The sequence below is a fragment of the Somniosus microcephalus genome, chromosome 12, assembly GCF_052327205.1.
Source record: "Somniosus microcephalus isolate GS21.2 chromosome 12, FLI_Smic_1.0, whole genome shotgun sequence".
Lineage (NCBI taxonomy): Eukaryota > Metazoa > Chordata > Chondrichthyes > Squaliformes > Somniosidae > Somniosus > Somniosus microcephalus.
In genome coordinates, this window is record NC_140998.1 from 3,968,917 (window position 1) to 4,041,005 (window position 72,089).

Genomic DNA, 72,089 nt, shown 5'->3' on the forward strand with positions numbered 1-72,089 from the left:
AGCTTTAGATTTGTTAGTCCCACCTTTTCACTTTAAGGGAACATACTTGCTCTGAACCCTCACTATCTCCTCCTTGAATGCCTCCCACTGCTCTGACACGGATTTACCTTCAGGTTTCTGTCTCCAGTCCACTTTGGCTAAATCACCTCTCAGCTTAGTAAAATGAGCTTTTCCCAATTGAGAACTTTTATTCCTGGTCCATCCTTGTCCTTTTCCATAACTACGCTAAATCTAACTGATCAATACCACCAATATGCTTACACTCGCACGCTTACACTCAGCTGAATGTTGACAAAGAGAGTCAACAGTATCTCACCATCAACACACACAAGGGACTGTACTCATACACCAAGCTGCCATATGGTGTAAAGTCCTCCCTCAAAATCTTCCAGGCTACGATAGATACGATTTTGCAAGGAATTCCAAATTGCTATGCAATCAAGACGATGTGCTGATCGCAACAAGCAGTGAGGAAGAAAATCTAGAAGTGTTAGATTTAGTGCTTCAAACGTTGAATTCCCACAATGTCAAATTGAAAAGGAGTGAATGTGCTTTTGTGCAGCCCGAGGTTATGTACCTTGGTCTGAAAGTTGATGCAAATGGCTTGCAACCAGTGAAGGAAAAGGTTGATGCTGTCATCAATGATCCAAAGCCACAGAACGTGTCTGAGTTAAGATCTTCCCTTGGAATGGTCCAGTACTACGCATGTTTCTTACCTGAGTTAGCGACCATGTTAGCTCCATTCCACGAGCTCAAGAAAGATGTCCAGTGGAAATGGACGAAAGCGCAACAGGAAGCTTACGACGCTTGTAAGGGAAATGTCTCTAGTGATGCTCTACTTGTGCACTACGACACAGAGCGTGAGCTTATGTCATCGTGTGATGCTTCCAGCTACGGTGTGGGAGCTGTCATAAGCCACATATTGGATGACGGCCAAGAGAAACCAATCGTGTTCGCATCACGAACCCTCACAAAGAGCGAAAGAAACTACACGCAAATTGAAAAGGAAGCACTCGCCATAGTGTTTGGAATCAAGAAATTCCAGCAGTTCCTGATCGGCAGAAAGTTTACCCTGATAACCGATCACAAACTGCTCCAAGCAATATTGGGGACCAAATCTGCCATCCCTGCAATGGCCGCATCAAGAATGCAACATTGGGCTGTGTTGTTGTCACAATGTGACTACATGATTAAATATCGCACTTCAAAGCAAAACGCAATCACAGATGCCTTGTCCAGGTTGCCACATGAGGAGTTGTGTTGGGAGTGAAGGTGCGATTTTTCACACTAGGTGCAGTTGATAAAGACTTTCCCGTGAATGCAACAGAGATTGCAAATGAGACTCAAAAGGACTCAGTGCTGAAAAGAGTGAATGAAAACTCCTTGGCCCAGGAATTCCAGTCGGGGGTTTCCCGCGGGCGCAAGCCCCCGACCTGCACTTAAGAAGCCCACCTACCGTTATGCTCTGGGCCCACGCGGAATTCTGTTGCTGTTCCTGCTCCAGCTGCCGGCGGGCACGGCATGCGTATCCCAGGGACGCAGTAAGTTCGCAGCATCCCTGGGATCACGTGGGCCTGTCAATTCTATGAATAGAGATCAGCCCCTTAAAACCTAAGTAAAACTTCAAATATATATTTTTTAAAACATCACATTTTTAAAATAACTATAAATTACATAAATAAACTATTTTAAACAAAACTTTAAATTTTTGAAAAAATTATTAAAATTTTTAACGGGGCTAAAAATAAACTTACTGACACGAATCAGTCATTCATGAAAGAAAGACTTATGAAATAATACTGAGTGGCCAGCGGGTGGCGCTGTCCAGGGAGAGTATAAATACTCGGGCACGGGCCCAGCTTGCGCAGGACATTCTTAACAGGAACCAGTGAAGGACACAACTAGACCTCCATGTTGTAAAACAGTTGATTAAAGCTTTGTTTAATGCTTAGACCAAGTGCCTAGTAGTTTTCTTACGTCAATTTAATCAACTGAAACTTGCTCCATGCTCTGAGTGATTTTGGGAACAGACGGCTACGACTCAAATGGTAGAAGGGAACCAGACGTAGAAATCAATCCATCATGGAGAAACTACTCAGACCCGCCCATCTTGACCTGGACCCGAATTCACATACAACTGCTAAGGTATGGAAACACTGGTATCGTACCTTCAGCAACTTCCTCGGGGCTTGTGGTGAGAATGTTCCTGATGAGTTACAAATGCTTGCCAATTATGTATCTCCTCATGTGTTTGACTATATCGAAGACTGTGTAGACTATGACTCCGCTCTCCAAATACTGCAGCAACTATATGTTAAGGCCCCAAACAAAATTTTTGCTCAGCACTTACTGGCCACAACTCGACAACAACCCAGGGTATCACTTGACAAATTCCTTCAAAAGCTTTGCAGGCTCAGCAAAGACTGTAATTTCAAAGCTGTCTCAGCTGAGCAGTACCAGGAGGAATTAATTTGTGTTTCTTTTATTAATGGAATTGCGTCTCCCTTCATACGCCAGTGTCTGTAGGAGAATAAAACCCTCGAGTTACAAGCTGCCTATGACCAGGCATATTCTCTGGACTTAGCAAAAAAAATGCAGATGCCTAACTTTTACCACGTGCACGGACTGCTGCTATCACTTTTAGTGACTCCTCAGATAAGCCTTAGGCGGAAGTCCTCACTGATGACGACTCTATCCTAGCTGATGACGACCCTAGCCTAGCAGCATCTTGGCAATCTAAAAAGAAGTGTTTCTTCTGTGGAGGTGCATTTCACTATAGGAAATTTTGTCCTGCTCGTAATGCAACCTGCAATCATTGCATTAAGGTCACTTTTCTAAAGTATGTCAGTTAAGAGCCTCTCCTAGGGTTACAGCTGCTAATGTTACAGCTGTCATCTATAAAACTGCTCCTCCCCCAAAAGCCATTACTAATGTTACAGCTGTCAAGCATAAAACTGCCACTCCTCCCATCACAGCTGTTTTTCCCCAAAGCCTGTCCCATGCAGCCATGAAGGTTTCGGTAAATGGACACATTTTGAGTGCATTAAAGCAACTCATGTAGCTCTGACAGCTTCATTAGTGAGCGGGCTGTCAGTAAGTTAAAACTCGGACAGGGAAATTGCAATGGCTCTGACGACACTGACCACCAACTTTTCTGGCTTTTCTCTTGTCGACCTTATTCTCAATGGCTGCACTTACTTTTCCACCCGGCTTGGGTCAAAAACCTATGCAGTGATGTGCTCCTGGGACTGGATTTCCAGAAGCAACACAAAAGACTCACTTTCGAGTTTGGAGGGTCAAAGCCGGAGCTTACTATTTCCAAAGTACAGTTTTATGCGCTTTCGGCGGCTTCACTCGACGAGCCCTCCTTGTTCGCCAATCTTTCCCCCCAATGTAAGCCCATAGTCACTAAATCACGACGTTTCAGTCAAGATAATTGATCCTTTATTGAGGCAGAAATCTCTCGCCTTCTAGCTGATGGTATCATTGAGCCATGTTCATCTTCCTGGCGGGCTTATGTTCTTATGGGCTCAAGTCATCATTGTTAAAAATCCTCTGAAGCAACACAAGAAACATCTTTGCATTGATTACTCGCAAACTATTAACCAGTACACCGACCTGGATGCCTACCCACTACCACGCATCGATGACATGGTCAATAACGTTGCCAACTACAGGGTATTTTCAACTTTTGACTTAAAGAGCGCATATCATCAAGTACTGTTAAAGGACTCTGACAAGAAATATACAGCCTTTGAGGCCAACGGTCGGCTTTACCAGTTTTGTCGCCTTCAGTTTGGGGTCACCAATGGGGTGGCCGTCTTTCAACGGGCAATGGACAGCCTAGTCAAACAGGAGAACTTAACGGACACTTTTCCAAATCTGGATAATATTATCATTGCTGGTCATGACCAGAAGGAGCACGATACCAACCTCCAGGAATTTCTTGACATTCTCCGTCATCGCAACTTAACATTAAATGAGTCCAAATCTGTGAAATCAGTACCATCAGTCAACATCCTTGGCTACTAGGTGGGCAATGGTGTCATGAAACTGGATCCGGAGCGACTTTGTCCGCTTCAGGAGCTCCCTCCTCCTACGAATCTTGGCTCTCATTGTCGGGCCCTCAGCATGTTCACCTATTATGCGAAGTGGATACCCCACTTCTCCGACAAGATCCAGCCCCTGCTTCACGCAAAGTCATTTCCGTTGGAGGCAACGGCTATTTCAGCTTTCGACCTCCTCAAGCAACAACTTGAAAAAGCCACGCTTTGTTCCATCGATGAAAATCTCCCTTTCATGGTCGAGTGCGATGCATCGGAGGTGGCGATCTCAGCTATCTTGAATCAAGGTGGTCGACCGTTGCATTTCTGTCCAGAACTTTGCAGGGTAGCGAGCTCCATTATCCTCCTGTCGAGAAGAAGGCTACGGCCATCATCGAAGCAGTACGTAAATGGAGTCATTTTCTCGCTCGTCGCCATTTCACACTTATAACGATCAGTGCTCTGTGGCCTTTATGCTGGATAACCGGAAACGCACTAAGGTCAAGAATAACAAGATACAGCTCTGGAGAATGGAATTGGCCGCCTTTGGCTACACCATACATTATCGACCCAGCAAAGATAATGTGGCCCCAGATACCCTCACGCATGCATTCTGCTCTTCCATGTCAACTTCGACTCTTGCAGATCTTCATACGCCATCCTGGCGTTACCCATATGTTACATTTTGTGCAATCTAAAATTCTCCCATTTTCTACGGAAGACGTGAAAAGAACATGCTCCACTTGTAGAATTTGCACGGAATTAAAACTGCAATTCTTCCGTCCGTCGGATGGCTCGCTCATACACACTACACAGCCTATGCAACGACTCAGCATTGACTTTCAAGGGCCATTGCCTTCTTCAATGCCAAACACCTACTTGCTTACTATGGTGGATGAATATTCACGCTTTCCCTTTGCTTTCCCCTGTCCCAATATGCTTACTTCCACAGTGATCAAATGCCTCGATCAGATCTTTTCCCTTTGCGGTACGGCCAATTTCATCCACTCTGATCGGGGTCCCTCCTTCATGTCAAGCGAACTCAAAAGTTATCATTCCCAACGGGGAATCGACAGAAGCAAAATGACACCGTATCATCCTATTGGAAACGGACAGGTTGAGAAATACAATGCTATCATTTGGAACGCTGTTCGTCTTGCACTAAGTTCACACAACCTACCAGACCAGAAGTGGGAAACTGTGCTCCCTGACGCGTTGCATTCCATCAGGTCTCTCCTTTCTACATCCACCAATGTTACTCCTCATGAACGATTCTTCGGGTTCCAGTGTCGCTCCACTCATGGGAAGTCCCTACTATCATGGTTGGCAGCTCCTGGCCCCGTGCTGTTCCGAAGATTCGGCAGATCCTCCAAGAGTGATCCCCTCGTCGACGAAGTGGAACTAACGGATGTCAATCCTACATACGCGTACGTGCGGTACCCTGATGGCCGGAAGTCCACAGTTTCACATCGGGATCTGGCTCCCTGCCCAACCGGTCCCACGGACCCAACGATAGAGGGATCCGTGTTAACGACGCTGATACTCTGCGCTCCTCCGAGGTTGATGCCATATCCGGGACGTCAAGGGATCTGCCAGCTACTCCGCCGGATCAACCCGGGGAACAGAGCGCTCCCCGCGGGATGGCCACCCGAAGCCAGGACGCCGGTCAGTTACCGACTACTGAGCAGGGTGAAGCCAGCTCTGTGCCTGTGGGGGCCCACACCCAGAGCCACGATCTCCCCAGTCCCCCTCAGGTCGACCAAGGCGACACGGACTCTGCCGGACCGCCAGTACGAACCAAGCGACTCAGGGACACAGACACGGTCCGAGGAGACGTGCCTTCCAGCCACAAATGGAGATCCAAACGACTGCGGCTATTCGTAGTCCTGTTAATCCGATAGAAGGAAGTCGCCGGACTACCAATCCTTCAGGCGGGAAGAATGACATGAATCAGTTTTTCATAAAAGAAAGACTTATGAAATAATACTGAGTGGCCTATGGGTGGCACTGTCCAGGGAGAGTATAAATACTCAGACATGGGCCCAGCTTGCGCAGGACATTCTTAACAGGAACTAGTGAAGGGCACAACTAGACCTCCATGTTGTAAAACAGTTGATTAAAGCTTTGTTTAACGCTCAGACCCAGTGCCTAGTAGTTTTCTTATGTCACTTACCTTTCTTTAAAGTATTTTAAAATGATAAACCTGTGGGAAAAATGATTTAATTTTACTTACTTCACCTCTTACCTTGTTAACAGCAGGCCTTGCGATCGCTTTTCCACGCGCAGCTGCTAGGGACCTACCCGCACTGAAAAAACAGAAAAAAGCGGAAGTTCGATGCGTAGGCGCTGCCTCTCCAGCGCACGCGGTTGACCTTCGAACCCCTTTCTTCAAGAGAACAGAAGTTCCGGTTTCCAGCGCATGCGCAGTGCATGCGTGAAACCGGCAGTTCCGTTGGCCCTACCGGTGAGTACACAGCGCGTACACACCCGTAGGGAACGGAATTTCAGACCCCTTGAATGGATGGACTGATCAGTGCCTGGACACAGAGTTGAAACCATTCCATAACCGTCGTACTAAATTGTCTTGTGAGCAAGTTTGAATCAAGTGGGGAAACCTACAAAGAAGTACCTACTTCTTTGAGAGATAGAATTCTGGCCGAACTTCATACTGAACATCCAGGGATCGTCAGTATGAAATCAATCACAAGAAGCTTTGTTTACTGGCCTGGATCTTGAATCACTTGTCAGCAAATGCAGCGTTTGCCAAAATTGCAGAAACAAACCACCCAAAACTCCACTACAACCCTGGTCATGGCCAAGTAGACCTTTTCAGAGAGTACATGTAGACTTCTGTGAGAAAGCAAATGGTTATTTCCTGGTACTTGTAGATAGTCGCTCAAGGTGGATTGAAGTGAAACACATGGGTTCAGATACTACAACTGAACGTACCATAGATGAGTTGAGGTCTATCTTTGCATGTCATGGCTTACCTGAAGAGCTTGATTCTGACAATGGCCCTCAGTTCCATTCTGCTCTATTCCAAGAGTTCAAGAAATGGAATGGTATCAAACACACTCTCGTTCCACCATATCATCCAGCTTCAAACGGAGCAGCCAAAAGGTCATGCAGAATAGTAAAAGAAGCTCGCAAAAAGCAAGTGTTGCAGGGTTGTTCGTGTAATGAGACAGGGTTAATTAGCAATCTCATAGTAAAGGATCCTCCGGGGCAGAGTGATCATAATATGATAATTTCACGTTAAGTTTGAGAGTGACCTGCCTAAGTCTGAGACGAGAGTCGTAAACTTAAATAAAGCCAATTACATAGGTATGAGGGGCGAGTTGGCTAAGGTAGATTAGAAAAATAGATGAAAAGGTATGGCTGTAGATAAGCAGTGGCTAGCATTTAAAGAAATATTTCATAATTCTCAACAAAAATACATTCCATTGAGAAACAAAAACTTGGAGGCAGAGAAGGTTCACGAGGTTGATTCCGGAGATGAAGGGGTTGTCTTATGAAGAAAGGTTGAGCAGGTTGGGCCTATACTCATTGGAGTTTAGAAGAATGAGAGGGGATCTTATTGAAATATATAAGATGCTCAGGGGGCTCGACAGGGTAGATGCAGGGAGGATGTTTCCCCTCGTGGGGGTATCTAGAACTAGGGGGCATAGTTTCAGAATAAGGGGGCACCCATTTAAAACGGAGATTATGAGGAATTTTTTCACTCAGAGGGCTGTGAATGCTGAGTCTTTGAGTATATTCAAGGCTGAGATAGATCGATTTTTGGACTCTACTGGAATCCCCTGCCCAGACATGACCAGTACCACGGTCATTAAATGCCTGAACGACCTCTTCGCCTTGTTCGGGTTCCCAAACTATATACATAGTGACCGGGGCTCCTCCTTCATGAGCGAGGAACTCCGTCAGTTCCTACTAGCGAGAGGTATTGCCGCAAGCAGGACCACCAGCTACAACCCCCGAGGGAACGGCCAGGTGGAAAGAGAGAACGCGACGGTATGGAAGGCCGTCCTCTTAGCCTTAAAGTCTAAGGGCCTCCAAACCTCCCGCTGGCAGGAAGTCCTCCCTGCAGCGCTGCATTCCACCCGGTCACTACTTTGCACTGCCATTAACGCCACCCCCCATGAACGAATGTTTGTTTTCCCCAGGAAGTCGACTACGGGAACCACTCTACCAACCTGGCTGACCTCTCCGGGGCCAGTCTTGCTGCGAAAGCACGTGAGGGCCCATAAAACGGACCCCCTGGTCGAGAGGGTGGACCTCCTGCACGCCAACCCCCAGTACGCCTATGTGGCATACCCAGACGGGCGGGAGGACACAGTCTCCTTACGAGACCTCGCACCCTCGGGCACTCCGGAGACACCACCTTCACCCCCCCCCACCACCCCCCCAATTCCAGCCCAGGTAGACGGCATGCCGGAACCCCACGAGCCTTCGCCGACCACGCAGACACCAGCATTAACACCGGATAATGCAACACCGCCGCTGCGACGATCAGAAAGGCTTACGAGGCCTCCGGACAGACTGACATACCAGAACTGGTAGTACACTTCACCCCGCCGGACTCAAATCTAAACAAGGGGTGAATGTGGTAAACCACTTTTATCGTTCACTATCGTTACACTATAGTTATCACTGTTATATCGTTACTCTATAGTTATCACTGTTCACACTGTTGTATCACTATATGAGGTCGCCTCTTGTCACACTGTTATACCTGGGCTGACCACTGCTGACTCCGCCCATGGCTCCACCTACCTGCCCAGGTATAAAGGTGGTCGACTGGCTGGTATTCCTCCTTGTTGGATCCGATCACCCACGAGGGTGGGCTCTGTTATTTTAGCCAATAAAAACCTATAGTTACTTTCTTAACTTGTCGCTTTTCATTGGATGAATTGATAGGTATATCAGAGATTGGGTGGGAAAGTGAAGTTGAGGTCAATAATCAGCCATGATCTTATTGAATGGCGGAGTAGCTCGAGGGGCCGTATGGCCGACTCCTGCTCCTAATATGTTCAGCAGGAAGTGACGTTTGGCAAATTTCTTGCTGAAGTACAGAAATACTCTGCATCAATGACCTTCCCTCCAACATAAGGTCAGAAATGGGGATGTTCGCTGATAACTGCACAGTGTTCAGCGCCATTCCCAACTCCACAGATAATGAAGCAGTCCATGCCCGCATGCAACAAGACCTGGACGACGTTCGGGCTTGGGCTGATAAGTGGCGGGTAACATTCGCGCCACAGAAGTGCGAGGCAATGACTATCTCCAACAAGTGAGAGTCTAGCCTCCTCCCCTTGACATTCAATGGCATTACCATCGCTGAATCCCCCACCATCAACAACCTGGGGGGTCACCATTGACCAGACACTTAACTGGACCAGCCATATAAATACTGTGGCAACAAGAGCAGTTCAGAGGCTGGGTATTCTGCGGCGAGTGTCTCACCTCCTGACTCCCCAAAGCCTTTCCACAATCTACAAGGCACAAGTAAGGAGTGTGATGGAATACTCTCCACTTGCCTGGATGAGTGTAGCTCCAACAACACTCAAGAAGCTCGGCACCATCTAGGACAAAGCAGCCTGCTTGATTGGCACCCCACCCACCATCTTAAACATTCACTCCCTCCATTACATAGAAACATAGAAGATAGGAGCAGGAGTAGGCCACCCGGCCCCTCGCGCCTGCTCCGCCATTCAATGAGATCATGGCTGATCATCTAAATTCAGTACCCGGTCCCTGCCTTCTCCCCATATCCCTTGATCCCTTTAGCCTCAAGAAATATATCCAACTCTTTCTTGAATATATTTAATGAACTGGCCTCCACCACCTTCTGTGGCAGAGAACTCCACAGGTTCACCACTCTCTGAGTGAAGAAATTCCTCCTCCTTTCAGTCCTAAATGGCTTACCCCTTATCCTTAGACTATGACCCCTGGTTCTGGACTCCCCGGCCATCCGAAACATCCTTCCTGCATCTAGTCTGTCCAGACCTGACAGAATTTTATAGGTTTCGATGAGATCCCCTCTCAATCTTCTAAACTCCAGTGAGTATAAGCCCAATCAACACAATCTCTCCTCACACGTCATTCCTGCCATCCCAGGTATCAGCCTGGTGAATCTTCGCTGCACTCCCTCCATGGCAAGAACGTCCTTCCTCAGGTAAGGTGACCAAAACTGCACACAATACTCAAGGTGCGGTCTCACCAAGGCCCTGTACAACTGTAGCAAGACATCCTTGTTCCTGTACTTGAACCCTCTTGCTACGAAGGCCAACATACCATTTGCCTTCTTAACCGCCTGCTGCACCTGCATGCTTACCTTCAGCGACTGGTGCACAATAACACCCAGGTCTCTTTGCACTTCCCCTTCTCCCAATCTATTGCCATTCAAATAATAATCTGCCTTCCTGTTTTTGCCACATTATATTGCATTTGCCATGTTTCTGCCCAATCATCCAACCTGTCCAAATCATACTGGAGTTTCACGACATCCTCCTCACAGCTTACCCTCCCACCCAGCTCTGTGTCGTCTGCAAATTTAGAGATATTACATCCAATTCCCTCGTCCAGATCATTAATATATATAGTGAACAGCTGGGGTCCTAGGACCGATCCTTGCAGTACCGCACTAGTCACTGCCTGCCACTCGGAAAACGACCCGTTTATTCCAACTCTTTGCTTTCTGTCCGCCAACCAGTTCTCTATCCAAGTCAATACCTTGCCCCCAATCCCCTTATTTTGCACGCTAATCTCTTATGTGGGACCTTATCGAAAGCCTTCTGAAAGCCCAAATACACCACATCCACTGGTTCTCCCTTATCTATTTTACCAGTTACATCCTCAAAAAATTCCAGTAGATTAGTCAAGCATGATTTACCTTTTGTAAATCCATGTTGACTTTGTCCGATCCTGTCACTGCTTTCCAAGTGCTCTGCTATTACATCTTTTATAATGGACTCTAGCATTTTCCCCACTACCGATGTCAGGCTTACCGGTCTATAATTCCCCGCTTTTTCTCTACCACCTTTTTTGAATAGTGGGGTAACATTAGTTACCCTCCAATCCATGGGTACCGTTCCAGAGTCTATCGAGTTCTGGAAGATGATCAGCAATGCATCTACTATCTCTGGGGCCACTTCCTTACATACCCTGGGATGTAGACCATCAGGCCCTGGGGATTTATCGGCCTTCAGTCCCATCAATTTTCCTAACACCATTCCCTACAAATACTGATTTCTTTCAGTTCCTCCCTTTCATCAGACCCTATGTTCCCCGGCATCTCTGGGAGGTTATTTGTGTCCTCCTTTGTGAAGACAGAACCAAAGTATGTATTTAGTTGGCCTGCCATTTCCTTGTTTCCCATTATAAATTCCCCTGATTCTGACTGTAAGGGACCTATGCTTGACTTCACCAATCTTTTTCTCTTCACATATCTATAAAAGCTTTTACAGTCAGTTTTTATGTTCCTTGCTAGCTTACTCTCATATTCTATTTTCCCTTTCTTAATTAATCCCTTTGTCCTCCTTTGTTGATTCCTAAACTGCTCCCAATCCTCAGGATTATTGCTTTTTCTAGCCAATTTATATGGCCTCTCCTTGGATCTTATGCTATCCCTAATTTCCCTTGTTAGCCACGGTTGAGTCACCTTTTTTGTTTAATTTTAAGCCAAACTGGGATGAACAATTTCTGTAGCTCATCCATTCGGTCTTTGAATGTTTGCCATTGCCTATCCACCGTCAACCCTTTGAGTGCCATTCCCCAATCAATCCTACCCAACTCGCTCCTCAGACCATTGTAGTTTCCTTTATTTAAATTTAGAACCCTAGTCTCTGAGTCAACTACTTCATTCTCCATCTTAATGAAGAATTTGAGCATATTATGATCGCTCCGACCCAAGGGGCCTTGTACAACAAGATTGCTAATTAATCCTTTCTCGTTACATAATACCCAGTCTAAGATGGCCTGATCTCTGGTTGGTTCCTCGACATATTGGTCCAGGAAACCATCCCATAAACACTCCAGGAATTCCTCCTCCACAGTATTGTTATTAATTTGGTTGGCCCAATCAATATGTAGATTAAAGTCACCCATGATGACTGCTGTGCCCTTATTGCACGCTTCTTTAATTTCCCTTTTAATGCCATCCCCAACCTCCGCCTTACTGTTTGGAGGTCTATATACCACTCCCACTAATGTTTTTTTCCCCTTAGTATTTCTCAATTCTACCCATACAGATTCCACATCATCAGAGCTAATATCCTTCATTACAATTGTATTAATCCCTTCTTTAACCATTAATGCTACCCCACCTCCCTTTCCTTTTTGCCTATCTGCAGTGTGTACCATCTACAAGATGCACTGCAGCAACTCACCAAGGCTTCTTCGGCAGCACCTCCCAAACCCACAACCTCTTCCACCTAGAAGGACAAGGGCAGCAGGCACATGGGAACACCGCCACCTCCAAGTTCCCCTCCAAATCACACACCATCCTGACTTAGAAATATATCGCCGATCCTTCATCGTCGCTGGGTCAAAATCCTGGAACTCCCTCCCTAACAGCACTGTGGGAGTACCTTCACCACATGGACTGCGGCGGTTCATGAAGGCGGCTCACCACCACCTTCTCAAGGGCAACTAGGGATGGGCAATAAATGCTGGGCCTTGCCAGCGACGCCCACATCCCGTGAATGAATTAAAAAAAACTACAACTGGATATACCCCAGCAGAACTCTTGATGAAGAGGAGATTAAGAACATGACTGAGTCTTGTTCAATTAAATTTGGCCTCAAGAGTCGAACAGAAACAGTTGAGTCAGAAACATTATTATAACAGCAATCAGAAAGAACGCAGTTTCAAATAAAACGAGTGTGTTCATGTTCTCAGCCCCCCGGCAAGTCGAGTTCACACAAGTGGGATATAGGAACCATAGTAGAGGTTGGCTGAAATTGGTGACCACATCAGTTCAGGTCGATCAAATGATCTCTTTCCAGAGATGAACCAAGACATGGGGCCAAAAATTCGGGTCGGGGGCTTCCCGCGGGCGCAAGCCCCCGATCTGCACTCACCCTGCGCGCTGACATCTGAAGCCCGGGCCTGCTTGCATTTCCTGTCCCTGGCCCGGGTCAGATGTCAGCGCGCAGTGCTTACCTGATCCAGCGGCGTAGTTAGTGCGATGTGCCGGCTGGGATCAGGTGAGCACTGTACAACCAATCAGGGGAGGGGAAGGTTCATTCATGAGTTTGAGAGTAAGAACTGTCAAACTCATGAAAACTACGGGGGCCCAAAACACTATTTAAACTTTAAATAAAAATTTAAAAAACATCCCAATCATTAAATTAAGTATAAATAAGTTAAAAAAATAATTTAAACAATAATTTTTTTTTTTGAAAAAAAAATATTTTTAATAAAAAGGGTCTAAAACTAAACTTACCTTATTGTAGATTCTTTAAAATAATAAACCTGTGGGGGAAAAAATTCTAAATTACACTAAAACACCACTTACCTGTAAAAATAAATACTTACGTGTGCTTTTTACAAGCGTAAAGACCGGAGGCCTTTAAACATGCGCAAATCCCCCAAAACAGAGGAAATCCAAGACGCACGCACTGCCCCCTACACCGCACGCGCTAGCCTCTTCACCTCTTGGGTTAGAGGAGAGGAAATGCCGGTTTTCAGCGCATGCGCTGTGCATGCTGAAAACCGGCATTTCCTCCGGCCGGACACGTGAGTACCCCTTCCGTACTCACGCGTTTGGGGAGGAATTTCTGCCCCATTATCTTGAACCACTTGATCATGAAGACTTCAGAAACTGAAATACCAGGTTCAAACAAGTTTGAGATAGAAACAGGATCATCTTTGAGTTTGGAACCAGCACAAATCAGCCCAAAAATTGGTTCAACACCAAAACCTTCTGTAAGGAGATCAGGAAGGCTTCGCAAACCTGTTATTAAACTGGGTTTGTAGTTCATTTGTAGCATTTGCAGTTGATTTTAAAGAAAGAAAACCAGGATTTGCTGTGTGGTACATGTAATGCTGGGAAAGGTGGGACCAGAGTTTTGTTGTATTTGAGAGGGGAATATGTACATTTTTTTTAAAGAGGAAAGCAGTGTAATGTATTATCACATGGTTTGTCACATGGTTTAGTATGAGCATGCTCAGTTCGCTCTGGCCTAGTAAACAAGCACCTTGACCAGCAGCTCATCCTGTCTCAGTCCTTCATCTCTTCTACCCACACATATTACAATGGTCACTATTCCCGAGATGCTCACCCACTGTGACATTCTCCGCTTCACACACTTCATTCCCCAGGACTAGACCCAGCAATGCTTCCTTCGTCATTGGGCAGGAAACATACTGATCAAGAACATTCTCATGAACGCACTTCAGAAATTCCTCCCCTTCTCTGCCCTTAACACAGTCACTGCCCCATTCAATATTGGGGCAGTTAAAGTCTCCCATTATCAATAATCTATAGTTCATGTGCCTCTCAGTAATTTCCTTGCAAATTTGCTCCTCTATCTCCTTCCCACTATTTGTTGGCCTGTAAAATACACCAAGCAGTGTAATCGCTCCTCCATTGTTTCTCAACTCCAACCAAATAGATTCGGCCTTTGACCCCTCAAGGGCATTCTCTCTCTCTAGCACCGCAATATTTCCTTAATCAAAACTGCCACCCCTCCTCCTTGTTTTCCTTCCCTATCTTTCCTGAATACCTTGCACCCAGGAACATTACTATCCAATCCTCCCCTATTTTGAGCCATGTCTCAGTTATCACTACTACATATTCCCATGTGGCTATTTGCGCCTGCAGCTCACCAACCTTATTAACCACACTTTGTGCAATTGCACTCATGCACTCCAAACCTAACTTAGACCTCTTTGTATTTTCTATGATCCCACCTAATTCTGTATTATTTCTAATTGTCTCTGCCAGTCCTCTGTACACCTTTTTAATGCTACATCTTGGTGCCCAACCCCTACCGAATGAGTTTAAACCCTCCTCACAGCGTGCGTTAACCTGCCCGGGAGGCTCACCCGCACTTGTTCATGAAGCATCCTGGAATTCCCACATGGCACAGGAATTGCAGGCTGCGGGTCACAGCTGTCCCTCCATTCATAATGGAAACTTAAACAAAACTGTTTAGATATAAGGTGTGTCATAAATCGCAACTTCTACAAGAAGTAACTCAGGAAGTACTACTGAACGGCCAGCTGAGGGCGCCATCCAAGGAGTATAAATACTCGGGCGTAGGCCCAACTTGGCCAGAGACAATCTGGAAACAGGAAGCTAGTGACTACTAACTAGACCTCCATGTTTTGTTACAAGTCGATTAAAGTCTTGCTTTATGTACAACCGAGTGCCTAGTGAGTCTTTATTACGTCAATGATTATTTATAGAATTGCTGTTAACTAAGTCTAAGCTACACTGCCATTTTTCTATTCGTTCCTCAAAGCGAACTAACCAAAGACTAAATTATTTATTCAAGCTTAACAAGAACCATTGAGAACATCACCTCACACCTGCTGATGCCCAATGTTAAGAGATATCGTTCCACCTGTTGATCCCTACTGAAGATCAATCAATGCCAGTCTATTCATCTCCAATGCAAAGATCCTTCACTCCCACCTCTTGACCCCCTAGGTTAAGATCCATCTCTCCTACCTGTTGATCCAGTATATTGAAGATCCATTGCTTCCAATTGTTGGATCCCTGTGACAAGATCCATCGTACCCACCTGTTGTTCTTGTATCTTAAGAACCATCTCTTCCACTTGTTGATCCCATGTTAAGATCCATCTCTTCCACTTGTTCACCCCATCGATAAGATGCATTGTACCCACCTGTTGGCCCGTGTTAAGGTCCATCTCTTCCACTTGTTGATATTCTGTGCTAAGATCTATCGCTCCCACATATTGACCCTATATTTAAGATCCATCACTCTCATCTGTTGACCCCTGTTAAGATCCATCGCTCCCACTTGTTTACTCACTAAATTAAGCTGCATCGCTCCAAACTGTTGATCCCCTATCTTAAGAGCCAATGCTCCCACCTGTTGATCCGAGTTCTGTTCCTTCCTTACCCCCTTGACCCCTAATTTAAGCTCCCACCATTGACCTCTATGATGTTATGTTCCCCCTGTTGACCCATTTGTGCGAAGTTGTGTTTGCCCCTGTAGCCCTTGCCCGTGTGCCCTGTTGACACCCTCTGCCAGTTTTGTCCCTACCTTGAATGGTGCGTTTGAAGAAAGCCTTGCACGCTTCACAGGAGGCCACTCCATAGTGGTAGCCAGACGCCACGTCTCCACACACCAGGCAGAGGCGTTTGGGGATTGAGGTCAGCATGTACTCGCACTTGGTCGAGCAGTCCTCCAGGATCCCCCCGGAGCAGGGATCATAGTGTCTCCGACAAGGCACGACTGGACCTCCCCCAGAGGCCGTGAACAGGGGAGGGGAGTCCAGGCTGTGGGGGTGAGCAGTCATGGTGAGGCCATAGCCTGGGCTGTTGTCGGAGGAGTCGCTGGGACTGTGGTGACTGACTGTGTCGATGATGGAGGAGGGGCTGGATGGTTCCGTCTTGATGAAGGAGGCACAGCTGGAACTGAGGTGCTGCTCCTCACTTGACATTCTGTTCAGGAGCCTGGGCAGTGGGCAAGACAGAGAGAGAAATAAAAACCAATTCATTACACAGCAGCCTTTCACAAGAGCAGCAATCTGCGGGGCTCGGTTAGACCCATCACCCTCTAAGCTTACTCAGGTGATTGTTGTACCTGCTCAACACACCTCAAGCAGTCACGAGATGCACCTGGCAGAGCCGGGACACCTCTCCTCTCCCGTTCCCCAAGCCGCTCTCCCCCTCTCCCAAACAGAGCCCGATAATCTTCAACATGGCCATAGAAATAGTGAGCACCCAGGCAGCCTCCGAGATTCAGCCCCTGTCCAGCTCTCACCATCGGAAAGGAACGACAGTGTTACCCTTCACTGAGTTCAGGCTGTGCTGCTACAACCCCCGGCGATATCAGGCTGTTTGTTCAGCTGACTGTCCAACCGTCAGCAGTTTGATATTTAAGTTACTCTTTGCAGTCTCTGTCAATGGGGAGTAGGTGGGGTTGAGGCATATGGGGAGGAGGTGAAGTTGAGGGAGAAGGGGAGGGGGTGGGGTTGAGGGAGATGAGGAGAAGGTGGGGATGAGGGAGATGAGGAGGAGGTGGGGATGAGGGAGATGAGGAGGAGGTGGGGTTGAGGGTAGTGGAGTTGAGGGAGATGGGGAATTTAAATTAAGTTAAGTAAATAAATCTAGAATTTAAAAAAAGCTAGTATCAGTAATGGTGACCATGAAACTACCGGATTGTCGTAAAAACCCATCTGGTTCACTGATGTCCTTTAGGGAAGGAAATCTGCCGTCCTTACCCGGTCTGGCCTCTGTGTGACTCCAGACCCACAGCAATGTGCTTGACTCTTAACTGCCCTCTGAAATGGCCTAGCAAGTCACTCAGTTGTAACTAATCACTACAATACATAATAAGCACCACACGGACTGCAGCGGTTCAAGAAGGCGGCTCACCACCACCTCCTCAAGGGCAACTAGGGATGGGCAACAAATGCCGGCTTTTCCAGCGATGCCCAGATCACATAAGCGAATAAAAAGGGAGATGGGGTCGAGGGAGGTGGGGTCGAGGGAGCTGGGGTCGAGGGAGGTGGGTCGAGGGAGCTGGGGTCGAGGGAGCTGGGGTCGAGGGAGCTGAGGTCGAGGGAGGTGGGGTCGAGGGAGGTGGGGTCGAGGGAGGTGGGGTCGAGGGAGGTGGGTCGAGGGAGGTGGGTCGAGGGAGGTGGGTCGAGGGAGGTGGGGTCGAGGGAGGGGGGTCGAGGGAGCTGGGGTCAAGGGAGCTGGGGTCGAGGGAGCTGGGGTCGAGGGAGCTGGGGTCGAGGGAGGTGGGTCGAGGGGGGTGGGTCGAGGGAGGTGGGTCGAGGGAGGTGGGGTCGAGGGAGGTGGGGTCGAGGGAGGTGGGGTCGAGGGAGGTGGGTCGAGGGAGGTGGGTCGAGGGAGGTGGGTCGAGGGAGGTGGGTCGAGGGAGGTGGGTCGAGGGAGATGGGTCGAGGGAGATGGGTTGAGGGAGATGGGTTGAGGGAGATGGGTTGAGGGAGGTGGGTCGTGGGAGGTGGGTCGAGGGAGGTGGGTTGAGGGAGATGGGTTGAGGGAGATGGGTTGAGGGAGATGGGGTTGAGGGAAGTGGGTTGAGGGAGATGGGTTGAGGGAGGTGGGGTTAAGGGAGATGGGTTGAGGGAGATGGGCAGGTGGTGGGTCGATGAGCTGTGAGGAAGGAACGGTGTTGGATCTAACGATCTGCTCCTGCTGCAGATCCACCCTGTGAATTGTGATTGAATCAGATCAGTCTCCCGCTCATCATTATTCAAAGTTAATGGCTATTTGGCAAGAGAGGGTAGTATCACAACAAGGGCCGGTGTGACTCGCTGTCAGAGGCACCTCTCTGAGTGCTCAAAACTAGCAATAACACCGGAGAGCAGTTCTGGCCACACTCCTCTCCCTCGAACCACATCCGGCTAAGCTCACCACTTCGCAACTCATTTTTATTTTCCACAAAGTTTCTCGTTCTGTGCCAATGTGTTTATCAGCAGCAGGCGCAACAGGCTAATCACCCGCTATGATTTCTCCCTCTACACTGTCCCATCAAACACTCCCAGGGCAGGTACAGCACGAGTTAGATACAGAGTAAAGCTCCCTCTACACTGTCCCATCAAACACTCCCAGGGCAGGTACAGCACGGGTTAGATACAGAGTAAAGCTCCCTCTACACTGTCCCATCAAACACTCCCAGGGCAGGTACAGCACGGGTCAAATACAGAGTAAAGCTCCCTCTACACTGTCCTATCAAACACTCCCAGGGCAGGTACAGCACGGGTTAGATACAGAGTAAAGCTCCCTCTACACTGTCCCATCAAACACTCCCAGGGCAGGTAGAGCACGGGTTAGATACAGAGTAAACTCCCTCTACACTGTCCCATCAAACACTCCCAGGGCAGGTACAGCACGGGTTAGATACAGAGTAAAGCTCCCTCTGCACTGTCCCATCAAACACTCCCAGGGCAGGTACAGCACGGGTTAGATACAGAGTAAAGCTCCCTCTACACTGTCCCATCAAACACTCCCAGGGCAGGTACAGCACGGGTTAGATACAGAGTAAAGCTCCCTCTACACTGTCCCATCAAACACTCCCAGGGCAGGTACAGCACGGGTCAAATACAGAGTAAAGCTCCCTCTACACTGTCCTATCAAACACTCCCAGGGCAGGTACAGCACGGGTTAGATACAGAGTAAAGCTCCCTCTACACTGTCCTATCAAACACTCCCAGGGCAGGTAGAGCACGGGTCAAATACAGAGTAAAGCACCCTCTACACTGTCCCATCAAACACTCCCAGGGCAAGTACAGCACGGGTTAGATACAGATTAAGTCACCCTCTACAGTGTCCCCATCAAACACATCCAGGGCAGGTACAGCACGGATTAGGTACAGAGTAAAGCTCCCTCTACACTGTCGAATAAAACTCTCCTAGTGCAGGTACAACATGGGCAAGATAGAGAGTAAAGCTCCCTCTACACTGTCCCATCAAACACTGCCAGGGCAGGTACAGCATGGGTTAGATACAGAATAAACCTCCCTCTACTCCTACGGCAGGCACAGCACGGATTAGCTACAGAGTAAAGCTCCCTCTACACTGTCCCATCAAACACTCCCAGTGCAGCTGCAGCACGGGTTAGGAACAGTGTAAAGCTCCCTCTACCCTGTCCCTTCAAACACTCCCAGGGCAGGTACAGCACCTGTTACATACACAGTAAAGCTCCCTCTACACTGTCCCATCAAACAGTCCCAGGACAGGTACAGCACGGGTTACATACAGAGTAAAGCTCCATCTATATTGTCCCATCAAACACTCCCAGGGCAGGTACAGCACGGGTCAGATACAGAGTAAAGCTCCATATAAACTGTCCCATCAAACACTCCCAGGGCAGCTACAGCACGGGTTAGATACAGAGTAAAGCTCCGTCTACACTGGTAAATTGCGAGGAGTAAAGCCTCAGGCTACAGGACGATATAAACGGGTTGGTCAGATGGGCGGAAAAGTGGCAAATGGAATTTAACCCTGAAAAGTGCGAGGTGATGCATTTTGGACGGACAAATAAGGCAAGGGAATACACAATGAGTGGTAGGACCCTAGGAAGTACAGAGGGTCAGAGGGGCCTTGGTGTACATGTACATAGATCCCTGAAGGCAGCGGAACAGGTAGATAAGGTGGTTAAAAAGGCATATGGGATACTTGCCTTCATTAGCCGAGGCATAGAATATAAGAGCAGGGAGGTTATGATGGAGCTGTACAAAACGCTGGTGAGGCCACAGCTGGAGTACTGTGTGCAGTTCTGGTCGCCTCACTATAGGAAGGATGTGATTGCTTTGGAGAGGGTGCAGAGAAGATTCACCAGGATGTTACCTGGGATGGAGCGCCTCAGCTATGAAGAGAGACTGGACAGGCTGGGGTTGTTTTCCTTGGAGCAAAGAAGGCTGAGGGGAGACCTGATTGAGGTGTACAAAATGATGAGGGGCATAGATAGGGTAGACAAAGAGGAACTTTTCCCCTTAGTAGGGGGGTCAATAACAAGGGGGCATAGATTCAGGGTAAGGGGCAGGAGATTTAGAGGGGATTTGAGGAGGAACTTTTTCAAGCTCCCTCTACATTGTTCTATCAAACACTCCCAAGGCAGGTACAGCACGGGTTAGATTTAGAGTAAATCCCCCTCTACACTGTCCCATCAAACACTCCCATGGTGGGTACAGCATGGGTTACATACACAGTAAAACTCCCTCTACACTGTCCCATCAAAGAGTGCCAGCACAGGTACAGCACGGGTTAGAGACAGAGTAAAGCTGCCTCTACACTGTCCCATCAAACACTCCCAGGGCAGGTACAGCACGGGTTAGATACAGAGTAAAGCTGCCTCTACACTGTCCCATCAAACACTCCCAGGGCAGGTATAGCATGGGTTAGATACAGTGTAAACCTCCCTCTACACTGGCCCATCAAACACTCCCAGGGCGGATAGAGCACAGGTTAGATACAGAGTAAAGCTCCCTCTACACTGTCCCATCATACACTCCCAGGGCAGGTACAGCACGGATAGATACAGAATAAAGCTCCCTCTACACTGTCCCATCAAACACTCCCAGTGCATGTACAGCACTGGTTAGATACAGAGTAAAGCTCCCTGTAAAGTGTCCACATCAAACATTCCCAGGGCAAGTACAGCATGGGTTAGATACAGGGTAAAGCTCCCTCTACACTGTCCCATCAAACACTCCCAGGGCAAGTACAGCATGGGTTAGATACAGGTTAAAGCTCCCTCTACACTGTCCCCATAAAACACTCCCACGGCAGGTACAGCACGGGTTAGATACAAAGTAAAGCTCCCTCTACACTGTCCCTTCAAACACTCTCAGGGTAGGAACAGCACGGTTTAGATACAGAGTAAAACTCCTTCGACACTATCCCATCAAACACTCTCAGGGCAGGTGCAGCACGGGTTAGATGCAGAATAAAGCTCCCTCTACACTGTCTCATCAAACATTCCCAGGGCATGTACAGCATGGGTAAGAAACAGAGTACAGCTCCCTCTATACTGTCCCATCAAACAATCCCAGGGCAGCTACAGCATGGGTTAGATACAGAGTAAATCTGCCTCCACACTGTAACATCAAACACTACCAGGGCAGGTACAGCACGGGTTAGATACAGAGCAAAGCTCCCTCTACACTGTCACATCAAACACTCCCACGGCAGTTACAGCACGGGTTAGATACAGAGTAGAGCTCCCTCTAAACTGCCCCATCAAACACTCCCAGGGCAGCTACAGCACTGGTTAGATACAGAGTAAAGCTCCCTCTGTCCTGTCCCATCAAACACTCCCAGGGCAGCTACAGCACGGTTTAGATACAGAGTAAAGCTCCGTCTGCACAGTCCCATCAAACACTCCCAGGGCAGGTACAGCACGGGTTAGATACAGACTAAAGCTTCCTCTGCACTATCTCATCAAACACCCCCAGGGCAGGTACAGCACGGGTTAGATACAGAGAAAAGCTCTAATATAAACTGTCTCATCAAACACACCCAGGGCAGGTACAGCACGGGTTAGATACAGAGTAAAGCTCCCTCTACACTGTCCCATCAAACACTCCCAGGGCAGGTACAGCACAGGTTAGATACAGAGTAAAGCTCCCTCTACACTGTCCCATCAAACACTCCCAGGGCAGGTACAGCACGGGTTGGATACAGAGCAAATCTTCCTCTGCACTCTCCCATCAAACACGCCCAGGGCAGGTACAGCACGGGTTAGATACAGAGTAAATCTTCCTCTGCACTCTCCCATCAAACACACCCAGGGCAGGTACAGCACGGGTTAGATACAGAGTAAAGCTCCCTCTACACTGTCACATCAAACACTCCCAGGGCAGGTACAGCACGGGTTAGATACAGACTAAAGCTTCCTCTGCACTGACTCATCAAACACTCCCAGGGCAGGTACAGCACGGGTTAGATACAGAGAAAAGCTCTAATATAAACTGTTTCATCAAACACACCAAGGGCAGGTACAGCACGGGTTAGATACAGTGTAAAGCTCCCTCTACACTGTCCCATCAAACACTCCCAGGGCAGGTATAGCACGGGTTGGATACAGAGTAAATCTTCCTCTGCAGTCTCCCATCAAACACACCCAGGGCAGGTACAGCACGGGTTAGATACAAAGTAAAGCTCCATCTACACTGTCCCATCAAACACTCCCAGGGCAGGTACTGCACAGGTTAGATACAGAGTAAAGCTTCCTCTACACTGTTCCATCAAACACTCCCAGGGCAGGTACAACATGGTTAGATACAGAGTAATCTCCCTCTGCACTGTCCCATCAAACATTCCCAGGGCAGGTATAGCACGGGTTAGATAAAGAATAAAGCTCCCTCTACACTCGTCCATCAAACACTCCCAAAACAGGTACAGCACGACTTAGATACAGAGTAAAGGTCCCTCAAAAATGTCCCCATGCAACACTCCCAGGGCAGGTACAGCACAGGTTAGATACCGAGTAAAACTCCCTCTGCACTGGCCCATCAAACACCCCCAGGACAGGTGCAGCACGGGTTAGATACAGAGTGAAGCTCCCTTTACACTGTCCCATCAAACACTCCCAGGGCAGGTACAGCATGGGTTAGATACAGAGTAAAGCTCCCTCTACACTGTCCCATCAAACACTCCCAGGGTTGGAACAGCATGGGTTAGATACAGAGTAAAGCTCCCACCACACTGTCCCATCAAACACTCCCTGTGCAGGTACAGCAATGGTAACAAACAGAGTAAAGCTTCCTCTACACTGTCCCATCAAACACTCCCAGGGCAGGTACAGCACGGGTTAGATACAGTGTAAAGCTCCCTCTACACTGTCCCATCAAACACTCCCAGGGCAGGTACAGCACGGGTTAGATACAGAGTAAAGCTCCCTCTACACTGTCACATCAAACACTCCCAGGGCAGGTACAGCACGGGTTAGATACAGAGTAAAGCTCCCTCTACAGAGCGACGGACCTGGGTGTGAGCAGTGAGGCGAGGCGAGGCATAAAACTGGCAGCGAGCAGCGAGGCCCGACCAGAGCGACGGACCTGGTTGTGAGCAGTGAGGCGAGGCGAGGCATAAAACCGGCAGTGAGCAGCGAGGCCCGACCAGAGCGACGGACCTGGGTGTGAGCACTGAGGCGAGGCGAGGCATAAAACCGGCAGCGAGGAGCGAGGCCCAATCAGAGCGACGGAACTGGGTGTGAGCAGTGAGGCGAGGCAAGGCATAAAACCGGCAGCGAGGAGCGAGGCCCGACCAGAGCGACGGACCTGGGTGTGAGCAGTGAGGCGAGGCAAGGCATAAAACTGGCAGCGAGCAGCGAGGCCCGACCAGAGCGACGGACCTGGGTGTGAGCAGTGAGGCGAGGCAAGGCATAAAACCGGCAGCGAGGAGCGAGGCCCGACCAGAGCGACGGACCTGGGTGTGAGCAGTGAGGCAAGGCGAGGCGAGGCATAAAACCGTCAGCGAGCAGCGAGGCCCGACCAGAGCGACGGACCTGGGTGTGAGCAGTGAGGCGAGGCGAGGCGAGGCATAAAACCGGCAGCGAGCAGCGAGGCCCGACCAGAGCGACAGACCTGGGTGTGAGCAGTGAAGCGAGGCAAGGCATAAAACCGTCAGCGAGCAGCGAGGCCCGACCAGAGCGACGGACCTGGGTGTGAGCAGTGAGGCAAGGCGAGGCGAGGCATAAAACCGGCAGCGAGCAGCGAGGCCCGACCAGAGCGACGGACCTGGGTGTGAGCAGTGAGGCGAGGCTTACCAATTCAGCAGCGGGAGAGAGAGGTAAAAAGTAATCAAAGTGTGACGTCACCAGGAAGCAGGTAAGTGATTGGTTGGTGAGTATTTCTCTATTTTTAAACTTAAACTCTGTGGTTTATAGTTGCTAAAGTCTCTCTGGTGTAGCGGGGACTGTTGGTAAACCATTTAACAGTAGTGTAATTAGTGGGATTGATTGATTTAATTTAAATTCAATTAAATTAAAGGGTAAGTCATGGCAGGACAGCCTGGCCACGTGGTATGCTCCTCCTGCGCTATGTGGGAACTCAGGGATACTTCCTGTGTCCCTGACAACTACATGTGCAGGAAGTGCATCCAGCTGCAGCTACTGACAGACTGTATTGTGGTGCTGGAGCTGCGATTGGATGCATACTGGAGCGTTCACGATGCTCAGGACATCGTGAGTAGCACGTTTACAGAGTTGGACACACCGCAGGTAGAGGTTGGACAGGAATAAAGGGAATGGGTGACCAACAGGCAGAGTACAAGGCGCAGGCAGGTAGTGCAGGTGTCCCCTGTGGCCATCCCCCTCTCAAACAGATACACCACATTGAACGCTGTTGGGGGGGATGGCTTATCAGAGGAAAGCAGCAGCAGCCAACTTCCTCAAATCAAAAATCAAATCAAATCAACATTTATTGTCATTGTTAGTGCACAAGTGCAGTACAACGAAATGTAGGCTTGCGGCTCCCGAGAGTGTACATTTAGATTAAGACATTTAAACATTCAACATACATTTGGCTTGTAATACATTAACATAAGCATAACCATAATAAAGTGCATTGGCAGATGTGCAGGCTTTAGAGTTTATTTGTGGAGTTCAGTAGGATGACAGCCCTGGGAAAGAAGCTGTTCCTAAATCTGGTCGTACGGGTGCGAATGCATCTGTAGCGTCTCCCAGATGGCAGGAGGGCGAACAGACTGTGGCTGGGGTGGGTAGGGTCTTTGATGATGGACCGTGACCTCCGTAAACAGCGTTTCTGGTATATGTGTGTGCTGTCTCTCGGTAGCAATTTATGTTAGTTTTCCAGTTAATTCAGGGGTTTGAGTAAGTTGGGTCGATTCCGATTGTGTGCTGCCACCTAGTGGCTATTTGGTACCTAGCAACTGCAGTAAAAGTGCAGTAAAGTGCTGTAAAGCACAGTAAGTGCAGTAAAGTAAACTACAGACCTACAGCGGCACATGCTCTGGGAAGTTGTATTGTTCCCATGCCTGAGTCTTGGATATTATTTGTCTGTAAGTGTTTGAGAATGTTATAGATGATTAGTGTACACTGTATGTTGCAGAAAATGTTTAGTTTGTAACTTTTCTCTGTAAGCGAACTTACACAGCTAGCCGTGAAGTGCTCGCTCTCTGTCTAGCTGGTTAACTAGTAGCTGTATTTTGATGCACTATGTACAGGGCTAATTCAAAGAGAATGCCTTCCAGTTTGCTAAATGTATATTCACAGTAAGCTGTGTTTCCATGTGTTTGGTAATTTACATGCCAAATGTACTGTGTTGCTCAGGCGTACCTAAATCTGTGTATGCATATCAGTTATGCGCTTGTATACTAATGTGTGCTTCCATTTCTGTGTTGTATTTCAGTTTTACAATAAGAATCTTTCAGTAAAGCTTTACAAGAAAAGTCAAGCCTTGTGATTTTTATGGGAAGATATCAAGTTGTTAGCTACCTGTCTAGCTCTGCATAGGAACGTGCTGCGAGGGCAGAAAAGTAAAAAGACAACAGCACAGCAGGCTCAAGCACAAGAAGATACCACTCAGCTACCATGAGTCTGCGCTCAGGAAGACAATATACCATAGAGGACGTCGACCAGCCAATCGAGAAGCATGAGCCTCTCCGAGCAAACGATGCCAAGTCACAGTCCTCTAAAGCATCCTCTAGGTCATCTCGGCGGTCCAGCAGACCATCGTCATCGACAGCTTCTGCAGCCGCCAAAGCACGTGCCAAGGCAAAAGCTGCCCAGGCTCAATTGTCCTTCGCTGAAAAAGAAGCTAGTGTGATGAAGCAGAGAGCTGACCTCGACGCCAGTCTCCACATTCTCCAAAGCCAGAGAGCTGCCGCTGCCGCTAAAGCTGAAGCCGCAGCTTATGAAGAAGGTGAGGAGAATGAAGGCGGGGAGCCCAGCCATGAAGCATATGTTCTAGAACAGCCCCTCAGTCCAGTGCAATGTACAAGTGAGTATGTCCAACAACACTCCAAATTGTTCTCCAAGGAAACATCCAGCTATCTCGACGCAGAACCAGCTACTCACCACAATAGCAAACAGCCTGTTTTTGGAGACACTGAGCTTAAAGGAGAAGAAACAAGCAAGACTTACCTACAGAGACCTCCACAGCACTCGGCCAATCCAGCCAAGCAGTCCTCACCCGAGCCACAAGGTGCACAAGACCTCGCTAGGTACCTTATCCGCCGAGAATTGTTAAGTTCAGGCCTTCTAGAATTTGATGACCGTCCTGAAAATTATTGGTCATGGAAAGCGTCCTTCCTGAGTACCACCAAGGACTTGAATCTGTCAGCCAGAGAAGAACTAGACTTGATGACAAAGTGGCTCGGAGCTGAGTCGTCAGAACAGGCGAAGAGAATTCGCTCAGCGCACGTCCGCAATCGCACAGCAGGCCTCAACCTGGTTTGGCAACGTCTCGAAGACTGTTATGGGACACCAGAAGTCATTGAACACGCACTGCTCAAGAAGAGACATAGAGACATAGAGATAGGAACAGGAGTAGGCCATTCGGCCCTTCGAGCCTGCTCCGCCATTCAATGAGATCATGGCTGATCTTCGTCTGAGATCATAGCTGATCTTACCAGTTCAGTACCCCGTCCCCGCCTTTTCTCCGTAACCCTTAATCCCCTTAGCCTTCAGAAATATATCCAATTCTCTCTTGAAAATATTTATTGAATTAGCCTTCGCAGCCCTCTGTGGCAGGGAATTCCACAGGCTCACCACTCTTTGAGTGAAGAAATTCTTCCTCATCTCTGTTTTAAATGATTTGCCCGCTATTTTTAGACTGTGGCCCCTGGTTCTGTGCTCCCCGGCCATTGGAAACATTCTCTCTGAATTCAGCCTGTCCAGGCCTGCCATAATTTTATATGTTTCGATGAGATCCCCTCTCAATCTTCTAAACTCCAGTGAGTACAAGCCCAAACTATTTAATCTCTCTTCGTAGGTCATTCCCGCCATTCCAGGTATCAGCCTGGTGAATCGCCGTTGCACTCTTTCCATGGCAAGAACATCCTTCCGCAGATAGGGTGACCAAAACTGTACACAATACTCCAGATGCGGTCTCACCAGCACCTTGTACAGCTGTAGTAAGGTATCCCTATTCCTATACTCGAACCCCCTTGATATGAAGGCCAACATACCATTTGCCTTCTTAATCGCCTGTTGCACCTGCATGCTCTCCTTCAGTGACTGGTGCACAAGAACACCCAGGTCCCTCTGCACTTCCCCATCTCCCAATCTATTGCCATTTAGATAATAATCTACCCTCCTGTTTTTACCCCCAAAGTGGATAACCTCGCATTTATCCACATTATAGTGCATCTGCCACGTATCCGCCCATTCCCCCAACCTGTCCAAATCGCACTGTAGCCTCCTGACATCCTCATCAGAGCCCACCCCTCCTCCTAGTTTAGTGTCGTCAGCGAATTTGGAAATATTGCATCCAATTCCCTGATCCAGATCATTTATATATATTGTGAACAGCTGGGGTCCCAGGACAGATCCTTGCGGCACCCCGCTGGTCACTGCCTGCCACTCCGAAAACGAGCCATTTATTCCAACTCTCTGTTTTCTATCCGCCAGCCAGTTCTCTATCCACGTTAATACTTTGCCCCCAATCCCATGAGCCTTAATTTTGCATGATAATCTTTTGTGTGGAACCTTATCGAAGGCTTTCTGGAAGTCAAGGTACACCACATCCACTGGCTCTCCCCCATCTATTTTATCAGTTACTTCCTCAAAAAATTCCAGCAGATTAGTCAAACACGATTTACCCTTTGTAAATCCATGTTGACTCTGTCCGATCCTTTCCCCATTTGTCAAGTGCTCCGCTATTTTATCCTTAATAATGGACTCTAGCATTCTGCCCACAACCGATGTAAGGCTTACTGGTCTATAATTCCCTGCTTTCTCTCTACCCCCCTTTTTAAATATTGGGGTAACATTAGCTACCCTCCAATCCACGGGTACTGTTCCCGAGTCAATGGAGTTCCGGAAGATGATCCTTAGAGCATCTGCTATCTCCAGGGCCACCTCCTTAAGTACCCTAGGATGTAGTTTATCAGGCCCCGGGGATTTGTCGGCCTTCAGTCCCCTCAACTTACCCAGCACCATATCCCTAGAGATACTAATTTCTGTCAGCTCCTCCCTCTCATTAGTCCCTATGTTTGCCGATATTCCTGGGAGGTTATTTGTGTCCTCCTTTGTGAATACAGAACCAAAGTATGAGTTTAATTGGTCTGCCATTTCCTTATTCTCCATTATATATTCTCCCGAATCGGACTGCAAGGGACCGACTTGGGATTTTACCAGTCTTTTCCTCCTGATATACCGATAAAAGCTTTTGCAGTCTGTCTTTATGTTTGCTGCAAGTTTACTTTCGTATTCTATTTTCCCCTTCCTGATTAATCCCTTTGTCCTCTTTTGCTGTATCCTGTACTGCCCCCAATCTTCCGGTCTGGTGCTTTTTTTTGCCAGTTGATATGCCCTTTTTTTTGATTTTATGCTGTCCCTAATTTCCCTCGTTATCCACGGTTGAGTCACCTTTTTAGGTTTATTTTTGTGCCAAACCGGTATAAACATGTTCTGGAATTCTTCCATTCTATCTTTGAATGCTTGCCATTGTCTATCCACTGTCAATCCCCCCAGAAACACCACCCAATCAATCTTACCCAATTCCCGTCTCATACCCTCGTAATTCCCTTTATTTAAGTTCTGGACCTTAGTCTCTGATTCAATTTCCTCACTCTCCATCTCGACTGAGAGCTCGATCATATTATGATCGCTCTGACCCAAGGGGCCTCGTACAAGAAGATTGCTGATAAGTCCCTTCTCATTGCACAATACCCAGTCTAAAATGGCCTGATCTCGAGTCGGCTCCTCGACATATTGGTCCAGATAACCGTCCCGAAAACATTCCAGGAATTCCTCCTCCTCAGAATTTTTACTAGTTTGGGTAGTCCAATCAATATGTAAATTAAAGTCACCCATGATGACAGCTGTGCTCTTATCGCACGCTTCTCTAATTTCCCTTTTTATGCCTTCCCTCACCTCCATATTACTATTTGGAGGCCTATATATCACACCCACTAACGTTTTCCTCCCCTTGCTATTTCTCATTTCTACCCATACAGATTCCGTTTCATCCGAGTTAATATCCTTCCTTTCCATTGCATTAATCCCCTCCTTTACCAGCAATGCTACCCCACCTCCCCTACCTTTTTGCCGATCCTTCCTAAATATTGTATATCCCTGGATGTTAGGTTCCCAGCCTTGCCCACCCTGCAGCCACGTTTCTGTAATCCCAATCAAATCATACTTGTTTACCTCTATTTCCACAACTAATTCATCCACCTTGTTCCTAATGCTTCTAGCATTAAGATACAAAGCCTTCAGGCTTGCTTTTTTCACACTCTCATTATGAATTAGTTTGGCCCTTTGTGTTTCTCTCCTTTGCTTATTGCTTCTCACCTTTCTACCATCTATTTCTGACTTCATATGACTTCCCTCTTTTCCACTACCTAGGTTCCCATCCCCCTGCCAAATTAGTTTAAATCCTCCCGAACCGCCCTAGAAAATATTACCCCGAGGACATCGGCTCCCTCACAGTTCAGGTGTAGACCGTCCCCTTGGTACAGGTCACTCCTCCCCAAGAACTGGTTCCAATGCCTCAAGAATTTAAATCCCTCTCCCTTGCACCACTGCTCAAGCCACGTATTTAGCTTATTTATCTTACTCTCTCTAAACTTATTAGCTCGTGGCACTGGTAGCAATCCAGAGATTACTACCTTTGAGGTCCTACTTTTCAATTTAGCTCCTAACTCCCTAAATTCAGCTTGTAGGGCCTCCTCCCTCTTTTTACCTACATCGTTGGTACCTACATGTACCACGACAACTGGCTGATCCCCCTCCCCCTTCAGAATGCTCTGCACCCGCTCCGAGACATCCTTGACCCTTGCACCAGGGAGGCAACATACCATCTTGGAGTCTCGGTCTCGGCCACAGAAACTCCTGTCTATCCCCCTTACAATTGAATCCCCTATCACTATAGCCCTATCCCTCTTTTTCCCGCCCTTCTGTGCAGCAGAGCCAGTCATGGTGCCCTGAACCTGGCTGCTGGTGCCTTCCCCTGATAAGTCATCTCCCCCAACAGTACCCAAAACGGTAAACCTGTTTTGGAGGGAGATATCAAGTTGTTAGCTATCTGTCTAGCTCTGCATAGGAACGTGCTGCGAGGGCAGAAAAATGTGCTCTATGGTCGGTAGCCGGGTGCCGGTAATGCGTTGGGCAGTTTTGACTACCCGCTGCAGGTCTTTCCGGTCATAGTAGCTACAGCTGCCATACCATACTGTGATACAGTTTGTCAGGATGCTCTCTATTGTGCAGTGGTAAAAGTTAGAGAGGATCAGGGGTGACAGGTTACATCCCTTCAGCCTCCTTAGGAAATATAGGCGCTGCTGGGCCTTCTTCACCAGAGAGGAGGTATTGAGGGACCAGGAGAGGTCTTCCGTGATGTGGACTCCGAGGAACTGAAAGCTGTCCACCCTTTCCACCACAGCCCCATTGATGTGGATGGGGGTGTGACTTCCGCCTTTAGACTTCCTGAAGTCCACAATGATTTCTTTGGTTTTCTTGGTGTTAAGGGCCAGGTTGTTATCGGCGCACCACTTCACGAGATGCTGGACCTCCTCCCTGTAGGCTGACTCATCGTTGTTGGTGATCTGGCCTACTACCGTGGTATCATCCGCAAACTTGATGATGGTGTTGGAACCATGAACAGCCACACATTCGTGGGTGAAGAGGGAGTAGAGGAGGGGGCTCAGCACACATCCTTGTGGGGCCCCCGTGTTCAGGGTCAGCGGGGGGGGGGGGGGAGGTGTGGTTACCTAATTTGACAGACTGGGGTCTGTTTGTTAGGAAGTCCAGGGTCCAGTTGCAGAGGGAAGTGTTCAGGCCAAGAGTTTGGAGTTTGGTGGCCAGCTTGTTGGGGACGATAGTGTTGAATGCTGAGCTGTAGTCTATGAACAGCATTCTGATGTAGGTCTCCTTACCATCTAGGTGGTTCAGTGCCGAGTGTAGAGCAGTTGTGATTGCATCCTCCGTTGATCTGTTTGCATGATAGGCAAACTGGTGTTGGTCAAGAGAGGCGGGAACACTGGCTTTGATGTGAGCCAGGACCAGTCTCTCGAAACACTTCATTATGATGGGTGTGAGTGCGACAGGTCGATAGTCGTTCAGGCACGTCACAGCCGTTTGTTTTGGCACAGGAATAATGGTAGCGGTCTTGAAGCATGTAGGGACTACTGCCTGGGCCAATGACAGATTGAAGATGGCGGTGAAGACATCAGCCAGCTGATCAGCACATTCCTTGAGTACCCGTCCAGGGATGCTATCCGGTCCAGCAGCCTTTCGTGTGTTCACTCCGCGTAGAACACCCCTTACGTCGGAGGTCGACAGAGTGAGCACCTGGTCTTCCGAGGGTGGCAAGGCTTTGGTAGCCGGCTCCCTGTTGTCCCTGTCAAAGCGAGCGTAGAAGTTGTTAAGCTCCTCCAGAAGGGAGGCATCGCTAACCGGGGGGCTGGTGTTTTTGCCCTTGTAGTCAGTGATGGACTGGATGCCTTGCCACATGCGCCGGGGGTCTGAGTTGTTGTGGAAATGATCCTCTATCCGCAGTGTCTTTTTCCTTTTGGCAGTCCTGATACCCTTTTTTAGGTTGGTCCTAGCTGCACTGTAAGCCGCCGCGTCGCCAGATTTAAATGCTGCGTCGCGTGCTTTCAACAGCGAGCGGACCTCTCCGTTCATCCAGGGTTTCTGGTTGGGGTATGTCCTGATATTTTTATGGGTCGTGATTACCTTGACGCAGCTGTTAATGTAGAATAGCACTGTGGATGCGTATTCCTCGATGTCATTATGGGCACACATGCCCCAATCAGTGCGTTCGAAGCAATCCTGAAGCTCTGAGACTGCCCCCTCTGGCCATACTTTCACTGAGCTCACTGATGTTCTCACTCTTTTGATGAGCGGTTTGTATGCCGGGGCTAGAAACAGGGAGAGGTGGTCAGACTTCCCAAGGTGGGGGCAGGGAATGGCCTTATAAGCATCTACAATGCTCGTGTAGACTTGATCCAGTGTGTTCTCCCCTCTTGTGGGGCAGGAAACATTCTGGTGGAATTTCGGGAGTACAGTTTTTAGGTTTATGTGATTGAAGTCCCCCGCGACGATAAAAGCTCCATCTGGGTGCGCAGTTTGTTGTTCGCTGATGGCCCTGTAGAGGTCCTTCAGTGCTAGTTTGTCATTAGCGTGTGGTGGGATGTAGACCGCAGTGATGATAACAGCTGTGAATTCCCGAGGCAGGTAGAAGGGTCTGCACCTTACCATGAGGAATTCCAAATCAGCCGAGCAGGATCTATCGATTATGTCCGTGTTAGTGCACCAGGCATTGTTAGTGTAAATGCACAAACCGCCTCCCTTGCTCTTACCGGAGTCTGCAGTTCTGTCGGCGCGGAAGACCGTGCGTCCTTCTAGTTGGATGGTGGTGTCAGGGATGCCGTTGTTCAACCAGGTCTCTGTGACGATCATGGCACAGCATTCCTTTGTCCTTTTCTGTGAGGAGAGATCAAGTTTGATCTCATCCATTTTGTTTTCTAGTGACCTGACGTTGGCCAGGAAAATACTTGTGAGGGAGGGTTTGTGTGGGGCCCTCTTCAGCCTGTTTTGGATACCTGCCCTCTTACCCCATTTCTGCTTGCGTTCCCTGCGCGGTCTGCGCCGACTTCCGGCTGGGGAAGGACGCCACGCTGGTCCCGGGGGTCGGGCGATGTCGGGAGGCAGATCGATGTCGCCGAGTGTGAGCCGCACGCAGTCGGCCCCGATGTCGAGGAGCGTCTGCCGGCTGTATAGTAGGTCTGCCCTCAATTCCCGTATCAGCAGAGTCCAGAAGAGACTCAGAAGGAGGGTGAAAATGCTCAGTCTCGGGAGAGACAAAGCCGCTGCGTCCGTGCGCACCGCCATTTTCCTTTCAGTTGGGTATGGGCCTACTGGCACCAGGGGTGGCTCTGCTGCACAGCACGGGAGGAAAAAGAGGGGTCGAGCTATAGTAATAGGGGATTCTATTGTAAAGGGAATAGATAGGCGTTTCTGCGGTCGCAAATGAGACTCCAGGATGGTGTGTTGCCTCCCTGGTGCAAGGGTCAAGGATGTCTCAGAGCGGCTGCAGAACATCTTGGAAGGGGAGGGTGAACAGCCAGTTGTCGTGGTGCATATAGGCACCAACGATATAGGTAAAAAGCAGGATGAGGTCCTAAAAGCGGAATATAGGGAGTTAGGAGGTAAATTAAAAAATAGGACCTCAAAGGTAGTAATCTCAGGATTGCTACAAGTGCCACGTGCTAGTCAGAGTAGAAATAGAAGGATATTTCAGATGAATACATGGCTAGAGGAATGGTGCCGGGGGAGGGATTCAAGTTCCTGGGACATTGGAACCGGTTCTGGGGGAGGTAGGACCAGTTCAAACCGGACGGTTTGCACCTGGGCAGGGCTGGAACCGATGTCCTAGGGGGAGTGTTTGCTAGTGCTCTGGGGGAGGGTTTAAACTATAATGGCAGGGGGTTGGGAACCTGAGCAGGGAGACAGAGGAAAGGGAAACAAGGATAAAAGCAAGAGATAGGAAGGAGAAAAACAAAAGTGGCAGTCAGAGAAATCAACGGTTTAAATCAAACGTGGCCACAGTAAATAATAATTCTAATAGGTCTAAGAGCTTTAAAAAAACAAGCCTGAAGGCTTTGTGTCTTAATGCGAGGAGCATTCGTAATAAGGTGGATGAATTGGCTGTGCAAATAGAGGTAAACGAATATGATTTGGTTGGGATTACGGAAACGTGGCTGAAGGATGGCCAAGGCTGGGAACTCAACATCCAGGGCTATTCGATATTCAGGAAAGATAGGCAAAAAGGAAAGGGAGGTGGGGTAGCATTACTGGTTAAAGAAGGGATTAACACAATTGTAATGAAGGATATTAGCTCTGATGATGTGGAATCTGTATGGGTAGAATTGAGAAATACTAAGGGGCAGAAAACGTTAGTGGGAGTGGTATATAGACCTCCAAACAGTAAGGCGGAGGTTGGGGATGGCATTAAAAGGGAAATTAAAGAAACGTGCAATAAGGGCACAGGAGTCATCATGGGTGACTTTAATCTACATAGAGATTGGGCTACCCAAATTAGTAACAATACTGTGGAGGAGGAATTCCTGGAGTGTTTACGGGATGGTTTCCTGGACCAATATGTCGAGGAACCAACCAGAGATCAGGCCATCATAGACTGGGTATTATGTAATGAGAAAGGATTAATTAGCAATCTTGTTGTACGAGGCCCCTTGGGTCGGAGCGATCATAATATGATCGAATTCTTCATTAAGATGGAGAATGAAGCTGTTGACTCAGAGACTAGGGTCCTAAATTTAAATAAAGGAAACTACGATGGTCTGAGGAGCGAGTTGGGTAGGATTGATTGGGGAATGGCACTCAAAGGGTTGACGGTGGATAGGCAATGGCAAACATTTAAAGACCGAATGGATGAGCTACAGAATTTGTTCATCCCAGTTTGGCATAAAAATAAAACAAAAAAGGTGACTCAACCGTGGCTAACAAGGGAAATTAGCGATAGCATAAGATCCAAGGAGAGGACATATAAATTGGCCAGAAAAAGCAATAATCCTGAGGATAGAGAGCAGTTTAGGATTCAACAAAGGAGGACAAAGGGATTAATTAAGAAAGGGAAAATAGAATATGAGAGTAAGCTAGTAGGGAACATAAAAACTGACTGTAAAAGCTTTTGTAGATATGTGAAGAGAAAAAGATTGGTGAAGTCAAGCGTAGGTCTCTTGCAGTCAGAATCAGGGGAATTTATAATGGGGAACAAAGAAATGGCAGACCAATTAAATACATACTTTGGTTCTGTCTTCACAAAGGAGGACATAAATAACCTCCCAGAGATGTCGGGGAACGTAGAGTCTGATGAAAGGGTGGAACTGAAAGAAATCAGTATTTGTACAGAAATGGTGTTAGGAAAATTGATGGGACTGAAGGCCGATAAATCCCCAGGGCCTGATAGTCTACATCCTAGGGTACTTAAGGAAGTGGCCCTAGAAATAGTAGATGCATTGCTGGTCATCTTCAAGAACTCGATAGACTCTGGAACAGTACCCATGGATTGGAGGGTAGCTAATGTTACCCCACTATTCAAAAAAGGTGGCAGAGAAAAAGCGGGGAATTATAGACCGGTAAGCCTGACATCGGTAGTGGGGAAAATGCTAGAGTCCATTATAAAAGATGCAATAGCAGAGCACTTGGAAAGCAGTGACAGGATCGGACAAAGTCAACATGGATTTAAAAAAGGTAAATCGTGCTTGACTAATCTACTGAAATTTTTTGAGGATGTAACTGGTAAAATAGATAAGGGAGAACCGGTGGATATGGTGTATTTGGACTTTCAGAAGGCTTTCGATAAGGTCCCACATAAGAGATTAGCGTGCAAAATTAAGGCACATGGGATTGGGGGCAAGGTATTGACTTGGATAGAGAACTGGTTGGCGGATAGAAAGCAAAGAGTTGGAATAAACGGGTCGTTTTCCGAGTGGCGGGCAGTGACTAATGTGGTACTGCAAGGATCGGTCCTAGGGCCCCAGCTGTTCACAATATATATTAATGATCTGGATGAGGGAATTGGATGTAGTATCTCCAAATTTGCAGACGACACAAAGCTAGGTGGGAGGGTATGCTGTGAGGAGGATGTCGTGAAACTCCAGTACGATTTGGACAGGTTGGGTGATTGGGCAGAAACATGGCAAATGCACTATAATGTGGATAAATGTGAGGTTATCCACTTTGGTGGCAAAAACAGGAAGACAGACCACTATTTGAATGGCAATAGATTGGGAGAAGGGGAAGTGCAAAGAGACCTGGGTGTTCTTGTGCACCAGTCGCTGAAGGTAAGCATGCAGGTGCAGCAGGCGGTTAAGAAGGGAAATGGTATGTTGGTCTTCATAGCAAGACGTTTCGAGTACAGGAACAAGGATGTCTTGCTGCAGTTGTACAGGGCCTTGGTGAGGCCGCACCTTGAGTATGGTGTGCAGTTTTGGTCACCTTACCTGAGGAAGGACGTTCTTGCCATGGAAGGAGTGCAGCGAAGGTTCACCAGGCTGACACCTGGGATGGCAGGAATGACGTATGAGGAGAGATTGTGTCGATTGGGCTTATACTCACTGGAGTTTAGAAGATTGAGAGGGGATCTCATCGGAACTTATAAAATTCTGTCAGGCCTGGACAGACTAGATGCAGGAAGGATGTTTCCGATGGCTGGGGAGTCCAGAACCATGGGTCATAGTCTAAGGAAAAGGGGTAAGCCATTTAGGACTGAGATGAGGAGGAATTTCTTCACCCAGAGAGTGGTGAACCTGTGGAATTCTCTGCCACAGAGGGCGTTGGTGGCCAGTTCATTAAATATATTCAAGAAGGAGTTGGATATATTTCTTAAGGCTAAAGGGATCAAGGGATATGGGGAGAAGGCAGGGACAGGGTACTGAATTTGGATGATCAGCCATGATCGCATTGAATGGCGGAGTAGGCTCGAGGGGCCGAATGGCCGATTCCTGCTCCTATCTTCTATGTTTCTACACTGTCCCATCAAACACTCCCAGGGCAGGTACAGCACGGGTTAGATACAGAGTAAAGCTCCCTCTACACTGTCCCATCAAACACTCCCAGGGCATGTACAGCACGGGTTAGATACAGAGTAAAGCTCCCTCTACACTGTCCCATCAAACACTCCCAGGGCAGGTACAGCACAGGTTAGATACAGAGTAAACTCCCTCTACACTGTCCCATCAAACACTCCCAGGGCAGGTATAGCACGGGTTAGATACAGAGTAAAGCTCCCTCTACACTGTCCCATCAAACACTCCCAGGGCAGGTATAGCACGGGTTAGATACAGAGTAAAGCTCCCTCTACACTCGCCCATCAAACATTTCCAGGGTAGGTACACCATGGGGTTAGATACAGAGTAAAGCTCCCTCTACACTGTCCCATCAAACACTCCCAGGGCAGGTACAGCGCGGTTTAGATACAGAGTAAAGCCCCCCTCGACACTGTCCCATCAAACATTCCCAGGGCAGGTACAGTACGGGTAAGAAACAGAGTAAAGCTCCCTCTACACTGTCCCATCAAACACTCTTACGGCAGTTACAGCACGGGTTAGATGCAGAGTAAAGTTCCCTCTACATTGTCCCATCAATCAATCCCAGGGTAGATACAGCACGGGTTACATACAGAGTAAAGCTCCAGCTGCACTGTCTAATCAAACACTCCCAGGGCAGCTACAGCATGGGTTAGATACAGAGTAAATCTGCCTCCACACTGTCCTATCAAACACTCCCAGGGCAGCTACAGCATGGGTTGGATACAGAGTAAAGCTCCCCCTACACTGTCCCATCAAACACTCTCAGGGCAGGTATAGCACAGGTTAGATACAGAGTAAAGCTCCCTCTACACTGTCCCATCAAACACTCCCAGGGCAGGTACAGCACGGGTTAGATACAGAGTAAAGCTCCCTCTACACTGTCCCATCAAACACTCCCAAGGCAGGTATAGCACGGGTTAGATACAGAGTAAAGCTCCCTCTACACCGTCCCATCAAACACTCCCAGGGCGGGTATAGCACGGGTTAGATACAGAGTAAATCTCCCTCTACATTGTCCCATGAAACACTCCCAGGGCAGGTAATACGCGGGTTAGATACAGAGTAAAGCTCCCTCTACACTGTCCCATCAAACAATCCCAGGGAGGGTACAGCACAGGTTAGACACAGAGTGAGGCTCCCTCTACACTGTCCCATCAAACACTCCCAGGGAAGGTAGAGCACGGGTTAGATAGAGTGAAGCTCCCTCTTCACTGTCCCATCAAACACTCCCAGGGCAGCTACAGCACGGTTAGATACAGAGTAATACTCCCTCCACACTGTCCCATCAAACACTCCCAGGGCAGGTACAGCACGGGTTAGATAAAGAGTAAAGCTCCCTCTGCACTGGCCCATCAAAAACCCCCAGGGCAGGTACAGCACGAGTAAGATACAGAGTGAACCTCCCTCTACACTGTCCCATCAAACACTCCCAGGGCAGGTACAGCACGGGTTAGATACAGAGTAAAGCTCCCTCTTCCCTGTCCCATCAAACACTCCCAGGGTAGGTACATCATGAGTTAGATACAGAGTAAGGCTCCGTTTACACTGTCCCATCAAACACTCCCAGGGCAGGTACAGCACGGGTTAGATACAGAGTAAAGCTCCCCCTACACTGTCCCATCAAACACTCCCAGGGCAGGTATAGCACGGGTTAGATACAGAGTAAAGCTCCCTCTACACTGTCCCATCAAACACTCCCAGGGCGGATATAGCACGGGTTGGATACAGAGTAAATCATCCTCTGCACTGTCCCACCAAACACACCCAGGGCAGGTGCAGCACGGGTTAGATACAGAGTAAATCTCCCTCTACACTGTCCCATCAAACAATCCCAGGGCAGGTAATACGCGGGTTAGATACAGAGTAAAGCTCCCTCTACACTGTCCCATCAAACAATCCCAGGGAGGGTACAGCACAGGTTAGACACAGAGTGAGGCTCCCTCTACACTGTCCCATCAAACACTCGTAGGGCAGGTACAGCATGGCTTAGATACAGAGTGAAGCTCCCTCTACTCTGTCCCCATTAAACACTCCCAGGGAAGGTAGAGCACGGGTTAGATAGAGTGAAGCTCCCTCCACACTGTCCCATCAAACATTCCCAGGGCAGGTACAGCACGGGTTAGATAAAGAGTAAAGCTCCCTCTACACTGTCCCATCAAACACTCCCAGAGCAGGTACAGCACGGCTTAGATACAGAGTAAAGGTCCCTCAGCACTGTCCCCATCCAACACTCCCAGGGCAGGTACAGCACGGTTAGATACAGAGTAAAGCTCCCTCCACACTGTCCCATCAAACATTCGCAGGGCAGGTACAGCACGGGTTAGATAAAGAGTAAAGCTCCCTCTACACTCGTCCATCAAACACTCCCAGAGCAGGTACAGCACGGCTTAGATACAGAGTAAAGGTCCCTCAGCACTGTCCCCATCCAACACTCCCAGGGCAGGTACAGCACGAGTTAGATACCGAGTAAAACTCCCTCTACACTGGCCCATCAAACACCGCCAGGACAGGTAAAGCACGGGTTAGATACAGAATAAAGCACCCTCTACACTGGCCCATCAAACACCCCCAGGGCAGGTACAACACGGGTTAGATACAGAGTAAAGCTCCCTCTACACTGTCCCATCAAACAAACCCAGGGAGTGTACAGCACGGGTTAATACAGAGAAAAGCTCACTCTACACTCGCCCATCAAACACACCCAGAGCAAGTACAGCACGGCTTAGATAAAGTGTGAAGCTCCCTCAACACTGGCCCATCAAACACCCCCAGGGCAGGTACAGCATGGGTTAGATACAGAGTCAGGCTCCCTCTACACTGTCCCATCAAATACTCATAGGGCAGGTACAGCACGAGTTAGATTCAGAGTAAAGTTCCCTCTACACTGTCCCATCAAACACTCCCAGGGAAGGTACAGCACGGGTAAGATACAGAGTAAAGCTGCTACTACACTGTCCCATCAAACACTCCCAGGGCAGGTACAGCACGGGTTAGATACAGAGTAAAGCTCCCTCTTCACTGTCCCATCAAACACTCCGAGGGCAGGTACAGCACGTGTCAGATACAGAGTAAAGCTCCCTCTACACTGTCCCTTCAAACATTCCCAGGGTAGGTACAGCATGGGTTAGATAAAGAGTAAAGCTCCCTCTGCACTGGCCCATCAAACACCCCCAGGGCAGGTACAGCACGGGTTAGATACAGAGTAAAGCTCCCTCTTCCCTGTCCCATCAAACACTCCCAGGGTAGGTACAGCATGAGTTAGATACAGAGTAAGGCTCCGTCTACACTGTCCCATCAAACACTCGCAGGGAAGGTACAGCACGGCTTAGATACCGAGTAAAGCTCGCTCTACACTGTCCCCATCAAACACTCCCAGGGCAGGTAAAGCACGGGTTAGATACGAAGTTAAGCTCTCTCTAAACTGGCCCAATAAACATTCCAGGGAAGGTGGAGCACGCGTTAGATACAGAGTGAAGCTCCCTCTACAGTCGTCCATCAAACACTCCCAGAGCAGGTACAGCACAGCTTAGATACAGAGTAAAGGTCCCACAACACTGTCACCATCCAACACTCCCAGGGCAGGTACAGCACGGGTCAGGTACAGAGTAAAGCTCCCTCCACATTGTCCCATCAATCACTCCCAGGGCAGGTAGAGCACGGGTTAGATACAGAGTAAAGCTCCCTCTACACTGTCGCAGCAAACACTCCCAGGGCAGGTAGAGCACGGGTTAGATACAGAGTAAAGCTCCCTCTACACTGTCCCCTCAAACACTCCCAGGGCAGGTACAGCATGGCTTAGATACAGAGTGAAGCTCCCTCTGCACTTTCCCCATCAAACACTCCTACGGCAGGTACAGCACGGGTTAGATACCAAGTAAAACTCCCTCTACACTGGCCCATTAAACACTCCCAGGGAAGGTAGAGCACGGGTTAGATAAGGAGTGAAGCTTCCTTTGCACTGTCTCAGCAAACAGTCCAAGGGCAGGTACAGCACCGGTTCGATACAGAGTAAAGCTCCCTCTACACTGTCCCATCAAACACTCCCAGGGCGGGTATAGCACGGGTTGGATACAGAGGAAATCTTCCTCTGCACTGTCCCATCAAACACACCCAGGGAAGGTACAGCACGGGTTAGATAGAGAGTAAAGCTCCCTCTAAGCTACCCCATCAAACACTCCCAGAGCAGCTACAGCACGGGTTAGATACAGAGTAAAGCTCCCTCTACACTGTCCCATTAAACACTCCCACGGCAGATACAGCATAGGTTAGACACAGAGTAAAGCTCCCTCTACATTGTCCCATCAAACATTCCTGGACAGGTACAGCACGGGTTAGATACAGAGTAAAGCTCCCTCTACACTGTCCGATCAAACAATCTCAGGGCAGGTACAGCACGGGTTAGATACAGAGAAAAGCTCCCTCTACACTGTCCCATCAAACACTCCCAGGGCAAGTACAGCACGGGGTTAGATACAGAGTAAAGCTTCCTCTACACTGTCCCATCAAACACTCCCAGGGCAGTTACAGCACGGGTTAGATACAGAGTAAAGCTTCACCCGTCCCCCAACGCCGTCTCCCTTCAGCCCCCGAGTGCGGCCCTTATCTTCGCCGCGATCGCCCGAGTGCGGCCCTTATCAGCGGATGCGATCGCTGGATCGCGAAGCGGCTCTCGGCTCTTATCAGGAGATGCGATCGCTCCGTTGAAACGCCTCCCGCTCGAAGCGGCTCTCGCGCCCTATTCCTCCAGCTCCCCCAGCCCCGTTCGTGCGGCCAACGCGGTCGACTGCCTGTCGCGTCGCTGCCCGGCTCAGACAACGGCTTACCCACCACCAAGCTGGAGAAGAAGCTGACGGTCGCCGATGGAGGCTCCGAGGTCAGGATGTCTTCCAGTGGGGTGGAGAGGGTGGAAACCTCTCTGCAACGTCCTGGCTGTGGACGAAGCTGCCGTGGAGTGACTGCCGCAGGGTCCGAATCAGACTCGTCGCCAGTGTTAAATCTGTGAGTTGTTCAAGTAATTAATACTCAGACTTAATCAGTAACAATAAAACAGGTCTTTACTGGTTGGAGGTAGGGACTATACGTAGGTCTTTACTTCATGCCCACAGGCGGGAACTGAGGGGAGATCAGTACCCACAGTACTATTTATACCCCTATGGCCAGGAGTGGTACTGCGTATCACTACGCCCAACAAGTAGTGCAGTCCTGTCCATAGGTTCAAAGTAGCACACATATTACATACACAACAGGTAAGATACAGAGAAAAGCTCCCTCTACACTGTCCCATCAAACATTCCCAGGGCAGGTGCAACACGGGTTACATACGGTGTAAATCTGCCTCCACACTGTCCGATCAAACACTCCCAGGGCAGGTACAGCACGGGTTAGATACAGAGTAAAGCTCCCTCTACACTGTCCCATCAAACACTCCCAGGGCAGGTACAGCACGGGTTAGATACAGAGTAAAGCTCCGTCTACACTGTCCCATCAAACACTCCCAGGGCAGATACAGCACTGCTTAGATACAGAGTGAAGCTCCCTCTACACTGTCCCCATTAAACACTCCCAGGGAAGGTAGAGCACGGGTTAGATAGAGGATGAAGCTCCCTCTTCACTGTCCCATAAAACACTCCCAGGGCAGGTAAAGCACGTGTCAGATACAGAGTAAAGCTCCCTCTACACTGTCCCTTCAAACATTCCCAGGGTAGGTACAGCATGGGTTAGATACAGAGTAAAGTTCCCTCTACACTGTCCCATCAAACACTCCCAGGGCAGGTACAGCACGGGTTAGATACAGAGTAAAGCTCCCTCTACACTGTCCCTTCAAACATTCGCAGGGTAGGTACAGCATGGGTTAGATACAGAGTAAAGTTCCCTCTACACTGTCCCATCAAACACTCCCAGGGCAGGTACAGCACGAGTTAGATACAGAGTAAAGCTTCCTCTACACTGTTCCATCAAACACTCCTGTAATGTATGTACCTTTAAGGGGGGGACTAATTTCTACAGCTCATGTATACTGTAGTACCGGCAGTGACCACACCTGTATATAACGCTGAGTAGTAATCTGTTGCTTCAGTTGCATTTTGAACCACGTTGAGTAAACACCTGTTGTACCGTTCTCTGCAGTCCTTTTCTTATTATTACACGGACGTAACATTGGCGACGAGCAAGTTCGAACCTACCTGCAACTCTGCATCACCTCCCAGGGGTTCGCTCCTGGAGAACAGTGTAAGAAGGTCGAGTCCAGAAGCACAGGCGTCGACCACGGGCAACCGCCCAGTCATCCAGTGGAGATTTGAGCTTCGCAGGGGAGGCTGTCGAGAGCCAGGCTTGGCTTTCCAGTCACAGTGGTCCAGCAAAACGGGCTGGCAACAGGTACTGCGCAGACCCTTCCCGGACAGCGATGGGCTAGAGCCCGACCGAGCGGCACAGAAAAAGGCCAAGCAGCATCGACGGGGGAGAGAGAGAGAAGAGCGCACAGGGCGCACCCGGTGTTCAGGACCGAGCGGCGTCAACGGGGGAGAGAGGCGAGAGAGAGCAGAGCGCAGCCAGTGGTCAAGGGCCGAGCAGCGTCAACGGGGGAGAGAGGCACGCAGGAAAACGAGAGGCGCTGCCATTGCCATGAGGACCGCAGAGAGCGGCGTTGGCAGCAGCGCAGGAGCAGCGCACGAAACCCACAGGGCGTCGCCATTTGCCAGGAGGACCACCGAGAGCGGCGTTGGCAGCAGCGTGGGAGACGCCATTTTAAGCCGCAGCGAGGAAGAAAGGAAAGCGCGGGAGACGCCATTTTAAGCCAGTCTAACCACACCCAAAAATGCCGAAGAGTGGCAGTATCACAGCGTTCGACAATGAAGTCGAAGTTTGGACGACATTTGTCGAGCGCATAGAAGTATACTGCAAGGCGAATGAAGTGCCAGATGACAAGAAAGCGCTGGTATTGTGGAATTCAATGGGTGCAAAAACATATGGCTTACTACGAAACCTAGTAACCCCAGAGAAGCCAGTGGAAAAGGATTTTGAAAACATAGTGTCAATCCTACAGGACCACTTAAACCCCACACCGCTGCTGATAGCAGAAAGATTTAAGTTTCACAAAAGGAACCAGCATAAAGAGGAAAGTAATGCTGAGTATTTAACGGAACTGCGCAAGCTATCAAAACACTGCCAGTTTGGAACGGGACTAGCAGATACTTTAAGGGACAAGTTTGTGTGTGGGCTTCAAAGTGAAGGAACCCAGAAACGGCTTCTATCAGAAAAGGATCTTACGCTGGACAAGGCTTTCAGCATTGCAGTATCACATGAAGCAGCAGCACGGGACGCTGCAGAGATACAACGGAGACCGCAAGAATATGGCACAAATGAAATGTCATACGGAACAGTGAAGTGCTATCGCTGCGGCAGAACAACACACAACCATAATGATTGCTGGTTCAAGGACAAAGTGTGCAGACAGTGTGGAAAAGTAGGACACATAGCAAGAGTCTGCAGGTCGGGAAAGAAAACCAGCAGCAAGAAATGTCCACAGGAGAAGTACAAGAAGGTACATAAGGTGACGGAGAGTAGTTCAGACGAACGGAAGAGTGATACAGACTCCGGAAGCAAGGAGCTGGGTTGTCTGAAACTACATAATGTGATCAAAACGGAGGATCACCAAACTATCTGGGTCACGCTCAAGATAGCAGGAGTCCAAGTGAAAATGGAATTGGACACAGGATCAGCCCTAACAGTCATAAACCGAAGGGACTACAAGCGGATATTCTCACATATACCCTTGAGAGATACAAAGATTGTCTTGAAGACATACACGGGGCAAAAAGTCTACCCCAAAGGAAAAATAAGGGTGAACGTTATATATAACGGCAAGGAAACACCAAAAATGGACCTATATTTATTGCCAGATGGAGGACCACCACTACTAGGACGTGAATGGATCCGAAAGATACAGCTAGATTGGCATTCCATACAAGCACTGACTGTAGATGCCATAAAGGATGACGACGTCACACCTGGACGACTGTCAAAAATGCTAACTGATGCACAAGAAGTGTTCCAGCAGGGACTCGGAACACTAAAAGGCATAACAGCGACGATCAAAATAGAGGAAAATGCAAGCTCAAAGTTTTTTAAGGCCAGACCGGTACCTTATGCGATCCGCCCAGCCGTCGAAGCAGAGCTGGAAGGTTTGGAACATTCAGGAGTACTGTCCAAAGTGGACTGGAGCAAGTGGGCTACACCCATCTTTCCTGTAATGAAGAGGTCGTTGAGTAATACGCCTGGGGAACCAAAGAAGGTTCGCATCTGTGGGGACTTTAAGGTGACAGTGAACCCAGTCCTTCACACTGTACAATATCCGCTTCCGCGGATCGAAGATATTTTCGCCGCGCTATCTGGAGTGAAACGCTTCACTAAGATTGATCTGGCCCAGGCGTACCTGCAAATGGAGGTAGAAGAAGCCTCGAAACAGTACCTCACGATCAACACTCATAAAGGTCTCTACCAATACAACCGGCTGGTGTTCGGGGTAGCATCAGCTCCGGCTATTTGGCAAAGGGCAATGGAACAAGTCCTGCAAGGGATTCCAGGGACCCAGTGTTATTTGGACGACATCCTGGTCACGGGCGAAAATGACAGTGATCACCTCGCCAATCTGGAGCAGGTGCTCACTAGATTGAAGGAATATGGGCTAATCGCCACAAATGCGAGTTTTTCCAGAAGCAGATCTCGTATTGTGGCCACGTTATTGATAAAGAGGGGTTACATAAGTCCCCTGAAAAGATTGAGGCAGTAGTCAAGGCTCCAGCACCGGAAAATGTGTCACAACTGAGGTCGTTCCTCGGGCTGGTGAACTACTACCATAAGTTCTTGCCGAATTTGTCTACCGTACTACACCCACTGAACACTCTATTGCAAACGGGGGTACCATGGAAGTGGAGTGACAAATGTAAACGAGCTTTCCAGAAGAGCAAAGCATTGATCACATCAAAAGAGGTGTTGGCTCATTTCAACCCAGCACTACCAATTCGGTTGGCGTGTGATGCATCACCCTACGGCATTGGAGCGGTGCTGTCGCACAAATTCCCGGACGGCTCGGAGAGGCCAGTAGCCTTTGCGTCTCGGTCACTAACCTCAGCCGAGCGTAGCTATGCCCAGATTGACAGGGAGGCCCTCAGCCTAGTGTGGGGAGTGAAAAAGTTCAATCACTATCTGCACGGGCAGAAATTCACCTTGCTGACTGATCACCAGCCTCTTGTCTCCATTTTTAATCCGAAGAAGGGCGTTCCGGGATGACTGCGCAATGACTACAAAGATGGTCACTTTTTCTAGGGGCGCACCACTATGAGATTGAATATAAGGGCACGAAACAGCATGGAAATGCTGATGGGCTATCCCGCCTGCCACTGCCTACTGCGGAGGAAGCACCAGCAGTGGATCCTGTCGAAATATTCCATTCGACTATAGTTGAATACCTACCGGTAACTAACGCTTGTATCGAAAAGGAAACCCGAAATGACCCGACACTGTCTCGGGTATATGACTTGACGGTGAATGGATGGCCAGCACATGGCGACTCACTGTTGCCAGCATTCTCGACAAGGAGAGAACAGCTGTCAGTGTGCCGGGGGACCTTGATGTGTGGATCCCGAGTGGTAATTCCACCCAAGTTAAGGAATAGAGTGCTCAATGAACTTCATGAGGGTCATCTGGGAGGGGTAAAAATGAAAAGCCTAGCCAGGGCTTATGTGTGGTGGCCGGGAATCCATAAACAAATCGAGGACCTGACCAAGAGCTGCTCAGGATGCCAGAAAGTCCAAAATGCACCACCACAGGCCCCTCTACGCCCATGGGAGTGGCCCTCATCTCCATGGCAACGGGTGCATATTGATTTTGCTGGTCCATTCATGGACTCAATGTTTTTAATAGCCGTGGATGCGCACTCGAAATGGCCTGAGGTCATCAAAATGTCCTCCACCACCACGGAGAAAACTATTGCAGTCCTACGGACCATTTTTGCCAGGAATGGCTTGCCAGAACAGATTTGCTCCGACAACGGACCACAGTTTGTGTCCGACGAGTTCCGGAGGTTCTTGAAAAAGAATGGGGTAAGGCATTACACATCCGCCCCGTATCATCCAGCCACAAATGGATTGGCTGAGAGGTTCGTACAAACCTTTAAGAAGGCAATAAAGGCTATGTACAATGACAACATTCCACTGCAGCACAAGGTGGACAATTTCCTGTTCGCCTACCGGAATGCGACACATGCAGTCACCAACCAAGCCCCAGCCATGATGTTCTTTAACCGAAGGTTAAGATCTCGCCTGGATTTGCTCAGACCAAACGGATGAAGAGGTGTTGAGAGTGTGGCGACACGCCACCACTGGACATAATCCGCTCACGGCGGCACAGACAGTCTAAGCAGAAGCCCCCAGCCGGGGGCCCTTTCCTCCAGCAACTTGTTTCCCGCAGGGACAGGCTGCCGGGAGCACTTCCTGTCTGGGAAGTATTTAAGTGGATGCGCGGGCTTTTCTAGTTCCTGTTTGTCATGTGGTTGGAATAAAGCAGTTGAGTTTTCAATAGCTCTGGTCTCGACTCCCACGTTTGCCGCGGTATCTCAACACTGGTGACCCCGACGCTCAGGACGAATCCTAAGCTAGCATGGCGGATACAAACGCAGTCACGGTTAAATTACCAGACTTTTGGGAGAACCTCGCCGAAGCCTGGTTCGTTCAAGCTGAGTCCAGATTCCGGCTGAAAGGCATTACAGTCGACGCCACGAAGTACGACTACCTCGTCGCCTCGCTCACCTACGCTACAGTCCCCAAGGTTTGGGCAGCGCTGCAGGATCCACCAACGGAGGGCAAGTACGAACATCTGAAGGCTGCGCTACTTAAAAAATTTCAAACGTCCTCTTACCAGCGCCACTGCCAACTCCTAGACCTCCCCGGCCTTGGTGACGCTTCACCATCAGACCTGCTTTCCCACATGCTGTCCCTCTCAGACGACAAAAATCCCGGCGCCCTTTTTCGCACGCTTTTCATTCGGCAGCTCCCCGCCAGCATCCGCCCGCTCATTGTGGAGTCTGACTCCACGGACCTGAATGATATAGCCGAAAAGGCCGACCGGCTGCTCTCTGCACAGGCCGCTCGCGACGTCGCGCCCGACCTCACGGCAACGACCACGCGGTCTTCCCGGGCCGCTAGGCCCGACCGCCCTACCACTCCGGGTCACTGCTACTACCACACCCGTTTTGGCACCAGGGCTCAACGCTGCATGCCACCGTGTTCCTTCAAACCCCCCCCCGCACCGGCCCCCGCGATGGCCGCGGGGCAAAAGGAGCCCCTACTGTACGTCACTGATGACAGAACCAACCGCCGATTTCTGTGCGACACAGGGGCCCAGCACAGCATCACCCCCACCTCCGCCCTCGAGATCCAACGCGGCACACGGGGTATCACACTGGCTGCAGCCAACGGCTCTGAAATCCGCACATATGGCACCCGCATGGTCACGCTCGACCTCGCGGGCCGCCGCTACCGCTGGGAGTTCCTCACAGCCAAGGTCCTCTGCCCACTCATCGGCGCCGACTTCCTACGCACCCACGGCCTCCTTGTCGACATTCCGAGGCACCGCCTCGTCGACATCAACACTATGGCCCCCATCCCCGGCGCCTTTACCCCGGCCCGTTCGGCCGGCCTGACGGCCTACTGCCTCGCCAGAGCCACGGACGACTACTCGGCACTCCTAGCTGAGTTTCCCGCCCTCACTAACCCGACCTTTTCGGCCAAAGCCGCCAAGCACGGTGTGGAACACTATATCCCCACCACCGGCCCCCCAGTTTCTGCCCACACCCGCAGACTCAACCTGGCCAAGCTGGAAATCGCGCGGGCCGAGTTCACCAACATGGAACAACTCGGCATCATCCGCCGCTCCAGCAGCCCTTGGGCCTCGCCCCTCCACATCGCCCCCAAGCCCGGCGGAGGCTGGCGCCCTTGCGGGGACTACCGCCGCCTCAACGACGCCACCACCCCCGATCGATACCCGGTGCCACACATCCAGGACTTCTCGGCCCGACTGGCCGGACGACCCGTCTTTTCCAATGTCGACCTGGTGCGCGGTTACCACCAAGTCCCCGTACACCCCGCGGACATCCCCAAAACGGCCGTCATCACCCCATTCGGCCTGTTCGAGTTCCTGAGGATGCCCTTCGGCCTCAAGAATGCAGCACAGGCTTTCCAGCGCCTTATGGACTCAGTCCTCCGGGACCTGAACTTCCAATTCGTCTATCTAGACGACATTCTCGTGGCCAGCTCCTCCAAACAGGAACACCTCGAACACCTTCGCATCCTGTTCGGGCGCCTAGCCCAACACGGGCTCATCCTCAGCCCGGCGAAGTGCCAATTCGGCCTAACCGAGATCGATTTTCTCAGTCACCACATCACCCCTGCTGGGGCCGTCCCCCTGCCCAACAAGGTGCAGGCCATCCAGCAATTCCCCCGTCCCACAACCATCAAGGGCCTCCAAGAGTTCCTCGGGATGGTGAACTTCTACAACAGGTTCATCCCCAGAGCCGCAGCCCTCATGAAGCCCCTATACGACTCCCTCCGAGGAAAATCCGGCAAGATGGACGTAGCCTGGACCACTGACACGGCAGCCGCCTTCGACGCCACCAAAAACGCGCTCGCCGACGCCACTCTGCTCGCGCACCCGAAGGCCGATGCCCGGGTCGCGCTCACCACCGACGCCTCCGACCACGCAGTCGGGGCCGTGTTCGAGCAGTGGGCCAATGGCGCGTGGCAGCCACTTGCCTTCTACAGCCGCCAACTGCGCCCCCCGGAGGTCAAATACTCCACTTTTGACCGCGAGCTTCTCGCACTCCACCTGTCGGTCCGCCATTTCAGGTTCCTCCTGGAAGGCCGCCCCTTCACCGCGTATGTGGACCACAAGCCACTCACATACGCGATGGCCAAGCACACCGAACCCTGGTCCGCTAGGCAGCAACGCCAGCTCGCGGCCGTCTCCGAGTTTACTACGGACATTCAGCACGTCTCCGGTAGAGACAACGTGGTCGCCGACTGCCTTTCCCGTCCCGCCGTCTGTGTGAATCACCTCGCGGTCGACTACGCACAACTAGCAGCAGCCCAGCTCACGGACCCAGACCTCCTCTCGGCGGCTACCAGCCTGCCAGGGCTACGCCTAGCCAAGGTCGCGCACGGGCCCGAAGCCATGGCAGTCATGTGCGACGTCTCACTCGGCCAACCCAGGCCGGTCGTCCCTGAGACCTGGCGCCGCCGCGTCTTCGACGCGCTCCACGGGCTCTCTCACCCGGGTTCCCGCGCATCCGTCAAACTCCTCTCCAAGCGCGTCGTCTGGCGCGGCCTCAGCAGAGATGTTCGGACTTGGGCCACCTCCTGCCTCGCCTGCCAATGGGCTAAGGTACAGCTGCACACCAAAGCACCCCTGGGAGACTTCGAGGTACCCAGCCGCCGCTTCGACCATGTACACGTCGACATCGTCGGTCCCCTGCCGCCATCGCAAGGCCAAACTTATCTCCTCACGATGGTCGACCGCTACACACGCTGGCCTGAGGCAGTGCCGCTGACCTCCACCACCACAGCCGACATCGCCAGGGCGTTCGTTAACACCTGGGTTGCGAGGTTCGGCGTACCGGCCGACATAACCTCCGACAGAGGCGCCCAGTTCACCTCCGAACTCTGGACGGCCACAGCACGCAACCTCGGGGTGACGCTCCACTGCACCACAGCGTACCACCCGCAGGCCAACGGACTTTGTGAACGCTTCCACAGGTCACTCAAGGCCTCACTCCGCGCCGGCCTGCAGGACAGTACCTGGACTGACCGCCTACCGTGGGTGCTACTCGGCCTATGCACCGCAGTCAAGGAAGACCTCCAGTCCTCGGCAGCGGAGTTAGTCTACGGACAACCGCTGCGCGTCCCAGGTGAATTCCTTCCGGAGCCTACCAAGCCTGGGTCGGCCGAACAGCAGCGGCTCGACTCTTTCTCTTCCGCTCAGCAGCTTGCCCCACTTCCGGTCAACCGACACGGCGAACTCGCACCTCACGTCCCGCCAAATTTACAGCAGGCGCGCTTCGTCTTCATGCGACACGACGCGCACCGCGGGCCCCTGCGACCCCCGTACGACGGTCCGTACGAGGTACTACAAACCGGGGACAAGGTCTTCAAGCTGCGACACGGCGACAGGGTCGAGACAGTCTCCATCGACCGGCTCAAACCAGCACACACAGAACCAGGGGAACAGGTTCCCGTGGCCCAGCCTCCAACTAGAGGCCGTCCCCCCGGCAAGCCAGCACAGCCGGCGGCGAACCGCCCGACCCAACCAACCAGACCGGCGACCACTCAGAGCCGCTGCGGCAGAACCATTAGACCACCGTCACGACTCGTCCACTCCTCCTAAGCGGATTCTGGGGGGAGCTCTGTGGCGACACGCCACCACTGGACATAATCCGCTCACGGCGGCACAGACAGTCTAAGCAGAAGCCCCCAGCCGGGGGCCCTTTCCTCCAGCAACTTGTTTCCCGCAGGGACAGGCTGCCGGGAGCACTTCCTGTCTGGGAAGTATTTAAGTGGATGCGCGGGCTTTTCTAGTTCCTGTTTGTCATGTGGTTGGAATAAAGCAGTTGAGTTTTCAATAGCTCTGGTCTCGACTCCCACGTTTGCCGCGGTATCTCAACAAGAGTAAGCAATTCCAGCACATCCATGAGAAGCCAACAAGGAGCTTCAATGTAGGGCAACCAGTCTTGGCCTGCGACTACCGAACAGAAAAATGGCAGCCAGGAACGATATGCACACGGCAGGGCCCACTAATGTACACAGTGGAAGTTGGGGAGAGCATTGTGAGACGCCATGCTGACCAGATCCTAGAGTCACAGGAACAAGTCAACCCCATGCCTCGCCCATACGTACCTGGTGATGAACCCGACGTACAGGTCGCATCTACCCCAGAAACAGTAGCATCGGAAGCTGATGAACCAACCGACAACAGGGGGCCAGAATCACCTCCGCACCAAGAGCAAGACACTTGGGAAAGGCGCGATCCAGAAAGGATCAGGAAGCCTCCCCAAAGATTGAATTTATAAATAGAATATTTTCAGCTAATGTTGCATGTTAAAAGTGTTACTTGTAATTAGTTTGATATTTAATTGTTAAATGAGTGTTATGGTACTGTTAATCTAAAAGGGGAGGAATTGTAATGTAAATACCTTTAAGGGGGAACTACCTTTTACAGCTCATGTATACTGCAGTACCGGCAGTGACCACACCTGCATATAGCACTGAGTGGTAATCTGTACAGATCAGTTGCAGTGTGAGCCACATTGAGTAAACACCTGTTGTACCGTTCTCTGCAGTCTGTATCTTATTATACCCGAACACAACAATTCCCAGGGCAGGTACAGCATGGGTTAGATAAAGAGTAAAGCTCCCTCTACACTGGCCCATCAAAGACCCCCAGGGCAGGTATAGCACAGGTAAGGTACAGAGTGAACCTACCTCTACACTGTCCCATCAAACACCCCCAGGGCAGGTACAGCACGGGTTAGATACAGAGTAAAGCTCCCTCTACCGTGTCCCATCAAACACTCCCAGTGTAGGTACAGCATGGGTTAGATACAGAGTCAGGCTCCGTCTACACTGTCCCATCAAACACTCCCAAGGAAGGTACAGCACGGCTTAGATACAGAGTAAAGCTCGCACTACACTGTCCCCATCAAACACTCCCAGGGCAAGTAAAGCACGGGTTAGATACAAAGTTAAGCTCCCTCTACACTGTCCCAATAAACACTCCCAGGGAAGGTAGAGCACGGGTTAGATACAGAGTGAAGCTCCCTCTTCACTGTCCCATCAAACACTCCCAGGGCAGGTACAGCACAGGTTAGATACAGGGTAAAGCTCCCTCTACACTGTCCCATCAAACATTCCCAGGGCAGGTACAGCACCGGATAGAGAAAGAGTAAAGCTCCATCTACACTCGTCCATCAAGCACTCCCAGAGCAGGTACAGCACAGCTTAGATACAAAGTAAAGGTCCCTCAACACTGTCCCCATCCAACACTCCCAGGGCAGGTACAGCACGGGTTAGATGCCGAGAAAATCTCCCTCTACACTGGCCCATCAAACACCCCCAGGGCAGGTGCAGCACGGGTTAGATACAGAGTGAAGCTCCCTCTATACTGTCCCATCAAACACTCCCGGGGCAGGTACAGCACGGGTTAGATACAAAATAAAGCTCCATCTACACTGTCCCATCAAACAGTCCCAGGGCAGGTACAACATGGGTTAGAAACAGAGTAAAGCTCCCTCTACACTGTCCCATCAAACACTCCCAGGGCAGCTACAGCACGGGTTAGATACAGAGTAAAGCTCCCTCTACACTGTCCCATCAAACATTCCCAAGGCAGGCACAGCACGGGTTAGATACAGAGTAAAGCTCCCTCTACACTGTCCCATCAAACACTCCCAGGGCAGGTACAGCACGATTTAGATACAAAGTGAAGCTCGCTCTACACTGTCCCCATCAAACAGTCCCAGGGCAGGTAAAGCACGGGTTAGATACCAAGTTAAGCTCCCTCTACACTGTCCAATAAACACTCCCAGGGAAGGTAGAGCACGGCTTAGATACAGAGTGCAGCTCCCTCTTCACTGTCCCATCAAACACTCCCAGGACAGGTACAGCACGGGTTAGATACAGAGTAAAGCTCCCTCTACACTGTCCCATCAAACACTCCCAGGGCAGGTACAGCACGGGTTAGATACAGAGTAAGGCTCCGTCTACACTGTCCCATCAAACACTCCCAGGGAAGGTACAGTACGGCTTAGTTATAGAGTGAAGCTCGCTCTACACTGTCCCCATCAAACACTCCCAGGGCAGGTAAAGCACGGGTTAGATACCAAGTTAAGCTCCCTCTACACTCGTCCATCAAACACTCCCAGAGCAGGTACAGCTCAGCTTAGATACTGAGTAAAGGTCCCTCAACACTGTTCCCATCCAACACTCCCAGGGCAGGTACAGCACGGGCTAGATACCTAGAAAAACTCCCTCTATACTTGCCCATCAAACACCCCCAGGGCAGGTACAGCACGGGTTAGATACAGAGTGAAGCTCCCTCTACACTGTCCCATCAAACACTCCCAGGGCACCTACAGCATGGGTTAGATACAGAGTAAATCTGCCTCCACATTGTCCCATTAAACACTCTCAGGGCAGGTACAGCACGGGATAGAGAAAGAGTAAAGCTCCCTCTACACTCGTCCATCAAACACTCCCAGAGCAGGTACAGCACAGCTTAGATACAGAGTAAAGGTCCCTCAACACTGTCCCCATCCAACACTCCCAGGGCAGGTACAGCACGGGTTAGATGCCGAGAAAATCTCCCTCTACACTGGCCCATCAAACACCCCCAGGGCAGGTACAGCACGGGTTAGATACAGAGTGAACCTCCCTCTACACTGTCCCATCAAACACTCCCGGGGCATGTACAGCACGGGTTAGATACAAAATAAAGCTCCATCTACACTGTCCCATCAAACAGTCCCAGGGCAGGTACAACATGGGTTAGAAACAGAGTAAAGCTCCCTCTACACTGTCCCATCAAACACTCCCAAGGCAGGTACAGCACAGGTTAGACAAAGAGTAAGGCTCCGTCTACACTGTCCCATCAAACACTCCCAGGGAAGGTAGAGCACGGGTTAGATACAGAGTGCAGCTCCCTCTTCACTGTCCCATCAAACACTCCCAGGGATGGTACAGCACGGCTTAGTTACAGAGTGAAGCTCGCTCTACACTGTCCCCATCAAACACTCCCAGGGCAGGTAAAGCACGGGTTAGATACCAAGTTAAGCTCCCTCTACAGTCGTCCATCAAACACTCCCAGAGCAGGTACAGCACAGCTTAGATACTGAGTAAAGGTCCCTCAACACTGTTCCCATCCAACACTCCCAGGGCAGGTACAGCACGGGTTAGATACCGAGAAAAACTCCCTCTACACTGTCCCATGAAACATTCCCAGGGCAGGTACAGCACGGGTTAGATAAAGAGTAAAGCTCCCTCTACACTCGTCCGTCAAACACTCCCAGGGCAGGTACAGCACAGGTTAGATACAGAGCAAAGCTCCCACTACACTGTCCCATCAAACACTCCCAGGGCAAGTACAGCACGGCTTAGATACAGAGTAAAGGTCCCTCAGCACTGTCGCCATCCAACATTCCCAGGGCAGGTACAGCACGAGTTAGATACCGAGTAAAACTCCCTCTAAACTGGCCCATCAAACACCCCCAGGGCAGGTACAGCACGGGTTAGATACAGAGTAAAGCTCCCTCTAAACTGGCCCATTAAACACTCACAGGGAAGGTAGAGCACGGGTTAGATACAGACTAATTTAGCTCCCTCTACACTGTCCCATCAAACGCTCCCAGGGCAGGTACAGCACGGGTTAGATACAGAGTAAAGCTCCCTCTACACTGTCCCATCAAACACTCCCAGGGCAGGTACAGCACGGTTTAGATACAGAGTAAAGCTCCATCTACACTGTCCCATCAAACATTCCCAGGGCAGGTACTGCACGGGTTAGATACAGAGTAAACCTCCCTCTACACTGTCCCATCAAACACTCCCAGGGCAGGTACAGCACGGGCTAGATACCGAGTAAAGCTCCCTCTACACTGTCCCATCAAACACTCACAGGTCAGGTTCAGCACGGGATAGATACCGAGTAAAGCTCCCTCTACACTGTCCCATCAAACACTCCCAGGGCATGTACAGCATGGGTAAGATACAGAGTAAATCGGCCTCCACATTATCCCATCAAACACTCCCAGGGCAGGTACAGCACGGGTTAGATACAGAGTAAAGCTCCCTCTACACTGTCCCATCAAACAGTCCCAGGGCAGGTACAGGGCGGGTTAGATACAGAGTAAAGCTCCCTCTACAGTCGTCCATCAGACATTTCCAGGGCAGGTATACCATGGGGTTAGATACAGAGTAAAGCTCCCTCTACACTGTCCCATCAAACACTCCCAGGGAGGGTACATCACGGGTTAGAGACAGAGTAAAGCTCCCTCTACAATCGCCCATCAAACATTTCCAGGGCAGGTATGCCATGGGGTTAGATACAGAGTAAAGCTCCCTCTACACTGACCCATCAAACACTCCATGGGCAGCTACAGAGCGGTTTAGATACAGAGTAAAGCTCCTCTACACTGCCCCATCAAACACTCGCAGGGCAGGTACAGCACGGCTAAGAATCAGAGTAAAGCTCCCTGAACACTATCCCATCAAACACTCTCAGGGCAGGTACAGCACGGGTTAGATGCAGAGTAAAGTTCCCTCTACATTGTCCCAACAGTCAATCCCAGGGTAGATACAGCACGGGTTATGTACAAAGTAAAGCTCCATCTACACTGTCCCATCAAACAGTCCCAGGGCAGCTACAGCACAGGTTAGATACAGAGCAAAGCTCCCTCTGCACTGTCCCATCAAACACTCCCAGGGCTGGTACAGCACGGGTTAGATACAGAGTAAAGCTCCGTCTACACTGTCCCATCAAACACTCCCAGGGCAGGTACAGCATGGGTTAGATACAGAGTAAAGTTCCCTCTACACTGTCCCATCAAATACTCCCAGGGCAGGTACAGCACGGGTTAGATATAGAGTAAAGCTCCCTCTACACTGTCCCATCAAACACTCCCAGGGCAGGTACAGCACGGGTTAGATACAGAGTAAAGCTCCCTCTACACTGTCCCATCAAACACTCCCAGGGCAGGTACAGCACGAGTTAGATACAGAGTAAAGCTCCCTCTACACTGTCCCATCAAACACTCCCAGGGCAGGTACAGCACGGGTTAGACACAGAGTAAAGCTCCCTCTACACTGTCCCATCAAACACTCCCAGGGCAGGTACAGCACGGGGTTAGATACAGAGTAAAGCTCCCTCTACACTGTCCCATCAAACACTCCCAGGGCAGGTACAGCACGGATTAGGTACAGAGTAAATCTCCCTCTACACTGTCCCATCAAACACTCCCAGGGCAGGTACAGCACGGGTTAGATACAGTGTAAAGCTCCCTCTACACTGTCCCATCAAACAATCCCAGGGCAGGTACAGCAAGGGTTAGATACAGAGTAAAGCTCCCTCTACACTGTCAAAGAGATGGTGGTGAGTTAGAGCTGCATTTTGTCAGCTTACATATGGAACCCGACGCTGTGTTTTCAGAGTGTGATGGAATACTCTCCACTTGCCTGGATGAGTGCAGCTCCAACAACACTCAAGAAGCTCGACACCATCCAGGACAAAGCAGCCCACTTGATTGGCACCCCATCCAGCACCTTAAACATCCACTCCCTCCACCACCGGCGCACCGTGGCTGCAGTGTGGACCATTTACAAGATGCACTGCAGCAACTCGCCAAGGCTTCTTCGACAGCACCTCCCAAACCCACGACCTCTTCCACCTAGAAGGACAAGGGCAGCAGGCGCATGGGAACACCACCACCTCCAAGTTCCCCTCCGAGTCACACACCATCCTGACTTGGAAATATGTCGGCGATCCTTCTTTGTCGCTGGTTCAAAATCCTGGCACACCCTCCCTAACAGCACTGTGGAAGCGAGGCTGTCTGTGGGACTGGCACACAATGAGTTAAAACAGCTTTCTGCTGAGCATGGGTTGAATTGTGTAAGGAGGTCTAAAGCAAGGATATCTCCACAGTAAAGCTGGATGGTGGAATGTGTGAAAGTTGCTCAGCCATGTCTGTGATGGTCTGGAATAGGTCAGCTTGGTCACTTGCGTTTATGGGAATGAGAGGTGTTTATGAGGGCAATCAGGTCACTTGTGGTCATGGTATGAAAATGATTAGAAGAGTTAAGTGCATGTTTGTTTGGTTCATGTTCTTGTTCTGTGGTTATTTGTATTTATCTTTGATGTACTACGATTTATTGGTGGTATACACGGAATGTAGTGATCAAAGGTGAAATTGGTACGAACATAAGAAATAGGAGCAGGAGTAGGCCAATCGGCCCCTCGGGCCTGCTCCGCCATTCAATAAGATCATGGCTGATCTGATCCTAACCGCCAATCCACTATCACAGGACTATCTCCTGAATCTAACAGAATTAGACACACGAAACAGGAGCAGGATCAGGCTACACGGCCCCTGGGCCCGCTCCGCTACCCACAGGGCCATGACCGATCCGAACCTAGACTCATGTCCAAACTCCTGCCCGCTCCCCGTAACCCTTAATTCCCTTTTCTTCTAGGAAACTGTCTATTTCTGTTTTAAATTTATGTAATGATGTAGCTTCGACAGCTTTTTGAAACAGCATATTCCATGGACCTACCACCCTCTGAGTGAAGTAGTTCCTCCTCATCTCAGTTTTGAAAGAGCAGCCCCTTATTCTAAGACTATGCCCCCTAGTTCTAGTTTCATCCATCATCGGGAACTTCCTCCCCGCATCCACCCGATCCAACCCCTTCACAATCTTATATGTTTCAATAAGATCGCCTCTCATTCTTCTGAACTCCAATGAGTAGAGTCCCAATCTACTCAACCTCTCCTCATATGTCCATCCCCTCATCCCCGGGATTAACCGAGTGAACCTTCTTTGTACTGACTCGAGAGCAAGTATGTCTTTTCTTAAGTATGGACACCAAAACTGTATGCAATATTCCAGATGCGGTCTCACCAATACCTCCCTATTTTTATATTCTATCCCCCTAGCAATGAAAGCCAACATTCCATTGGCCTTCTTAATCACTTGCTGCACCTGCATACTAACCTTTTGAGTTTCGTGCACCAGGACCCCAGATCCCTTTGTACTTCAGTACTTTCTAGTTTCTTGCCATTAAGATAATAACTTGCTCTACGATTTTTCCTGCCAAAGTGCATAACCTCACACATTCCAGTATTGTATTCCATCTGCCAAATCTCTGCCCACTTACTTAGCCGGTCTATGTCCCTTTGCAGGTTTTTTATGTCCTCCTCACTCACTACTTTCCTTCCCATCTTAGTATCATCTGCAAACTTTGATATGTTACACTCGGTCCCCTCCTCCAAATCGTTAATATAGATTGTAAAGAGTTGGGGACCCAGCACTGACCCCTGCAGAACACCACTGGTTACTGATTGCCAGTCTGAGAATGAACCATTTATCCCAACTCACAGCCTTCTGTTAGATAGCCAATCCTCTATCCATGCCAGAATATTACCCCCAATCCCGTGATTTTTTTTATCTTAAGCAATAATCTTTTGTGTGGCACCTTGTCAAATGCCTTTTGGAAGTCTAAATACACTACGTCCACTGGTTCACCTTTATCCACCCTATATGTTACTTCCTCAAAGAACTCCAGCAAATTTGTCAAACATGACTTCCCCTTCATAAAACCATGCTGACTTTGTCTTATTAAATTATGATTATCCAAATGTCCTGTTACTGTCTCCTTAATAATGGACTCCAAAATTTTACCTACCACAGATGTTAGGCTAACCAGTCTATAGTTTCCAGCCTTCTGTCTACTGCCCTTTTTAAATAAGGGTGTTATATTAGCTGTTTTCCAGTCTGCCGGGACCTTTGCTGAGTCCAGGGAGTTTTGGAAGATTATTACCAATGCATCCACAATCCCTACCGCCACTTCCCTCAAGACCCTAGGATGTAACCATCAGGTCCAGGTGATTTATCCGCCTTGAGTCCCATTATTTTACCGAGTACCACTTCCTTAGTGATTTTGATCATGTTTATGTCCTCCCCCCCATAGCCCACTGCTTGTCCAGTGTTGGGATATTCTTAGTGTCCTCTACTGTAAAGACTGATACAAAATATTCATTCAGTGTTTTTGCCATCTCCATATTTCCCACCATTAATTTCCCGGTCTCATCCTCTAAGGGACCAACATTTACTTTAGCCACCCTTTTTCTTTTTATATAACTATAAAAACTCTTACTATCTGTTTTTATATTTTTTGCTAATTTACTTTCATAATCTATCTTCCCTTTCTTAATCAATCTTTTTGTTATGTTTTGCTGTCTTTTAAAGTTTTCCCAATCCTCTATCCTCCCACTAGATTTGGCTACCTTATATGCCCTTGCTTTGAGTCAAATACTATCCTTAATTTCTTTACTTAGCCACAGATGGCTGTCTTTTCTTTTACACCCTTTTCTTCTCAGTGGAATATATTTTTTTTGGAAGTTGTAAAATAACTCCTTAACTGTACACCACTGATCATGTATCGTCTTACCCTTTAATCTATTTTCCCAATCCACTTTACTCAATTCCGCTCTCATACCTTCATAGTCTCCTTTATTCAAGCTTAGCACGCTTGTTTGAGATCCAACCTCCTCACCCTCTAATTGAATATGGAATTCAACCATGTTATGGTCACTCATTCCAAGAGGATCCTTTACTAGGACATTTTTAATTAATCCTGTCTCGTTTACACAGGACCAGATCTAAGGTTGCTTGCCCCCTGGTCGGTTCAGTTACATACTGCTCAAGAAACCCATCCCTAATACACTCAATGAACTCATCCTCAAGGCAGCCCTGCCCAACTTGATTTGTCCAATTAATATGAAAGTTAAAATCCCCCATAATTATAGATGTTCCCTTATTATAAGCCTCAACTATTTCCTGATTGATACTCCGTCCAACCGAGTTGCAACTGTTCGGAGGCCTATAGACTACGCCCACTAGTGTTTTTTTCCCCTTATTATTCCTTACCTCCACCCAAACTGTTTCATTATCCTGATCTTTTGACCCAATATCATTTCTCTGTATTACAGTGATTCCTTCCTTTATTAACATAGCCACCCCACCTCCCCTTCCTTCCTGCCTGTCCTTCCTGATTGTTAAATAACCTGGTATGTTTAATTCCCAGGCATTGTCACCCTGCAGCCATGTTTCTGTAATGGCCACAAGATCATACCCATATGTAGCTATTTGTGCCATTAACTCATCTATTTTGTTATACGAATGCTACGTGCATTCAGATAGAGAACTTTCAAATGTGTTTTGTGACACTTAGTTCCTGCTTTTGCCCTTTTTATTACTTTACCTTTTACTCCATACATTCTGCCCCTTCCTGACATGCTCTGGTTTTTAATTTCCCCACTGCTACCTAAGTCTATGACCTTCTCTGTTGTCATTTTTATTATTTGTTCTCTAGGAACCTCCCTCCCACTAGTTAGTTTAAAGCCCTCTCTACAGCCCAAGTTATAGGTATGAGGTGTGAGTGAACCACTATGTAACAGCTCACACTGGATTTGTGAAGTATGAGGACTCATTAAAGTCCTGATTCTGTATTACTATCACTGAGTGTGTGTGAAATCCGCCCTTTAAAGTCACGAGACGAACAAGAACAGGGAAGCAATCCAACCTCTTGGTGACTCTGACGTGATATTATTGAATTTTATTTAGTCAGAGTTGGTTCGAGGAAGGGTTTCCCACACATCAGTTCGAGGGGTGAGTGCTCTCTTAGTTGTCGTGACCTAAAGGGATCTCCAGTTAGCAATGGGAGGATCAGGGAATATTCCGGACGAGGTGCGGGCATTTCTTAATGAATGGATGGAGTCTAAAGGGGGACCTTATGGGATAGGGCAGGAAACAACGACAGGAGGTGGAGAGAGACACGACAGTCCTTAGTGGAGAGTGTCTGGTTAAAAAAGATTAAGGTGTGAGGGTTAAAAAGTGATAAAAAGAGTAAGGTGTAAGTGTTACAGTGTCTCATGCTGGGGATTCAGAAGTTCGGAGAAGAGGCTTAGGCCAGAGATAGAGAAGTCACAGAACCTACAGAGCAGTGAGGAGAAATTACAGAGCAGCGAGGGGAACTTACAGAGCAGCGAGGGGAACTTACAGAGCAGCGAGGGGAACTTACAGAGCAGCGAGGGGAACTTACAGAGCAGCGAGGGGAACTTACAGAGCAGCGAGCGGAACGTACAGAGCAGCGAGCGGAACTTACAGAGCAGCGAGCGGAACTTACAGAGCAGCGAGGGGAACTTAGAGCAGCGAGGAGAACTTACAGAGCAGCGAGCAGAACTTACAGAGCAGTGAGCAGAACTTACAGAGCAGCGAGCAGAACTTACAGAGCAGCGCGGAGAAGCGAGCAGAACTTACAGAGCAGCGAGGAGAACTTACAGAGCAGCGAGCAGAACTTACAGAGCAGCGAGCAGAACTTACAGAGCAGCGACCGGAACTTGCAGAGCAGCGAGGGGAATTTATAGAGCAGCGAGGGGAACTTACAGAGCAGCGAGGAGAACTTACAGAGCAGCGAGCGGAACTTACAGAGCAGCGAGCGGAACTTACAGAGCAGCGAGCAGAACTTACAGAGCAGCGAGCAGAACATACAGAGCAGCGAGGAGAACTTACAGAGCAGCGAGGAGAACTTACAGAGCAGCGAGGAGAACTTACAGAGCAGCGAGGAGAACTTACAGAGCAGCGAGTGGAACTTACAGAGCAGCGAGCGGAACTTACAGAGCAGCGAGCGGAACTTACAGAGCAGCGAGGGGAACTTACAGAGCAGCGAGGAGAACTTACAGAGCAGCGAGGAGAACTTACAGAGCAGCGAGCAGAACTTACAGAGCAGCGAGCAGAACTTACAGAGCAGCGAGGAGAAGCGAGCAGAACTTACAGAGCAGCGAGGAGAACTTACAGAGCAGCGAGGAGAACTTACAGAGCAGCGAGCAGAACTTACAGAGCAGCGACCAGAACTTGCAGAGCAGCGAGGGGAATTTACAGAGCAGCGAGGGGAACTTACAGAGCAGCGAGCAGAACTTACAGAGCAGCGAGGGGAACTTACAGAGCAGCGAGCGGAACTTACAGAGCAGCGAGCAGAACTTACAGAGCAGCGAGCAGAGCTTACAGAGCAGCGATCAGAACTTACAGAGCAGCGAGGAGAACTTACAGAGCAGCGAGGAGAACTTACAGAGCAGCGAGGAGAACTTACAGAGCAGCGAGGAGAACTTACAGAGCAGGGAGCGGAACTTACAGAGCAGCGAGCGGAACTTACAGAGCAGCGAGCTGAACTTACAGAGCAGCGAGCAGAACTTACAGAGCAGCGAGCAGAACTTACAGAGCAGCGAGCAGAACTTACAGAGCAGCGAGCAGAACTTACAGAGCAGCGAGCAGAACTTACAGAGCAGCGAGCAGAACTTACAGAGCAGCGAGCAGAACTTACAGAGCAGCGAGCAGAGCTTACAGAGCAGCGAGCAGAACTTACAGAGCAGCGAGCAGAACTTACAGAGCAGCGAGGGAACTAACAGAGCAGCGAGCAGAGCTTACAGAGCAGTGAGCAGAGCTTACAGAGCAGCGAGCAGAACTAACAGAGCAGCGAGCAGAACTTACAGAGCAGCGAGGGAACTAACAGAGCAGCGAGCAGAGCTTACAGAGCAGTGAGCAGAACTTACAGAGCAGCAAGGAGAACTTACAGAGCAGCGAGCGGAGCTTACAGAGCAGCGAGGGGAAGTTACAGAGCAGCGAGGGGAACTTACAGAGCAGCGAGCAGAACTCACAGAGCAGCGAGGGGAACTTACAGAGCAGCGAGCGGAACTTACAGAGCAGCGAGGGGAACTCACAGAGCAGCGAGCGGAACTCACAGAGCAGCGAGGGGAACTCACAGAGCAGCGAGGGGAACTCACAGAGCAGCGAGGGGAACTCACAGAGCAGCGAGGGGAACTCACAGAGCAGCGAGGGGAACTCACAGAGCAGCGAGCGGAACTTACAGAGCAGCGAGGGGAATTTACAGAGCAGCGAGGGGAACTTACAGAGCAGCGAGGGGAACTTACAGAGCAGCGAGCAGAATTTAGAAAGCAGCGAGCAGAACTTGCAGAGCAGCGAGCAGAGCTTACAGAGCCGTGAGCGGAGCTTACAGAGCAGCGAGCGGAGCTTACAGAGCAGCGAGCGGAGCTTACAGAGCAGCGAGGGGAACCTACAGAGCAGCGACGAGAACTTACAGAGCAGGGAGCAGAACTTACAGAGCAGCGAGCAGAACTTACAGAGCAGCGAAGAGAACTTACAGAGCAGCGAAGAGAACTTACAGAGCAGGGAGCAGAACTTACAGAGCAGCGAGCAGAACTTACAGAGCAGCGAAGAGAACTTACAGAGCAGCGAGCAGAACTTACAGAGCAGCGAGCAGAGCTTACAGAGCAGCGAGCAGAACTTAGAGAGCAGCGAGCGGAACCTACAGAGCAGTGAGGAGAACTTACAGGGCAGCGAGCAGAACTTAGAGAGCAGCGAGCAGAACTTAGAGAGCAGCGAGCGGAACTTACAGAGCAGCGAGGAGAACTTACAGAGCAGCGAGGGGAACTTACAGAGCAGCGAGGGGAACTTACAGAGCAGCGAGGGGAACTTACGGAGCAGCGAGGGGAACTTACAGAGCAGCGAGCAGAACTTAGAGAGCAGCGAGCAGAGCTTAGAGTGCAGCGAGGGGAACTTACAGAGCAGCGAGCAGAACTTACAGAGCAGCGAGCAGAGCTTAGAGAGCAGCGAGGGGAACTTACAGAGCAGTGAGCAGAACTTACGCAGCAGCGAGGGGAACTTACAGAGCAGCGAGCAGAACTTACAGAGCAGCAAGCTGAGCTTAGATAGCAGCGAGGGGAACTTACAGAGCAGCGAGCAGAACTTACAGAGCAGCGAGGGGAACTTACGGAGCAGCGAGGGGAACTTACGGAGCAGCGAGCAGAACTTACAGAGCAGCGAGCAGAACTTACAGAGCAGCGAGGGAACTTACAGAGCAGCGAGCAGAACTTACAGAGCAGTGAGCAGAACTTACAGAGTAGCGAGCAGAACTTACAGAGCAGCGAGCAGAACTTACAGAGCAGTGAGCAGAACTTGCAGAGCAGCGAGGAGAACTTACAGAGCAGCGAGGAGAACTTACAGAGCAGCGAGCAGAGCTTACAGAGCAGCGAGCGGAACTTACAGAGCAGCGAGGAGAACTTACAGAGCAGCGAGCAGAGCTTATAGAGCAGCGAGCAGAACTTAGAGCAGCGAGCAGAACTTCCAGAGCAGCGAGCAGAACTTACAGAGCAGCGAGCAGAACTTACAGAGCAGCGAGCAGAACTTACAGAGTAGCGAGCAGAGCTTACAGAGCAGCGAGGGAACTAACAGAGCAGCGAGCAGAGCTTACAGAGCAGTGAGCAAAACTTACAGAGCAGCAAGGAGAACTTACAGAGCAGCGAGGGGAACTTACAGAGCAGCGAGGGGAACTTACAGAGCAGCGAGGGGAACTTACAGAGCAGCGAGCAGAACTCACAGAGCAGCGAGGGGAACTTACAGAGCAGCGAGGGGAACTTACAGAGCAGCGAGCGGAACTTACAGAGCAGCGAGCGGAACTTACAGAGCAGCGAGCGGAATTTACAGAGCAGCGAGGGGAACTTACAGAGCAGCGAGGGGAACTTACAGAGCAGCGAGCAGAACTTAGAAAGCAGCGAGCAGAACTTACAGAGCAGCGAGCGGAGCTTACAGAGCCGCGAGCGGAGCTTACAGAGCAGCGAGCGGAACTTACAGAGCAGCGAGCGGAGGGGAACTTACAGAGCAGCGAGCAGAATTTACAGAGCAGCGAGGGGAACCTACAGAGCAGCGACGAGAACTTACAGAGCAGGGAGCAGAACTTACAGAGCAGCGAGCAGAACTTACAGAGCAGCGAAGAGAACTTACAGAGCAGCGACGAGAACTTACAGAGCAGGGAGCAGAACTTACAGAGCAGCGAGCAGAACTTACAGAGCAGCGAAGAGAACTTACAGAGCAGCGAGCAGAACTTACAGAGGAGCGAGCAGAGCTTACAGAGCAGCGAGCAGAACTTACAGAGCAGCGAGGGAACTAACAGAGCAGCGAGCAGAGCTTACAGAGCAGCGAGCAAAACTTACAGAGCAGCAAGGAGAACTTACAGAGCAGCGAGCGGAGCTTACAGAGCAGCGAGAGGAAGTTACAGAGCAGCGAGGGGAACTTACAGAGCAGCGAGCAGAACTCACAGAGCAGCGAGGGGAACTTACAGAGCAGCGAGCGGAACTTACAGAGCAGCGAGGGGAACTCACAGAGCAGCGACGGGAACTCACAGAGCAGCGAGTGGAACTCACAGAGCAGCGAGGGGAACTTACAGAGCAGCGAGCGGAACTTACAGAGCAGCGAGGGGAATTTACAGAGCAGCGAGGGAAACTTACAGAGCAGCGAGGGGAACTTACAGAGCAGCGAGCAGAACTTAGAAAGCAGCGAGCAGAACTTACAGAGCAGCGAGCAGAGCTTACAGAGCCGCGAGGGGAACCTACAGAGCAGCGACGAGAACTTACAGAGCAGGGAGCAGAACTTACAGAGCAGCGAGCAGAACTTACAGAGCAGCGAAGAGAACTTACAGAGCAGCGACGAGAACTTACAGAGCAGGGAGCAGAACTTACAGAGCAGCGAGGAGAAGCGAGCAGAGCTTAGAGTGCAGCGAGGGGAACTTACAGAGCAGCGAGCAGAACTTACGGAGCAGCGAGGGGAACTTACAGAGCAGCGAGCAGAACTTACAGAGCAGCAAGCTGAGCTTAGAGAGCAGCGAGGGGAACTTACAGAGCAGCAAGCTGAGCTTAGAGAGCAGCGAGGGGAACTTACAGAGCAGCGAGGGGAACTTACGGAGCAGCGAGCGGAACTTACAGAGCAGCGAGCAGAACTTACAGAGCAGGGAGCTGAGCTTAGAGAGCAGCGAGGGGAACTTACAGAGCAGCGAGCAGAACTTAAGAGCAGCGAGGGGAACTTACGGAGCAGCGAGCGGAACTTACAGAGCAGCGAGCAGAACTTACAGAGCAGGGAGCTGAGCTTAGAGAGCAGCGAGGGGAACTTACAGAGCAGCGAGCAGAACTTACAGAGCAGCGAGGGAACTAACAGAGCAGCGAGCAGAACTAACAGAGCAGCGAGGGAACTTACAGAGCAGCGAGCAGAACTAACAGAGCAGCGAGGGAACTTACAGAGCAGCGAGCAGAACTTACAGAGCAGCGAGCAGAACTTACAGAGCAGCGAGGGAACTTACAGAGCAGCGAGCAGAACTTACAGAGCAGCGAGGGGAACTAACAGAGCAGCGAGCAGCAGCCAGGAAAGAGGTAGAAGACTGGCGATTCCAGGCGCTCGGAGCGGCCGGGACTCTTCCGACGCTGGATCAGCATTTTGCGGACGAACAGAACCGGAACCAAGATCTAGAGAAAGGAATCTCTAAGCTGCAGCATTGCATAGTTGACGGAGACCCGGGCGGGCATGGTAGTTAGCGGGGCCCCTACTAGCCCGCGTCCCGTGAAGGAGATGGGAGGGCAGCAGGTGACGGTATTAGCTTGCCCAGCGGAGACAGGAATCGATGAAGCCTGGTGGTATTGAGGATTCCCCGGCTCCAAGAGTTGAAAAGGGGATTAAGGGACAGGGAGCCTGGCCAACCTTCCCTTCCACGCTCCCTCTGCCCCCTCCGACTCCGGAGCCCCCAGCCCGCGTGGTTCGTGTGGCGACGTTAGGTATGGAGGCTCTTCAGACACTTGTCACTGTGCAACATTTCACCCGACTTTCAATTATTAAATAACATTTGAGTTATTGAGGTTAACTAACCTATAAAATTGTGACAACCAGACATTTATTGTGGCCACGGTGAAATTCTGGTTGTTGTAAATTGTGTGAAAATCTTTAGTTCTGGACATGAGACAATCGCATCAATAACTGGCATTTTTTAACATTTCTGACCAATGTCGAGGACTCCATAATTTGAGGGGATTCTGATTGTTTATTAATCTTCGTGGTACTGGAATGTGTGGCCAGGGGAAAGTGTGTGAGAGAATGATCTGAAGACATCCTGGAGTTGGATTGTACTACAGAACTCTTTCACAGAATAATTAAAGTGGTTATTATTACTGATTTGTGCTGTTTTTAACTGAGTTTTAATTCCTAGGGATGGATAAAAATTTAGTAACATTTCATTGAAAATTGGGTGTAAAAGAGCTGTGGCACAAGCTGACACTGATTGATGGGGTTTGGGCCTGTCTTCATTTGAAATGCAAAAAAAGTGAACTCTGTCAACCAGCAGTTGTCTTTGTTTTGCTTCCTAGTGTCAGATTAACTCTGTTTTTATTCACTCAGCAACAACTTTTACTTTGCTGAAAGTTAACACCTTGAGCATTATTAGATTGGAAGTTTCTTTATTTGAGTGGATGTTTCCTTGCAGCGACACAAAGGGTATCTGGAATTGACAAATTAACCCATTGGGCTTGCAAGGAAATCCCCAATAGATTTTCTGGGTTTTTTAAGCAGGGGACTATGAGTGTTGATGGTGCAAGATTAGCAAGAGTGGCGTCAGAAAGTTACAGAGCAACCCTTGCTGGAAACGTTCAGTGGGAGCTCCAGTAGTTTTCAGGATTTCAGTTATCTGTGGACATTGACGGACCTTGAATGCGGCAGCACGGTGGCAAAACTTGGACTTAAGACTTTGTCTTTCCAATGTTTGGATTTAACCTATTCGGAGTCGTTTGTTATCGTCAAAGACAGATTGCTCGCGGGGGAAGATACAAGACTTACAGGCAAATGTCATTACTGGTACTTGTGTCTCCTTTGCTAAAGCACTAAGCCCAGGTTTGTTTGTGAAATTCACATTGATTAGATACATTAATATGAGTTGCTGCTCAAGCACTCAAGAAGGCGATAATCAAATGTTATTTTTGGAAAGCTCCAGTCCAAGTGTTTCTTGTTCAATGCTGTATATTCAGACAGTTTTTTTGGGGGGGAGACTGTTGTGTTAAAGGTAGATAACGTCCCTCATCTTGCAGATTGAATTGCTCTCTGGAATTGACATAACTTAAAATGATAGAATGGACTCGGGCACAATATCTTCAGAAATAAAAGGCCCAATAAGAGGTTAAGTGGAATGAACAAAAATGTGTTAATAACTTGGATTGATTTGGGAACTGTGTTAAATGGTAATGATCACATTGTATTGGACAGTAAAGTTTCTCCAGGGCTCATGAATGAGATGAAATGGTAATAAATGGGAATTTTTCTACAATCATTTTCCTAGGTGATTATGAGTGAATTTCGGGAACTCAAACAGGGGTTAAGAAAAGATGTGTGAGTGAATCCCTGAGTAAAATAAAACACATGGGCATGATTCCTGAAAAGATTTTCAATTTGGTAATGAGGTACATTCTATTGAAAGTCAGGAAAGTGTAGGTGAGAATCATTAATTGACAGGTTTCTCTTGGAGATGTTTGTGTTTTTCCCTGTACTGAACAATGAGGAAAATGAATTTGACAGCCTGGCCACCACCCTAAACATTGGGACCATGCAGGCGGTGATGGGAAGAAGACCTTCCATCTTTTGCTAAGATAACATTTAAAGCCCAGGAATGGCCTGTATCTGATGTCAGTTGTGATGTGATACTGGGATACCGGTGTGTGTGTATGAAGTAACCAGTATGTGGAAATGCACGGTGAAGACGCACTGAAGAACGGGTCTCAGACATGCTCAGTAATTGGACAACAGCACGACATGAAATGGTTAATGTGGCTCAGGGGAGTGAGACAGCTTTTAATCAAGGCACTGACACACTCCATAGCAAAACTGACCTTTTAATGCAACAATGCAGAGTCAAATGCACTGGTACCCATCAGAGGGATTAAAATGAAAGAGGAAAATAGAATTTGGATTTCTAAAGTTCAGGGTGGAGATCACAAGAAATTGGAATAACTGAAAGCCGGTGGGAAATGATATTTAACAGGAACATCCACAAGATGGATAACGGTAAAAGGAGAGCTGGCGAATCCTTTACATCCATGATTACTTGATAATGTGGTCCAGTGTAACATTCTGTATAATGTATTATCATTGCCTTTGTCTGTATCATGATATGTAATATTAACCAAAGTGAAACTTATGCTAGACGAGAGAATGGATTGAGATGGCTGTGTGATGCTCAGAAGATTAAAGCTGAAATAAGCCACGAGGGGTCACCAGTGGCAATTAATGATTAAGGTTGAGAAGTGGTAAAGGTAACTTCCATACACTTTCCAGCTGAAGTCACTGGAAGTGATGAAGAGCAGGAACCCTATCTCTATCCGCTCACTAACTCAGGGACTCTCTTACCCTGCCTGATATCCATTAGCTCAGCACCAAGCAGGCTGGAGCCTTGGAGCTTGTGGTGTGTGGGACCCAGTACCACACCGGGATTGACATTTCCTCACTGACCCATTGTGGGTTTGTTCTCACAGTCAGCTCCAGAATTTAGTCGGGAAACACCACAAGAAGGAACAAAAGCTACAATCTAGATATTTGGGAAATGTTCATGCTCTCTGCACAGTTACAGCTCCCACAACCGCACTGGCCACTGATCACTCCCTCACTCCATCCCCGCCCCTGAACCCTGATCACTCCCTCACTCCATCCCCGCCCCTGAACCCTGATCACTCCCTCACTCCACCCCCGCCCCTGAACCCTGATCACTCCCTCACTCCATCCCCGCCCCTGAACACTGATCACTCCTTCCCTCCATCCCCACCCCTGAACCCTGATCACTCCCTCACTCCATCCCCGCCCCTGAACACTGATCACTCCTTCCCTCCATCCCCACCCCTGAACCCTGATCACTCCCTCACTCCATCCCCGCCCCTGAACCCTGATCACTCCCTCACTCCATCCCCGCCCCTGAACACTGATCACTCCTTCCCTCCATCCCCACCCCTGAACCCTGATCACTCCCTCACTCCATCCCCACCCCTGAACCCTGATCACTCCCTCACTCCATCCCCGCCCCTGAACACTGATCACTCCTTCCCTCCATCCCCACCCCTGAACCCTGATCACTCCCTCACTCCATCCCCGCCCCTGAACCCTGATCACTCCCTCCCTCCATCCCCGCCCCTGAACACTGATCACTCCCTCCCTCCATCCCCACCCCCGAACACTGATCACTCCCTCCCTCCATCCCCACCCCTGAACACTGATCACTCCCTCACTCCATCCCCACCCCCGAACACTGATCACTCCCTCACTCCATCCCCGCCCCTAAACACTGATCACTCCCTCACTCCATCCCCGCCCCTGAACACTGATCACTCCTTCCCTCCATCCCCGCCCCCGAACACTGATCACTCCCTCCCTCCATCCCCGCCCCTAAACACTGATCACTTCCTCACTCCATCCCCACCCCCTGAACACTGATCACTCCCTCCCTCCATCCCCGCCCCCGAACACTGATCACTCCCTCCCTCCATCCCCGCCCCTGAACACTGATCACTCCCTCCCTCCATCCCCGCCGCTGAACACTGATCACTCCCTCACTCCATCCCCGCCCCCGAACACTGATCACTCCCTCACTCCATCCCCACCCCTGAACACTGATCACTCCCTCCCTCCATCCCCGCCCCCGAACACTGATCACTCCCTCACTCCATCCCCACCCCTAAACACTGATCACTTCCTCACTCCATCCCCACTCCTATCCCCACCCTGAACACTGATCACTCCCTCCCTCCATCCCCGCCCCCGAACACTGATCACTCCCTCACTCCATCCCAACCCTAAACACTGATCACTCCTCACTCCATCCCACCCCTGAACACTGATCACTCCCTCCCTCCATCCCCGCCACCTGAACAGATGATCACTCCCTCACTCCATCCCA